The sequence below is a fragment of the Betta splendens genome, chromosome 4 (assembly GCF_900634795.4).
Source record: "Betta splendens chromosome 4, fBetSpl5.4, whole genome shotgun sequence".
NCBI lineage: Eukaryota > Metazoa > Chordata > Actinopteri > Anabantiformes > Osphronemidae > Betta > Betta splendens.
In genome coordinates, this window is record NC_040884.2 from 3,496,603 (window position 1) to 3,567,367 (window position 70,765).

Below are 70,765 nucleotides of genomic sequence, written 5' to 3' on the forward strand. Positions count from 1 at the left end.
GGCCCCCACAGTGAGGGATCACACCAGCAGGCAGGCGAGGGCCAGCCGGGAAACGGGCTACGTGACTGCTTTACTCCACAGTCTGAACATACATTTCCACAAAGGTTTACTGAATTACACTAATAGTTCTGTTCACTGTTCATTGCAAAAATCTCTAGCATGTAAAAGTAAATTTAGAATGAACTGAATTGGGTGTAGCTGCAGGTTGAGGCTGCTCCAGGTTTTTACAAAGTGCTGACTAGGAGAAGAAGCGAAGGGTCATCCAACTCGATAAAAGCTAATTAACACTCGTGATTACTGTCAACTCTAAGTATTCTATGCACTTTAGAGCCGAAAACAGCGACGGCTGAGGACCCACATCATCCATATTTATGATGGGGTTAGTCAGGAGCTGGCAGAGATTGCAAAGTGTAACACTGCACACGTTGAGGCAATAAAGCCCCGTTTTTGAATATTATTCCTGTCAAGGCTGAAAAACAACTTAATGACAACAACAGCCTAAGAACAATATTTTTCCTAAAACTGGAGACTCTTAAGATGCAATTACTGGCTTTATTTGCATAATATTGCAGCTCTTCAGCTCCTACATTTTTGGGTTTCTTCCTGTTCCATCATGTAAATGCAGAGGAAACGTTGGCGCGACCAGAGGAGAGGCTGAATCTGGTTTTCTACTGTCACCACGTTGCAGATGTGTTTTTCTGCCTTTAATGAGCTGGCTGCTCTGTTCTAAACAGGCCCGTGCTGTGTGGACCTCTGGTTCTCCTGGTGACGGGCTTCCAGGGGTCCACCTCCTGTTTGTCTGCTGGTACGGGTTGGCTCCAGCTACAGCAGCTGCCATGGCAGCGGATGAACTTATTTCTAAGCCTCTTTGGGTGCATCTCTTTGTACAGCTTAGCTTTTGTGAGTCTCTCTATCTTTACGTGACTGATAACCTCCAGTTTATTCCATAAACAAACAGTTTTATCAGAGCTGAAAGGCTCCCAGCTTCAGTGGTCAGTGCTTCTTATCTGTGGCCTGGCTCAGCGTATGGGCAGCTGCAGGGACGTCCGCGCGGCTTCAGGCGGCGGCCAGATTTTCACATCTGCACCGCTACAACGAGCGGACGCTATTATCACATCATCAGGTGAACTAGAGCACAGTGACGTCACAGTGGGAGCGTCTATTGTCACCCTGATGAACCCTGATCTGATATCAGATTTCGTGGATTTTGAGGCATTTGAGTGAACGAACAACAACTTCATGCTCGGCCTCCTACTATACGTTTGTTTTTTCTGTAGTTGTAGCAATAACCAGCATGAATAAAGTTCCAGATTGTGAATCCAAACCCGTTAATAGATGCTAAAACATCTCGACAGGGTGAATTGGTGCACGGTTAAGTAAGGGACGGTGCCGTTTTCCGTCTGGTTTTCTCTCTCCTTGGTCCGATTAAATACTCTTGGTTTTAGTGTTATGTAAAACAAGTGCAGCCATTCTCATTAAAGCTTATGGGTGTTACACAAATAGATAATGGAATGAGGAGACAAAAAGGAAACATAATCAATTTCAGCATTTCGCAACATCTAAAGCATGGCAGACAATGGGAGCAGCATTAATTAGAGCATTTAATTGCCTGCCCTCCTCCTCAGATGGGTTTAGCAGCTGCTAGCAGCCAGCCACTGAACCTTTATTGATTATAGTACTGATACATTCCTGTATTCCCCAGAAACCAGATGCAATTACTCTGTGTAAACCACATCCAGCTGTATGCCTTTCACTTGTAAATGGTTCCTCCCAACATGCAGTCAAGCTGCAGGCCCGCGTCTGATATTTCCCCAAAGGTTCCGCTGCACTTTTCTCCATTCTAGACTTAGAACACATCCCAGAGGAAAGAACCTGTTGGAAAGCGATAGGGAAACTATAAATATGGATTTCCAAGGTGATAAAACACAGGAGGAGGGAAAAGCACAACATCATTTACCAGATTCATATTCAGCATGTTAATAAATGTATGTCCCGGAGCTTGAAAACTATTTTTTTAGCAGCTCATTAGTATTTAAGATAAAACCAAATGTATGTGCAGAACAAAGTGAGTTGTGTTCCTTTATGTCGTGTTGTTTGCTTTTGGGGAGAGGTTGAGGGCAGCGAGAAATAAAAGCCATTCACACATCCAACACACATTTAAATACTTTCATGATGCATTCAGGCTTCAGTCAAAGCATCACCTGCCCCGTCCAAGGTCCCCCTTTTAACGTGCCATAAAATTGCATAGTAATTATATTTCTAGTCAGACGCACACAGTGGTGTTATCTAATCAGTGCAACAAGCTTGACACGGTGTCACATCACATTATTCCGTCACACAGAATGTTCATTCATTAGAAAATGGCTCCTGAAAGCTTCTTGCAACCTGTGATGGAACCTTCAGCTGCAGGGTCACAGTGACCCCTCACAGACAACCACGCGTCTCCAACAGTGATTCTGTGATCAGCAGCACGACACGGTGCATTGCATTGAGGTCTGTGCTGTTTTATGAGGGAATTGTTTACTCCTGTTTTTTACTTCTACCACTTTTAACTTCTCTAGGTTCCGGCTGCTTTCTGACAAAGCATAGGCTGAATGACAGAACCCACTTCATCCATAGATTCCAGCACGGCTGCAGAGTCCATCACTGAGGTGAATGCACTGTACAGGTCCAGCTGCATTATGGATTGATGCTGTACAGCTGGCTCCTGCTGACCCTGCTAAGCCTCCATTGACACACGTATTCTGACGGCTCAGGTGATTTAGTCTCCATTTGACCCCTTTCTGTTAATTAGAGCTGCGAAAATTGATTAAGTAGCTCCTGAATAAACTGATTGACCCTGGAGGTGTTTACGTTGGAGCTGATTGACAAAGAATCAGAAGGAAATCCACGAATAGAAAGCAGTGGAGCAGGTACTGTACACCCAGCGTCAGACGAAGAGCGATGAGTGAGTGGATCTGTGTCTCTGTGGGCTCCGCACTGCACTCGTGCTCTGTTCATGTGAGCTGAAAGCAGTCTGGTGGCATTTCAGGGACGCACTGCGCCACCCTGTGGCTGTAGATGCATCATCATCATCATCACCAGGAGGCAGGGAACGCTTTACCTGCATGCACCCTCTGCAGCTAATATACAGTAATACAATCCTTCTCATGAAAAATCATCTTATCATTCTCATTTAGGAATACACAATGAAGGAATCTATTTATTTCCCAAAATAAATGTCCTAACTATTGTCTTTCTACTGAATGTTACTTCTTGTTCTTGTTCTTGTTCTTGTTCTTGTTTATTATTAGACTGTGACTATGACGTACAGTCCTTGGGAACGTCAGACAGCTTTCTCAGGGTCCTTCAGGCTCAAAGGCCCCACCTGGAGGATGTTGGACTAAGAATCATCACTGTCCATTTGTACAATAACTGTAATTCATGTCCATTTCTGATTCAAAACGTACACTAATTAGTTTAAGTCATAAAACATGTGAATTAAACCAGCATCAGTTACTGTATATATTTTATTTTAGATATATTTTAGACATTTACAACTACGTTTGGGAGCTTAATGATGCTCATTGAAGGACATTATTTAAAATAAACACAAGAACACAGATCAGTGACAGTGGTTATGGTTTTATAGAAACCTTAACTCTAAATAAGAGATAGGTGAAGTGTGTATATGTCACCACTAGATGGCAGTGCCTTCACATTCTGAAAACCAAAATCTGGCAACTCGTCATTCTTTTCTTCTTTACTGTTTTTTTTTTTTGTCTGCGCATCACAATTCAAAGGTTTTATAGTAAAATTTAAAACTTTTAAATTCATGATTTTTTTTTTATTTATTAGGTTGTCTATTTTATTCATGCTTTTTTGTGTGGCTCACATACATTTCATGTACATGTGCAACTATGCAGCATCTCACACTTTGTTTACTGCTTGGTTGGATGGATATTAAAACTTTGTGTTGTCATGATCACCACTAAACGCTCCATTACAGCCTGTTCTTGTACCATTCCCCATTTTCCTCAACAGCTACTTAATGACACACCTCCTTGCCCTTTGTTTCAGTGTAACAGGTCCCCTTCAAACAGCGTGTGGTCAATGTTCTCATGGTCAATCAGCGAGATCCTGGGGTTAAAATAGCTGAAGCACAGCCAGAATTAGATGTAATAATAAAATGATGGAGCATATGTGGTTGCTAGGTAACAGATCTATTTGTCTGCGAGGCTCAGATTCTTGTGAAAGGCCTGATTATGTCTCCTGTAGCTACCGATGCCTGTGTTCCAGTGTAACCTCATTTATTGTGTGTGTAGGGACAAGCTTCCAGGAAGTGAAGCTAAAGCAGTAAACATGTAGTGTAATCAAAAGCAACCTGGGTAGAGTCAGCTCAGTTCTGTGATTCCCAGGAGGGGCTGTAAACCCAGAGCCCTCACTCTGCTTCACCGTGACATCAGCCTGTTAAACAATATCTGTCGTCATCCGTAAGCATCACAAGGCAGTTGGGCAGACAGAACTATGTTGAAGGCAGCTCATAAGTGTCAGATGATGCATTTGTGGTCACGTCTGACCCATAATTCACAATTATCACAGTAAAGCTAATTAAGGGTCGAAGACGGATTGCAGAGCCAGCTATTAGCAGGAATGAGCCTGCATACTGTATTTGTCACACATGCTAATTGATGATATCATACAGATAATATGTCTCCAGGTTTTGTCTGGTCTCTTCATTAAGACCCTAATTAATCATAAAGTGAAGATGCTCAAAACTAAGGTTGCATGCAATTTACCCAACGTTTTCAGTGTGTCTGTGTGTGTGTGTGTGTGTGTGTGTGTGTGTGTGTGTGTGTGTGTGTGTGTGTGTGTGTGTGTGTGTGTGTGTGATTAATGGGTAAAGTCTGGTCATGAGTTTTACAAATGTTGTTTTGTGTTTGTCAGTTCTAAGATACACGTTCAAGTCCACAAAAGATGAATCGCAGTACTTTTTATGTTTTTTATGTTTTAGCATGTACTGTCCTTGTGCAAATGAACTAGAATCAGACCTGCAGGCTTTAATGCTTTTCAAGTCCCCTCACATCCCCGGTAGTCGTCATTTTATTCTACTGCTACTATAATCAATAAATGCCCATTATTTTTATTTTACTGCATGCACATGTACAGTAAATATGAATAAACTTGACAGAGTAGAAAATGCTCTGGTGTTACTGTGCTTCCACCATAAACATGAGCCAATATGCACATTAGCATGTGTGAAGCTGAAGCAGCTAAAAGAGATGCAGGCATCATTCGGTTCATGATTTCCATTCGTGTTCTTCAGACTTCAACTGTGACCGGTCAAAATGTCTCCTGTGAAAAAAAACCTGTTGAGACGACGCGGCTCCCTGTGACAATCAATTCCTGGTATGAAGTAAATCTAAGTGAAATTAAAAAGGAAAACTCTGCCGCTGGGCCTTTAAAGGCGCAGCATTGATTTACTGGTTTAGATTAAAGGAGGAATTGGGAGTCGAGGCCATGCGACGCTGGTTCATTCATGGAATCGGTTTGCGTTTCCATGAAGGGCCTTTCCAAGAACTGCTGCTCATTTGAATTCATGCATTCACATAAACAGTATGATTCATAGATAAAAGAGGGTGTGTGCGTTTACTCAGTTGTGGTCATCTGTCTTCCGTTGGAGGAAGACGCTGACTACTCAGTGTTGTCACATAAAACAAGGCAACGGGTTCTGCCGCCGTCCGCTCCGGCATCAACCTGCTCAGCTAATACAGTAAATCATTCATTCCTTCAAAGGGGCTGAAGGTGGGGAGGGATCCTCTGCGTGGGAGGCAGACGTTCACCCCACGATCATTCGTTGTGACTGAAAACAAATTGTTCCGCTATGAATCAGATCGGAGAGAACCGACGATAGACTGTGTCAAAGAATTTTCATTTCGTGTGTGATTCACCCTTTTAGTCATATTTCTATCGTATTGTCCTGTGACCTTCACTTCAAAGCTCGCGTCACACATTAAAGGTTCACTTCACTGCGCAGTGATAAACTTCTCTGTCCCCACGTTTTTCTGCGCCTTCTCTTTTCTCTTTGTGGAGAAACGGTTTGTAGAATGTTCTGCGGCGCCGCCCACGCGATGCGACACGCGCCGCTCTCTGCTGCTCCCTGTGTTTCACACCTCATGTACTGCTGGAAATATCCGTCTACTACAGCACGGTTTGGTTCATGACCATGTGAAATCAGTCCCGCTGGCCGGATGTAAGAACCTGGAGCAGCCTGGTCCCGTTCTGGAGCGTCTGCTCCACCTCCACTCACTCGGCTCACGGTGGACTACGTTCAGACCGCTGCTAGTGGTGATTAACACTGAAGCTCTGCTGCTCCAGGATGCAGCGGTGCCGGTCTCTCACGTCTGGATCCAGCGGTGACGACACACTGTGTGGGCGCGTTGCGTTCGCTCTGCCTCCTGCGTCACACTGACATGCAGGTCTTCTACCACCTTCCAGATGTGCCACATGTGGCAGTTCGCTCCGCTGACATTCAGTATAACGGCTCCATCGGCGCCAGGCCATAAAGATGAGCCGTGAGGTCATCTGTTTTGACTCGCTGCTGAGACAGGGCCTTGGTTTTCTGTCTGTCATGCTGCAGATTTGAATGAATTGGACGTTTTACTGTCCAATTAATTTGTCTTTTTTCAAAATAAAAAAATATAAATGACTAATTTAGATTATATCAGATTCAACTCTACTCTAATTACACATGCAGCACAGGGCAGAGATGCAGTTTGGCGTCTAAGCAGGAGATTCAAGAAATAAATGAAACAGTGGTGGCGGCATAAAGTCTGTGACGGTCACCGAGTATGTGTGTGTACGAATGTGTGTTTGTATTTATTTATTTATTTATTTATTTTCTGAAAAGCTCAGTTCTTGGTTTTTACTGAATTGGAGACTTACAGTAAACATCATCAAAGTGTCATTGTAAACCTCTCTGTCATAGTCATATGGGAAAAGCTGAGTCAGCAAACACTGATCGGCGTGTTGATGGTCCCGTCACCTGCGAGTTCCCGGTACCGTGTATGCGACGCAGAGCGGCCCTCAGCAACAACGGCCGGCACAGGACTTCGTTGTCCACAGGTCTGATTCATGGCAGCCGTGACATTGGAGACGGCGCTCCCAGGATTACAGCGCTATAAACCTGAAGGCATAAAGGCTTTCTAATCAGGCTTTACATCAGCATTTGGAAAAGTCGAACCCCGACCTGACAGAGACACTGTACATCACCCGTAACAATGCAAATAAAATATGCATGATGGTGGAAATAGTCCTGGAAATGCTGTCACATGGAGAGTTCTGTGAAAATGAAATCTGAAGCCACCCTGATTAAAACCTACTGTCCTGTACTTGGAGAAGAGCACCGTTCGGGATTTAGAGCCTCATTGTGGGAGATTAGACGATTATAAATATTACGATGCACTTTAGGTTTAGATGAGGGTCAACAGCATAAAGCAAAGTGATTAAAGGGGAATCAATTAACATAGAGGTCTAAAATAAGATGTGACCACTGTGATGATGTGAATATATTTGGAGCCACGGAATCAGGTGCGCTTCATCCATGAACCCGTTTCCACACAAGCCGCTGCTGCGTGTGACATAATGGCTGCCTGCGTTGTGCAATTCAACTTCATCTTCATTATGAAGATGAAGGTCATAAACATGAGCTCTGACACCGTGTTCAGCATCCAATAAATGTGCCTGAGCAGTGCAGCGCTCAGTGTTTGCCAGTGGAAAGTATGAATACCTTTGGATGTCAATGCATAAAAACCTTCCACTAAATGAGGTTCTTTGTTTGCAAAGTTTTAAAGCTACAGAGCAGCCGTCAGTGCAGCAGGCGTCATCTGGACGTTCCTCAGAGAGTCGAGGACAGAACGTAGACCTCATCAGCCTCACAGACATCAGACAAGTAAATAAAGCCATAGTCCCAGTATGAGTGTGGCTGTAGGTCATGGAGGACGGGTTATCTGGACCATGAGGTCTTTGAGTCTGTTCTGTGCAGAAGCAAAAGTGCCCTGAGAACAATCTGTTGGATGAGCTTTGTAGATATGTGTGGTTTTTTGAGATCAGATCCTTTTTTGAGCAGAAAACAGTAAGTTGCAGCTCTTCTTCTTGCATTATGAGGAGCACTCAGGTTTTGTGCTGCTTATTAGACAATTTTTAAGACTCTCAGTCATTATGTCATTATGTCAAGCTGCACTTGTTATCTCCAGCTGGAGAAGAACAGATTTGGGACGTTAATGGGTGTCATTTGAGTTGTGTAAAGCGGCGCCGACCGTGCGCGTCAGACACAGTGGCCAAATGGCTTTAATGAAGGTAACGCCGTGCAGAAGTTTCTCATCCAGGACAGGATTTCCGATTAGTCATGCAGAGACAGACGCGGTGTGCGACTGGGAAGCCGACTCAGCGCGGTGAAGGTCGCACATCCCCGGGCGGCCGCGTGGGCGGACGCTCCATCGCTGCAGCTGAATCACGCGAAGCTTCATTCCGTTCGCTGTTGCTGGATGACATGAAGCAGAAAAAAAGGAAAACACAAACAAGAGCTCGTGCCTGAGCACAATTTCCTTTCTCAGCAACGAAGGCTGATGATCAAAGGTTTTATGACACATTATCACACACGTAGCTGGTGACTCAGGATGTACAGATGTCATAAATGCTCAGAACACGTGCTTCCCTACAGCTGCTGTGTGATAGAGAAGACCTGCTGTTCACATGTTCCACCTCTGGACTGTTCTACAGTCAGACACAGAGAAGGTCAGAAATCAATTAAGGGTAGAATTACTGAATTAAGCATAAACTGCACCCTTTTGTGATGCCAATAATTATATTTTATGTAATATATATTTATTTTTCTAAAGTATCAACCTTCAGTCACTTTGCTCTGCAGCTGCAGCTTTTACTGGAATGATCACCTTTAATGACGGGCTCCGCTGTGAGACAGACACAGCACCCGCTGGGCCGCGCTGCACTCCATGAACTGCTGCTGTTTGTGACAATGCAATTAGAGCTTTGTCGCTCTAATTGTCTCAAACTCATCAGTGTAGAATGAACCAAAGCTGTCATTTTGTGCGCTTGGGTTATGCAACATCTGTTTTTTAAATTTATTAATTATTTTGTCATGGCTTTACATCCATGCAGATACTCTATAGGAGAAGGCAGGCGCCTTAATGCTGCGGATAGCGTTGTATTATCTTACTGTACGTTCCCCAGTGGCTGCAACTGAGGAGACAGACGAGCTAAGACCTTCAGTGTGTGTGTGTGTGTGTGTGTGTGTGTGTGTGTGTGTGTGTGTGTGTGTGTATGTGTGTGTGTGTGTGTGTTTGTGTGTGCCTGTTTGTGCGTGTGTGCTTGTTTGTGTGCGTGTGTGTGTGTGTGTGTGTGTGTGCGTGTGCATACGTGTGTGTGTGTAGGCAGCATGTACAGTGTGTGATTTTATGTAACACTCCGTTGTCTATTCCGCGGTGTGAATCCTGTGAATCCCTGTCCTCAGCCAGACGCCCCCTCCACGCTGAGCCTCAGACTGCAGGAAGATATCGTCCTCTGGTTCCTCTTCCTTCACGCTTGTCATTTATCATGTTGCATTTGCACACATGCAGAAGCTGCAACATGCTGCAATATTTGTTTCTTTTGATTTATGCAACACAAATGTTTTGCTGTTTATTCTCAAATCTGATGTAAATACTCATTATTTTACCTCGCTGACAAATTACTGGAGCTGCTGTTTTGTAACAGCCAGGAGGCTTCTAAAGGCGAACGTCTCCCAAATCTAATCCATTATTTGATTATGAAGATGCTGGAATCGTCCTTTTAGTCAAATAATGAGCCTTTTATTTGAATAGATATGAACTGCGTAATGTGTTTTTTTATTTCTTTCATCTCAGTCTCTCCGTAACAACTCTGCTCCAGCGTTTCTCTTCGGCCGCGGCGGCGCTGAGCGGCGCTTCACAGACGAGCTCAGGTCGTCCTTGGAGATTTTCCTCTCTGTCGCTCCGATTCCACCCCCTCTGCCTCTCCCTCTACCCATCGCCGCCGCTCTCTCTCCCCACAATTTCACACCAATGAGCATGCTGTGTAGCACCCACTCGCTGGCATCAGAAACATTAGATGTCATCAGCCCTGAGCTGCACAGATTCCTACAAACACAGCAGCGTTGGCCAGAGCACGGCTGCGTCTGCCAAAGCGCTCACTGGGGACAGGCAGTGAAAGAGAGGAGAAGAGTCCAGCAGCTCTCGCACGCATCAGGCTCAAGGTAAAGCGTCCATCTTCATTTGTTGTGCAGCATCATTCTTTTTTGTGCACCAGACGCTATGTGGGTCTTTGTTAATCTGAGGATTTGCACGTCTGGTTATTTACACGGAGGCTCTCCGTTGAATTAGGACGAATTGCAGCGGATGATCTGATTCTGTGTCTAGTTTGGAAAAGGAATGAGATAAACACGCTTCTCTGAGTGATCTGCTATGACAGTGTTCTGCTGTAGGTGCGTGTTCCCGTGTCTGTGGCAGCCTGTCCCAACCCTTCCCACCTCAGTGGTCACGCATGTTTCAGCAGCATTCCCTGTGGTCACTAATGAACATACCCCCCCCCCCCCCCCCCCCCCCCATGCTGATCGCACACTAACACTGTCAGAGATGAAGAAAGAAAGCCTTTAAACACTCAGATGTTCCACTTTAACCACCCCTTTCACACCTGCTTCTTGTCCCACATCCAAGTTTTCTTTGTTGGACGAACGTTTTTGTTTGCATCTGCCCCAGAAAACGACATTCCTTCAAATCCCATGTGCTAATTATTGACCCTGGTCCCTGTCCTGGTTCAACAAAGCGCTGCTGAGATCAGACAGAGCATCGATTTCCACACTGACTGTCGATGTGTTTGGTCTCAGCTGTGGCATCGCAGGCAAAAATCCTTCCAGAGTCACTGTGTGCGCGTCAAGGAGAACTCTCAGGTGCAAACAGCTACTGCATCTGACTGCGTCTCACTTCAGAGGCCGTTTCAAACAGCTCTTTAGGGGAGTGTTTGCAGGTCTGCTGTCACAGTCTGCAGCAGATGATCTCAGAGTGAGCTGCTGTAAGTCAACAGGACGAGTCCTTGCTACGAGCTAATGACAACGCGGCTGCAAATCCCACTCAGGAGAAATGCTTTTAGTCGTCAGCGTGACAGGCCTGAGAGTGGCTGCGCTCTGCAATGCAAACTAAATCCCCCGAACACACTGATTACATAAATGGCTAAAGGCGGGAGAAGCGGGGAAGAGACATTTGCTCAGTCTGTAGCGCTGAGCCGTTAAAGCCCAACGGGACAAAGCGCTTTGACATCTCGGCCCGAAGCAGCACGAACTGCACGAAGCGCACACCTGAATCTCAGGGAGGGTCGTGCACGGTGCAGCCTGACTGCCCGGATGTGCTAATCCATCACACATCCAGATGTGTTCCAAAACCAAGGGCAGCCACGACTTTCAGAAATGCAAATGACAAATACAGTCTTTGAAGCAACACGGTCGTGAATAATGCATGACTAATGATCCGTTGTCCCTACACTGACAGTCACCTCTCATCAGTCTGGATTTAGCCCACAGTGAATGACAAAGTCTAAATTTACCACTGAGCACAATGTTCTCCCGGCGCTGATGCAAGTCAGCGCTGAGCCTTTGTGGCGCTGGACACCGCTGGCGTGCATGTGTTTTAATAGAGCGGTCCAGCCAGTGACAGGCAGGTTCACGGAGCGGAGCCCGATGCTGCAGTCGGCCAAAACTGCCTCCTCACACGCTAGATGAGTGACAGCAGGTGGAGGTAAAAGTAAAGGTACAGGATCTGAATGTTTGATTTCTGAGAACAACCTTGCAGCTTTTGTTTCCATTCGGTTATAAAGTACATTTGTTTCATGGCTCGCTGATGCCCAGAGTTCTGAATGAAAGGCTTCTGATGAACCAACTCTACTCTACTTGCCAAGCACCAAAGAGGTGACAGACAAACTTAGCAAGTGGCTCGCGAGCAAAGTGAGCATCTGACCAACAGTCAGAGAGTCGCCAGAACCTTCAGTTCAAGCTGATGATACTGTTCTGGATGTGAGGAAAGAGGCAACGGCTCGACTGGAGTCCATCACACGCCTGAAGCGTCCAGAGGTCATTGAAGTCCTGGGTTTCTCTCTTTCTCAGCTGTAAATAAAGCTGTTTGCATGCAGACATTTCTATAACTGCACCTAAATCTAAATGACAAATCTTTGTCTGACACACGAGTAAAATGCTAAAACCTGAATAGAACGGCGGTCACTGCATTAGTGTGGAGCAGATGGGCGTCGTGTCCAGGTTCCCGAACAAAGCGCATCAGCGGATCAGGTGCCTTTAAGGCCAGCAGGGTGCCGTTCCATTCTGTGGGGGATTAAAGGTGAAGCTGCTGGAGCCGCTGGCGGCAGGAAGCGCGTGCATTCATGGAGCTGTGCAGCACATGCGCGTAACTTACAGTACTATGACAATAGGACGGGGGTGTCACGCGCTCAAAGGCAGCTCTGACCCGGGTCGACCCGTCAGAACTGAGCAGGTGGACTCCTCCAAGAGCACCATTCACAGCCAGCGTCGTCTGCACAGAATGACTCAGCGGTTTTTAAATCATCTGTCTCTGTTGCAGACTCTTGACAATTAGAGGTGAATATAATATTGGAAACATGTCACAGTGATGCGAACCTATTTATAACAGCAGCTTATATAAGACGCAGCGCTTCCTGCCTCTCGCCTGCATTTGATGCCTGACAGTTGTTGTTCCACCCATGATTTGTGAACAACTCCCACATCCTATAAATGCCACGGATATTATTTCATGATAGAGGCTATGACATTTTTTCAAAATACTTGTACTACTTATGACGATTATGCACGCGTGGTCTAAAGCAGCGCAAACCGGCGTGGAGCTGGTTTAAGCTAGTTAGCGGTGAAACGTCTCCCTTCTCTAGACTTCAGGCGGAAACACCTGATTGTTGACAAGCTGGAAATGAAGAAAATCAGTCAATGACCCCTGTTTGCGAAGCATGACACAGCTTTTCCATTATCCCAACTGTGTGTTTATCGTTGTACCGGTGATGACATCATCCTCCGACCTTAATCAAATTAATCAAGTGAACCACCACCATTACCTGCCTCCCCACAACACAGTGTCTTTGACCCGGGCTTAACCCGGACACAGCGTGGTGTCAGATTTAAACATCACGTCCCACGGGTCTTCATACAGTTCTCACCTTTAAACATCCACGTCAGAAGCGTTACAGGAAATGGACTTAATCTACAGACTGCACGTTTCCTAATATTCTGGACGTTTATATGAGTATTTAAGTAGCTCCACCACTTCTTTACCTCATCTACTCATTTTCATGGCTCTCCTCCAGCTCTACTCCACAAACTACTGTTTTAGAGCCAAGAACAAACAAATATCTCACTTGAAAATTATCAGTGTAAACACAGAAATGTGCTTGTGCATAAACATTTATGTTGTGTGGCCCAAGGATTTTTGCTTTTTCCCGTCGCTCCTCATCCTCTTCCCCTGCAGCGTTTTCTGTAAGCCGCCCGTGACAAAACACAAGTGTGTTTAGTGTAAACATCAGTGAGCGGTGACCTCGGGCGGCAGCGGCGAACGGCTCCATCATCAAGTACCTTTAAAAACGGCTGTAACTGTGGTGGAAGCGCCGTCTCCACGTCTTTGGGAGATTCAGTCACTGTCGACGTTTTTGGGACGTGACTGTTCTGAAACCGACATGAGCCAAAAGAAAACACTCACCTGCCAATAAAAACCACCGAATCTCCCCTCTTCCATTGTTACTTACAGAAAGACACCAGAAATGTGACACATCCTGCGAGCGGTGCTGCGTTTCCTCGCTTCGAGCACAAGCACACAAAGTGTGAGACCACAGTTGTGCTATTGTGACTCCAGATCCAAATCTGACAGCTCGGCTGTCGGGAGGAGAGAGATGTGTTTTAGGACCTGCCTAAAACTGAGTTTGTCTGAGTCGCAGTCACGCTGCGTCTTAATTAGCGCCAGACAGTGGAAGCAATGAATGAACAGCACTTTTTAACACTTTGTGAAAGGCTTTGTGTCCTTCTGGCTCCGAGCGTCCCCTGAACAGCGTTCTGTGCCACCGGCATTAACGTTTTACAGACACGTGCGACCGCCTCACTTTGCTTGGCTGTGTTTTTATTAATGTAACACAGAGTAATTCAGCAGAAAAAGGTCACAGAGGCAAAGCGCCGGCTACGGCTCAGTTCTCTGCTCAAATAAGATTAGCACGTTTAAGGTGAGTGGGGTGAAGAGAGGACGCGTGAACTGTGAGGACCAACATGTGCACGAACAGCGTGATGTTGGACACACATTGAAAGTGAACACAACATATAAATATGTAGTTTGTTGTAGGATCACTTTGGTTCAACCCAGAGTCTATTCCATTTTAGGATCTGAGTCAAAGTTGCTATTTTTATTACTTCATGGTTGGCTTTTAACCAGTGCGATGACCTGACACACGTGTGGCTTCCACTTTTCGCCTTTAACGTCACTGCTCACGTCACTGCAGACATGCGTTCATGCATCAGCTGCTGTGTACAGTAAATATATCCACACGAGGCACCGACTTGCTTTATTCATGACAAAAATACAGAAATCCTTAAACTGGAACTCTGCCGTGATCCACTGCATCGGTCAGACATTCATTTTCTGATCGTCAACTCTAACAGACCCAGATGTGCCAGGTGTCAGCATCCACACATCTGGAAACCTGCACTGCACCACATTAGGTAACATCAAAGTAGAAGCTCATACACGCAAACTTGAACCGATCTAGATTCTTCCCCTGCTAATTTGCCGACCCCAGCGCTGCATCTCAGGGACCGGAGGTCCAGCGGGTGCTTGCGTGCGCTCTCGGATTCAGATGAGACACACTTGGACGTGAGACGCTAAAAGCGCTGCTGCTGTTTTTAGCCTCCTTCCTCCAGGAGTCTGCGCTGCTGCATGGCTGAATAGAACATGCTCTGCCTCCCCCTGACTACATGGATTTGTCAGGGATCTTTATAAATAGCTCGGCGGCGGCACGTGTCTACATCATGCTGCAGACTAAGAATGCAGCTCCCAGTCGGGGGAGGGGGGGGCTCTGTCAAAGCATGGGTGGGGGGGGGGGGGTGCTGTCATCAGGGAATCGACAGTTGGACTCACACCAGGCACACTGGTCAGTACTGTAGGTCCGCATCTTTCCCCCGTGACGACCTCTGCCCGGTGCAGGAGGAACAGCCTGACCCACATACAGACCCAACTACAATACATTCACCATAGCTGGTTTCCAGTGGAGCATATTGTGTAGTAAATCCGTTCCATTAGTGAAGATCAGGCGCATCTAAAGGCCGAGCAGAGCTTATATTACAGTGATGGGACGATGCTCAGGTTTTGACCTTTCAGTCATTCAGTGAAATCTTTCCGTGCTTCCATTGGGCGTCTGAGCTTCTTCATGAGGACATCCGCCTTCTTCAAAGGCTAAACTCTTTCCTGCTGTGGAGCGTTCGTGTCTAACTTCGATCCGAGCAGTCTGGGGATAAAAATAACCGCGTGCACTCGCATTAGCATCAGTGGCTTCTGCTGTCGCTGTATGAGACGGCGCTCTTTTATAACCTCTACAGATTTATGGCATCGGCTGACGTCAGACCTGACCCTCAGCGCTCTAAACTTAGAACGACACACTTAAAATAACTCGGCTCCGTTATTTTGGACTCGTCTATTCATTAACAAATGAAGTGCACCTTAAAGTTATGACTCACGGATGCGGCAGGCAAGCTTCCCTTCCAGTTCGCTGCATCTGCCTCATACATAACAAGCAGCTTTTCTGGGGCAGATGCATCACATCACAACAAGATGCTACAGCCTCAGTTTATCCTCCGTCAGTTACACAAGAATTTGACAAATCCTCTGATCTTGTTACTCAGTGTTGCACTATTTTAAGGTCTCAGTGTTTGGCAGATGCAGTCAATGCTTATTAAAAGAAATCCCCCTTAACTGCTTGATTCATTAGTTTCTCACACACACTCACTCACACTCACTCACACACACACACACACACACACACACACACACACACACACACACACACCTGCATGATCTTCTTTCTCACACCTGCAGCTACTCACAGTGAAGCTTTACAGACACTTGGCATATGTGGAGTCGATGGAGCCTATTAATTCCAGCGAATGGTTTTTCAGTTAACTAATGAAAAGCACATTTCACACAATGTTCCCAAATCAAGGCCCGCGAGCATCAAAACAAGCCACTGCTCCATCTCTGCGAGCACCAACAACTATCAAGAGAAGGGAACGGGCCCAAACACTGCCTTACTATGCATCTGCAATACAAACACCATCATGTGTTTGTAGTATAATTACATTTTGATTATGTTCTGGTGCAACGTGTTTTTGAATTAATGAAAGGCTGCATTTATAAATAACAAGCAAGTGGTTCGGGTGGGCAGCGGGGCATCATGTGCTGAATGCTAAAGTCAGATGTTAAAGAAATGCAAACACACTAAATAAATCCAGAGGTTGGTTGTGATCACAGCCCTGACCTGATGCAGGAGCCCGTCACCTACAGCATCCGCTACAGTTTAGTTTAGGGGCCTGATGGTTTAGTGGGCGGAGCCTCGGCCTGTGATGCAGAACCCCAGGGAATGGGTCAGTGCAATGCAATTCCCCCACTGTGGGACTAACGAAGGGGGCCTAAATTTATGTAACTAGACAGAGAAGATGGAGCATCTTTTCAGCTACGTCCCATGTGCAGAACAGGCGGAACAGCCAGAACCAGCTCACGACTGCAGGAGCGTGCGAGTCGTGAGTCCTGCTCAAGAGAAGGACCACGTGTGCATGTGAACCAGACAAGAACACAGGCAACCAGTGTCGTACGTGTGTTTAGCCACTAAAGTAGCTGCTAACATACAGCTGCAGCCCCCGAAATCACTCAGAGGCTCGTTTAGTCTGTTTTTGCTCATTACCTGCATGTCTTTCAGGATCTGCACCATGAAGACCAGACTAGGCTGCCTGTCCCGCAAATCCGACTCCTACAGCGACTTCTCCGAGTTTCTGCCTCCCGCCCACGAAACCACGGCCAGGTGTCTGAAGTGGGTTTGTTCTAAATTCTAAGTCACGCTTCTGTTGTGTGAAACGACATCCAACGCTTTGTCTCTAAAGTTAGAACAGAGGACACAGTTTAAAAATGTTTGAACCAATATCCAACCGTTTGTACTTCCTTGTACAAATTGTGTGAAGTTTAGACGATACAGCCTCCTTGTCTCACAAGTAACTACAGATATGCAGAAAATTAAGTCTCAGCCTGTTAATGTCACAAGATTGAGCAGATTACTTAACGATAATCACTGTAAGCAGAAGTAAAATCACACGTGGATCTCATCTGTTCTGGTTTCTCTCCACCAGACTTTCAACGGATGAGGTTGTGCGATGGTCTGAATCCTTTGATCACCTGCTCGCTCACAAATGTAAGTTTGTTGTTGATAGTTCTTCATATTGTAAAACACATCCGTAAGGTTTTGAGCCTTGGACAGAATCATCCACACCCATAGGGGCGTTTAAAGACAGTCCTTGTATTTGTAGTATTGTTGTTTTGCAGGCGGCACATTTCTGCTTTTTCACTTTCATTTGCCATTTTCACCACTTTTGCAGCTTTTTCTAACATGATGCTCGGTTCCACTGTGCCACACAGTCATTGCTGGGTCTCCAGTGATGTCTGGGCCCAGCTGCCCTGCATTGTCCTCATTACTCCCAGCTGCTTCTAATTGCTCTGATGTATTTAAGCTCAGGTCTCTGGACTGCTGACTTCAAACTGGTCACTTAGATTTGCTGATGAATTCCTGTTTAACCTGACTTATTGTCGAAGGTCTTTGGATTCCTGCATCTAATCACATCGCCTTCAACCTGACAGACTAATGATGTTTACTCAGTCTTCCTCTTTGGTATTTTCAGGCTCGCTGTGATTCTTAGGTCTGTACTTATTAAATCCTTGACATCTATGATTATTTTTTTCTCTTGGCTCTGACCTGTTACCTATTGTGTTTGTGACAGGTTAGTTGAGTTTAAACATCTGAGTTGGAGCACGGTGCCTTTGACATCTGCCTTCTACTTGCGTTAATAATGGAGGTGTTCCCACATAGTGGTGATGAAGCGTGTGTCTGTTTGATTCTACAGGGTGTGTGTGTGTGTGTGTGTGTGTGTGTGTGAGTAATGTTGTTGAATATGCACAGATGGACCATCCCCTCTGCACGGCTCGGCTTTATTAGGTAAACAGTAGGAATGAGGAGGGTGGAAATAACATGTCAACGTGACACAAGCGCACAGAAAAACATGCCCTTCCTCTTTGTTATCATGAAAGGGGAGAACATTAATTGATCACTTATCTTGATTGATGAGGACAGAAAAAAGTCTTTGTGGGAGCATTTTGTCTGGTTTGTTTGTGTTCTCATTGTAAAAGCTGTTTCCTGCTTCTGCTGCGAGGGGTGTAGAGGAGTAGAAGTGCTGGGGAAATGTCAGCATATTATCAGGAGGATCAGGCTCTTTCTGTGAGGAGGTTCCTGCTGTAAACCTCCTCCCTCAGAAGCACATTTCTTTTTGTTGTTTCTAGATGGCCTCGCCGCCTTCCGGACTTTTCTCAAGACAGAGTTCAGCGACGAGAATATCGAGTTTTGGATGGCCTGCGAGGAGTACAAGAAAATCAAGAGCTCCACCAAACTCGTCTCAAGAGCCAACAAGATCTTCAAGGAGTTCATCGACGTTCAGGCACCGAGGGAGGTGTGTACTTCTGAAGGCCGACCCCATAAATTAGCCCCGGTGAATCGCAGACATGCAGTGGTTATGTACTCGCACACACTGTTGCTACGTGTGACTGTCATAACATGAATTCATGCACCTGCTGCGTGTTGTTTGCCCTCCTTATCCTGCCAGGTCAACATTGACTACCGCACCAGAGAAAAGACCAAGCAGAGCCTGGAGGACCCCACTCCAACCAGCCTCAATGAAATCCAAGCCAAGGTGTACAGCCTCATGGAGAAGGACTCCTACCCGCGGTTCCTCAGGTCCAAGATGTACCAGGACTTAGTGAGCAGGGCGCACGCCCAGGGCCAGCGGAGGTCTGTCTGACCACGTCTGCTGCTGCGGACAAGGACCCGGACTTCTCCTGTAAACACAAACCCTTTGACATCACCTCTGAATACTGTGAATTGAAAGGTTGGCTAACATGCCTGACTGTTCCCTTTGTCTACACCAGCTCCATGCATGCGACTAGATAAGATGTGTGGCATGAGGACGAGCTAATGACGTTACCTCTTAGTGCTGGTGATGCCTGAAATCAAATCAAACGACTGTTTACGTGGTAACACTATCTGCAATATCTTTGTGCTCTTTTTTTGTGGGGGGGTAGGGACACACTCTGTCAGGAAGTTAGCTACAATTAGACACAACTTTGTCCTCCTTTATGAGAATAGTTGGTGGTTGGTTGGACTCACCTTATTCTTGTCGATTGCACCTTAACTGCCCAGAACGTTCCGCTCAGTTCTGCAGATTGAAGTTGTTGTATGCGTTGTGTGCACTATTCCTGCTTCTCCTCTGTCCTTTGTGAAATAGACACTTTCTCTCGATTGGGGTTTGTTGTCGTAGCTCGTTCACAACTGAGTAAGTGAACACTTCATATTTAAAACTGTGCCAAATAGTTTGCACTTCTACCTTGGTGAACCTACATGCTGTCATCCTGTGTGTCATATTTGTTGTGTGATGATAAACAGGGCTTGGTTCTTCTTTCATTTGAATTATGTACACATTTGTACCCATGTTCTGTTGAAATGTCCTTTTATCTCATTCAAATTGTTAGATCGATACTTTGTTGAGCTGCTTTTGAAAATCAAGAAAATTATTCGCTCCAAGTTCTGACTCAAAGGAAATTAAGTTTCTAAAATTAGACTTGGAGTCGATAACATGATTAATTTGGAAACTTGTGCCCGAAAATTAGCAGCTATTGCTTCATTAGTCTGAATATTAAACCTTCGTGTATTACATTTAGTGACAGCTCAACCCTGACTGTTTGAGTGGTGCACATTTTCATTATTTTATTATCTTTCAGCATGATGCAATGATCAGAACACTTACATATCCTTTGACTTGTACAATACGATGTGAAAAAGCCTGCAAATAACCTAAATGTTGTGAGAAAATGAAATCCTCACCTTTACTGTAGTCACTTTGAATCAGCTGACTGAGGACCTACGGTTACGTTCACATTACACTCCCACTTATTGTTTCTCACAGGTTTGAACAAACCGAGGCTACATAGGAAAATGTTCATATCAGATGACACCTCGTTGGAACCCGTGCAACGGGCAGCACTGCCCACACACATGCAGCATAGGGGAATGTCGCACTTTACTTGCTCCTCACATGGGACCTGACGGAGCAGCAGGACCTGTAATGTGAACGCAGCCAAACGTAGTTTTAGTGCATGTTCATGTACAGTGTAGGTCAAACGGTCTGAGCTGGAACTAAGTGGCTAAAGAACAAATACTGTAAGCGTCTATGGCGTGGTGCTGTGCTCCTCCCTCGGCCCAGCTGCATTTGTGATTAAAGACAAACCTGCATCCACCCCCTGCTGTGCACTGACATCATTCTCACCAACACCGACAGGGCATTAGTGCTGTGTTCACACAGACAGGTTGACCTCGATTCCGCTGCCATTTTTAACTCCGACAAAATGACGACGAAATGATTCTGCGGGAATTCCGCGCAGTTTCTAAATTAAATTTCGTAGAACTTCAGGTTTGCTAAAGGCCGATGTCTGGTCAACAACACGAGCAAAGTAATAAAAATATTTTCTCAGTGACTAAAAACTTTTAATTCTACTGTACTAGGTCAAATGAAACAGCAATGAGTCACAGCATGTACATTTATAATAGCAACTTTATGTCCTACGTGTAGCTAACTCTCAGAATGACGGAAAACTGAACAAAAGTGAATCATTTATGGGAGCTAGTGGGAGACACCACTCAGCAGAACAGCAGCGCTCCAGTCTAGTATCTGGGGCAGTGGTGGGATGGAGTCACCCACCGTGACAGTACACATCCATTAACCTGGCTGTTATTGTCCATGTGTTAGTCACTCCGGGAATGAGGAGCAGAGTGAATGTGGGGCAGCGACCTGCTCAGTAGAGACAACGCCAACGTATCTGGGCCAGAAGCCCGGCATGCGTCTCACCGCGGAGGCGCTTTCCAGCCGGGTCCCAGTGAAATGACCGCTCATTGTCTGATGCTGGGAGTTACAGCAATGTAACCACGTACTGTATGAGGCGGCGCTGGCGCTGCTTCCTGCTGCTTCCAGCTGCCAGGACGTGCATCTGCTAAAGAATGGCAGCTGTATGAGGCTGTTCTACCTGCTTTTCATTTTACAGGCGAGAACTAGTAAAGGTGTAGATTTTAAATCCTTCCTTCAGCTAATGTTACCTCAGTCCTGAGACGATGGCATCCGTCTCTGGCCTCCCTGTATTTTTTCTGGTTTTATCTTGTATTATGTTATTATATCACATCTATTTCATGGCTGCTTCCCTGTATCAGTGGCCGTTTAATTAGGAGTAAACACGGTCTCCATGTGGCAGCGCAGCCATGACTATGGATCATAGTTACTCCCCGTGACCAGGTCTGAGACAAACAACGGGAGCAGAGCAGCAAAAGCATCAAAACAGATGACACATCTCACATGACAACAAAATAATAAAACACTAATGAGGCACTTAATCCTTAACCTAAACTTCTTACTCTGGACCCTTTTAAATTAAAAGGAAGTGAACTAGAGTCCAACTGGTAAAAACCAAAACAACCCTAGGAAATACGTAATACAGAATGTTTTAATTTTTTAATGGACATGTGCTTATCATTTCTACACACTTACACATGTAAACAAGCCTCAACAGGGAAACAATACAGTAATACAGTACATTTCAGTACATTACAGTGCATTACAGCTTGTACCTGGTTCGTCTGTTGCAGCTTCCAACATTAGCACATGTTTGCTGTAGGTTTCTGCCTAAAGGCCAAGGACAGAAACCACCGTGACCGTGACCGTGGTCTGGACACAGTCTGCAGAGTTTCAGTTACGTCTTCCTGAGACGCCATCGGCCAAAGAGGAAGCTACGCATCGAGCTTGCACGGAGATGTGGGCGTGAGCTCATCCCAGATGAGGGACAAAGGGAAGATTTCAGGTTTTCAATTTGGGCTTCAGAACATAATCAGAGGCTGTTTGCTGTCCATTGTATTAAAGAGATGAAGAGGTCAAATTTATTATTGAGTGCAACTTTGAAATTACAGCAATTTTCATTCTCGCAGAAAAGCTATTTGATAGCATACAACTCAATGTGTAAAAACCTTCTCTAATATTAATTCTGTTATTTTCTAAATCAATTATAACAATGTTTTCGTAGCGCATGTTCGTAGAAGCTCTGATTTTCACGAATCGCCTCCGGATGAACCGCAGGACTGGACTGTTCACTTCTGTTCCCCCACGATTTGTCACAAACAATCTTCTTTGGACATAACAGAACCTGCCGCTCCCGGGTGTCGACATAACTGATTGTTTGTTATCATCTCCGAGGAGGCAGGTACATTCATACTGTGTGTGTGTGTGTGTGTGTGTGTGTGTGTGTGTGTGTGTGTGTGTGTGTGTGTGTGTGTGTGTGTGTGTGTGTGTGTGTGTGTGTGTGTGTGTGTGTTGACCGGAGTCAAATATCAGCCCTGCTGCTGTCGGGGGCTGATGTTTCACAGGCAGAAGAAAAGCCATTGAGCGTCCGGTTAATCATTAGCAGCCATGTCTCCGGGGCAGGTTCTACTGGTAAAGAACCACCCACCAGCCGTTTACCTGCTGCAGGCGCTGAATGGAGCCAGCAGATGGGTTTTATTCTGTTTCAGTTCAGCCAAGTGACGCTGGCCGCTCTCATCACAGTCAAAGACACAGACACAGACAGGCGTTTAGAAGGTTGATTTGAACCATGTCTGTGTCGACTCAAGCATATGTGAAGGGTCAGTATAGAGGACACTGACACTGGGACAAATACAGTAGTAATGTCATGCATGTCTTCTGCAAAAACACATAAAGGCTGATGGGAATCGCTGCCACATGTCTGATGTGACCCAATTAACGCTTCCGTTCATCACGTGCCAGAATCGAACAGATCGTGGAATATATTGGATTGGGAGTTGGCATTTGCAGAATCACTCCTGGTTACTGGTTCCCAGTAACAACCAGTGCTGGCGTCAGGCTGCAGCACCTTATAATAAACATCCACAAACAATGGGGCGGTGGCTGAAGGTTCCAGTAGCGTGTTGCTACAGCTCTGTTTTCTACAAGTCAGAACTTTTGAAAGCATCGGTTTGTTTGGCAGCGGAGTGAATAGTTCTGAATGTGTGTCAAGGATCCTAAAAAAACGCAAAGTCTCTAAAACATACTTCACTACATTGGAGAAGTTATTCGGTTTCAGTTTTTAATAAATAAATACCTCTGATACATTGCTGTATTCTCAACACAACATGAACAATGATGACAGACCTCATAATTCCCAGACTCAATACTTAATTATCCAGTATTAGCCCATAAATCAGGCCCAGAAGCAGAAGGCAGCTTCGCCGTCTCTCAGGAGCACTGCATGTTGTCGCCTCGGCCGACCTCTGTCTGAACGGCCCCTGGGGACACGCACACATGACAGCGTTGCTGCAGGGGCCTCACACCCCAGTGGTTATTGTTTAACACACAGCGAGCATCTGGCCGAGCCTGTGTTGAGCGCTGCTCTCCTCCCAGAGGAGCAGCAGGCAGATGACGAACCTGAGGCTCCTACGGACACATGCAGAGGAGCCTCCGCCGAGACCGGACTCGAAGGAACCCGAGCACAAAGTGGAGTCATTCACGTTCCAGTCTTAACAAAGCTCTGCCTGGGTCGTGTGGCTCATACCTTTAAAAATGCTGTTAACCTTGGTCATTGTTTGGTTTGTAATCGGTTTAACGTCCAAGGTGCAGACAACAACACAACTCTGGCTGTAATGCGACTAATGTGCACGTGTCCTCACTCTTTACAAGTGATGGATCAATGCCGCTCTCGTGGAAGCGCTGATCATGTTCAGCTGACTTTAGATCATACACAGTCATTGTCTCAGGCTGACTTCAACTAGACCAATGGATGTTCCAACCGGAGCTGAATGAGCTGCAGTTCTTCACTATTGTCAATTTGTTCCACTGCTTAGAAATCTCATTAGAGACGTTGTGTAAATTGGGGAAATCCACTGGCAAAACATTCCCAGCAGTTTCTCTTTTACCGTCTCCGTTTGTTCATCTTTTCCGATGTCACAGCGTCGCCCTCATGAGGGACCTTCAGAAGAAAACAAACAAACAACCCGATGCCAGGAAACTTTACAGACATTTCCTGTGGCATTGACCTGAGACGAGGATGTGGATTGTGTGCTTGTTGTTTTCTGAGCCACTTTCTCTCTTCCATCAGCCGCTGTCACATCTCCAGGAAACCTCGTCCACGTTCGCCTCAGACGGCGTCGTCACTGTCGTCAGAGCAGCTGCTCGGCGTTCGCGCCGCGGCCTGATGTGCGTTTGCATTTGGGCAGCGTCGCATGGCGAATGCAGCAGCTGGTTGAGGCTTCATGGAAACAACAGCATCTGGAGGCGCGAATGGTCCATTAGAACGCTGTCATTTTCATAGAGTAGCTCTGAAGTCACAGAAACAAAGACGGCGAAAGACGCCTTGACTTCAGTTCTGACTCAGGTTCTGATGTCGGCGGAGCACGGGTTAAAGTCAGAGCAGTGCTGCGAATCAGGTCACACATGAGGTTGGTCTCACGTTTGCTTCATTTTTGATATTCTCAGTTGCTTTGTGTTGACTTGAGCCGCGTCTCCCCATGCGTTGCCCCTTTGTTGATTGGACCTGTTAGCTGTTAATCACTGCTAATCGTCCCTGTTCACTGTCTCACGTGTTGCTGAAATGTGGCAGAAATATCTTTTTTCACAAGGTTTTATTTCTCCTACGTATGCTGAAAATTCACTTGCTATTTTTTCGAACTAAACCAGAAATATTTTCTGGAATTGAAAAATCTGAACGCAGGAACTAAATTAAATTCCATTAAACTAAATCCCAGTTAAGCTCGAGGTCGGGCTCTTGTAAAGTAGCTGCTGCTGCGTGGACTGTGACCTTATGACCATGAAAACCAAACGTACCCGACAGCAAGCTGCTTTCTGTGTGAAGGACAGACGAATCAATGGCACAAAACAGATCTCAGCTGCCGTTGGAGGAATCAGATGGAGGTCGAACTCAAGCCCCATTCTGTCACTGACCAACCTCACGTGTCATTATTTATTGGTGTTTTTGCGGGTTTGACATTTAATCGCGTCCTTTAAAAACTGTTTCGAAACGAGGAATCCTCCGCTGCTCGACCTACTTTTTATGCAAATGGAGGCTCTGAGCCTTTGATTTGAAGATGGCTAATAACAGATTCACGTCACGGTGTCATTTGCCGTCAGATAACGATGTTATCGCCTGCTGCAGCGTTTCCATGGCAGGGTTCTGAGTAGACTTTTGGGGACTTCGACTGCTTTATTCGTAATTTTCCCTTCAGCAATAACATCTGAAGACGAGCAGCATAACAGCGTCCCCCGAGGAGAAGCCCATCCGTCATTAGCCCAGCGGAACCCATGTTGAGGTGAGCTGTCACAGGAGCACGCTGCGTTGATGATGAGGTTTCTTTCATTCACAGCTGAGTCCAAATGACACTGAAAGGTCTTCAGCTGGGACGATACCGGCAGCCGAGATAAAAAAGAACCTCCAGCTTCTGGTAACCTGAGGTAAAAGGCCTTTGTGTGCGCTTTGCCGAGGGCTGCGTCCTCAACGGACCCGGCCTCCATCCTTTATCAAGGTGATAAAGCAAACAGGGAGGGAGATACGACCTTTCGTTAGAAACGCACTCATGCAGGTAAATGTCACGTCCGATCTGTCACGATTGCTCTGGGTCCAGACATTCAGCACGAGCCCCCGTTTGTTTTGATCATTGTGCGTCCAACTTTCTTTTCATGAGACGTGTCTCCAAACGCGACTGGGTCAAGTAATTAGGTGAGCAAGCTGTCATCACTCACCCAGCGAGTGACCCGCTCCTTCCTAGCAGTCATTTAATTAACAGCAGCTGAGCTTCCTGTCAGCTTCACCAGTTCCACCACAACGTAGACCAGTGGCACAGAACACACATAACAATCACATAACAAAATATATTATCATTCTCAGTTTGTTCGTTTATGCTTATTAGATTCATCTCTGATCACATTTGGTGGTAAAGTGGTTTTGAAATGAAAGTCTACCAGATTTTAACCCAGTTTCGAGGATCAGTGTGAGAAGAGTCATCACTTAAATACAGAAGACTTCTACTGTGTTTGATTGTATTTAGTAGTAACCCACTGTCTGCTAATTCATTTCTAAGATAAAACAAATGATTCCAGGAGTGGAACCACTGCAGGCGTTCTAAGAAAAGACACAGCTGTATTCCAGGCATCAGCGTTGATCGGACAGAGGGGCTGTGAGAGCAGAGCCTTTTATCTAAATATAAATGAATCCATACCCGAGAGGCTGCGATGATACATCGGTGCCAAAAAAGGCTAATAGATAAGATCAGCAGACAGCAGCTGACCTGAGCACCAAAGTCTAGAGAGTGATTTCCATTCACCAGAAGAGAGAGTTCACGTGTTGTTTGGTTGTGAGCGTTATTGCTGTTATGAAAGGAGAAGCACACTGTCCCAATGGGCAGATGTTTAGTAGTTTGATATGTAAGTCGCACAGTGGGAGCAGGTACTGATTTGATCCAACTGGTTCCACAGCAGCGTCTTTGCTCCATATTACATGGGTTCTGTTCTCCTCCCCACCTCATGCTCGTTTCCTCGTTTCCGGCAGGGCCAATCGAGGTGCGCTGACATCACGGTGTGGGTGGCCGGGTTCCCCCAGGCCTCGCAGGCAAACCTTTGTTCATTCGTGGCAATAAATAGTGCAATTAGCTCCCAGCACAATGGCTGAGGACAGGTTAGGTAATCCCTGTGCAGCCGGAGCCATCCACTCCACATTAGTCGCCTCATTCGCATCAGTCCGGCCTCTCCTGGGTACATTGTGAACCGCTCCGCAGGCTTACGGATCACAGGCGGTGCCTTGAGCCTCGGGTCACTCTCTGTGCACGTAATGGTTTTAAGGTGAATCTGTAGCGCTTTGTTTTGTCACTTTCCAGAGTGACAGATCCGAGTTTAGGGCCACAGTCGCTGCAAACCAAGGCTGTGATGTAATGTGACGCGTTCTTCTTCGTCTACTGATGAAGGAATCTGATTATTCATAATATTACAAGCTAATTGTTGGTCATTTCTGAGACCTCTACAGTTTCTGCCATCTAATTTGAACCGATGTCCCCCTGACCCTTCACTGGATCCACTGTGTGACATTTGACTAACGTTTTATAACAGCGGTTTCCAGTTGACGAGGCTGATTTTACCCAGCGTGAGTCACACAGTCTCACGGCCTCAGTTCCTTGAAAACGCCCGCGGCTCCAGTGCAGCCTTTCATAATGACTGTAATACAATGTCTCCACTGTGATTTTGGGGGACAGCGCCTGAAGAGGCCGGCGCTGCTGTGATGGCGCTGGCATCTACGTGTCTTATAACAATGAAACATAGAACGAGACACCTGGACGCTGCAGTGTTTGTAGTGTTGGACCTGTTGCACCTGATTATCTAACACCTCTAATCTGCATTATATGGTAAACATATGGGAGATAAGCTGCAGCGCGCCATGTGCCCAACCACCTCACTCAGGCTTTATGGTGCCGAGCAGCTGGTTGCACATGCAGCCTGCTTACAGTAACAATCACCGAGTGAATGCTGCTGCTCTTCCTTCTCATCAGTCCCTGAACTGAAAGGTCTGAGCCCATAATGGAGCCGAGGGCAGGAGCTCAGCCTGCACAGACTCACTTCTCTCTTCCTTCTGTAAATCATAATTTCAAATGGCTCAAACGTGAGAGCCGTCAAAAACTTGATTAATTTGCTATAGGGGGATTTCCAAATGTACTATTATCTAGAAGCCAAATTCACACTGTATAAACAGTGATGTCACACACACCAGGTCAGTGTTTATATGTGGCATGTTTTCATGGGCATGAAAGCCAAAAATATTAACGGCTCTTATCGCTTGCCTGTAATTTCCCAGCCTCGTCCTTGCATATCCTCCCTCATTTTCCAACCGTCTCTCTCGCTCCCTCTCTCTCTCTCGCTCTGTGATTGGCTGCGGGGGCTGATGACACATCAGTGGCAGTGGAGGACGGACCACAGTATAAAACCTCCGTCCTGCCTCCCTTCACACACAGAACATTGCTGCCGAGCTCCAGTCAGCGGATTCTAAAGCGCCACCTGACGGAACCGCCCTCACCAGTGCCAACTCGCTGCTATGTGTAAAGGACTTGCATCCCTGTCGACCTGCTGCTTGGAGAGGTACAGGAAGATCCACGCCTACATGGCTGATGTCTGGGGATTTGGATTACAAGACATGGAAGAGGGCACCGCCACCTTATCTTTGTGCGTGTGTGTGTAAGCAAACGTTTGACTTCATCCAGCACCAATTCCCCCGTTTTGCTGCACGGTGACGGCAGTCGTTTGTGAAAGACGTGTTTATTCATGCTGTTTCCTCTCTTTGCAGGGCCAAGGAGCTGAAAGCGAGGCTGGGGAGCATCCTGCAAAAGCCCAACTGGAATCTACCCAGCTGCAAAATAGGGAAACATAGGTAAGCGTTCAAACAGCCTGACATCATTTCACCTTCACTTTCAGCCTCTGTCTGATCATAAAACTCCAGCTTGTTTCTAATCAGGCTGCATTCATTTTCAGACCAACTCTGGAGGAATGTCTGAGGTGGAAGGAGTCCTTTGAAAAGCTCCTCTCCAGCAAATGTAAGTGCATATTTGGATGTTTGCCACATGTTCACACGCAGCCGTGCCCACATATCATGGGACCAACGAGCTCTGTAGTAATCAGGTTTCCTCTCCTTGCTCAGATGGACTGTGTGCCTTCACAGCCTTCCTGGTGTCTGAGTTCAGCGAGGAGAACATTGCGTTCTATTTCGCTTGCGAGGATTACAGGAACACCAAGTCGCTGGCTAAACTACCTGCCAAAGCGCAGAAGATCTATGATGAATTCATTGGCAGCGAGGCTCCCCGGGAGGTAAGAAAGGCGAAACGATTACAGGAGGAAGCCCCAAAAGCAAATATGTGTGTCATCAGGTCTCTCACGGCTGCTCAGACTAACCGGTTCTTTGCCCTGTTCCTCTCTGTAGATCAACATTGACCACGAAACGCGTGACATCACCAAAGCCAACATGCTGGCGCCGTCCCCCGCGTCCTTCGACTTGGCCCAGCACAAGATTTACATGCTCATGGCCAAGGACTGCTACCCCCGCTTCCTGCGCTCCCCGGCCTACCAGGACCTTGTGAGCCAGGCCAAGCCGGGCTCCAAGATCACCAGGCAGCCGTGGCCCGAGAAGAAGGTGTGAGCGGTCCCCGTGAGCCCTCGGAGGAATGTTAGCGATCGCCTTAAGGGTGGAGAAGGCGAGAGAGGCTGGACGTGACGAAGCTGGACCTGCAGCGGACGCAGAGAACGTGATGAGCCTGCAGACGGGTGGGAGAGAGCTGCAGACGCAGTCTCACCCAGGAAAAACGAAAGAACTGTGATGGAGGATGAGGCCTTGAAGTGGACTTTGAATGAAACGTAGGCAGCAATGTCCAAAAAATGAAAGCGCAACAGACTGACAATCAGAGAAATGAGGAGAAGCACTTTCTGTTGCCATTAGGCAAAACTTTTGTGGTTGTGATGTGCAACGTCGATCCGTGTATTTTGTACACTGTTTGTGAACATGCATGTTCTTTATACATTTGTATTTATTTGTATTTATTTGCCATTAATATATTTGTCCAATTTTTACCAAAATGAAAATATGTGCAATTTAATTTATCATATTATAATATTTATATCACTGATGTCTTTTTTTATATATAAAAGAAATAAACTAAGTTATTTGAAAAAAATGAAACATCCAAAAGTGTTTGTTTGAAAAAGAAATTTAAGAAAAAAAGTTAACATTATTTGGAGTAACATGGTGCTACATAAATATGAGAAACCATTAAACCTCTAAGGTTTCATTTAGCATATTAACATGTCGTGAATCAGATGAATCAGATTGGTGCATGATTCTTCTTATTGCAGCCAACTATTTCCTTTCTATCATGCAGCAAACTGCAGAGCTGCTCACTCAGGAAACTCTTCTTTGTGTCATAATAAACTTGAGGATCATATCTGCTTAAAGCCTATGTCCCACATCACGTGGATGAAAAAGAGGAAGCTCAGAGACATGATGTGACAGCATGAGCGTAACAGGAAGAACTGTAAAACTTCTTTATTACCTTGGTAAATGTTTGCATAAGTCCTCAACCTCCTGCAGATTACGACACAGCTGCAGCTGCACCGAGCTCCAACAGTGCAGGACGAGACCCGACGCACCACAGCGAGGTCTGTTACCAGGCTTTTACCAGCAGACCCAGTATAACGTGAGCCAACGACCACGTTGTGTATTCAGATGTCATCAGTGAAGAGTGGGGCCGGTGGCAGGTGGACAGCAGCTGGTCCACAGGCGCCATGCATACGGATGTGCGAGCGCTCCGGCCTCCCCATAGTTACACCCTGACATTTTTATCTGAGCACAGCAATCGCCATCTGTAGGACTGGTCCTTCATCCATTCAGTCAGCTTTCAAGGCTCGTATTACAGCAGAGAGGGAGAGGTTCCAGCCCAATCATGGTAACAGCCACAGCAAAGCTAGATGATGCATCATGGACTCAGTTTTACTGATGCACAATCGCTTTTGAAAGTAAAAGCCAGGTTGTTTTGTTCAAAGTCTAAAATCTGGGAACTACTTAGTATTTGAGCGCTGGCAGTGGTTCCTTTATTGAGGTCTCAGTGGTTTAAAGGCTGCAGTGTTCTGGGGTTAATGGAACTCCAGGGCACTTGTTATTCTACCACATAAAACGTGCTCCAACTCAGCAAGTGCCACGTTTCTGTACCCGTCTCAGAAGCGGGTTCATAAGATGCAGCTGAAAGAGGCCACAGAGGTGTCGAACATTAAAAGGCCTCTTTGTGAACCCAGCATTTCACACACAAAGACCTGCGTCAGGTCACGTTGCAGGTCGTTTTTAGAGGATTCAAAGGAGGAGCTTCTTTAGTTTCCCTTGCTGAGCAAACCTTGACTTGTGGAAAGTCTCGCAGCAGGCGATGACATCACGCCGACGGCGCTGTGTTCACTCCCATCTCTGGCTGTCAGTTTAGTGCCTTGTTTGATGTATTACTGTATCACACCATGTGACGTACAGTTGATATTTCATGTAGAGCAAACAATGTCTCCACAGGTGGTTATAAACTGGCACCAAAAAAATAAATAAATAAATAAACTGGCACCACTTCCAGAAGGGCGGGATCGGGTCAAGGCTTCTATAAACCAGGTCTGAAACTTCAACACACTGACACAATTATATGCAAACAACGGAGGACAAACCTTTAACAGAACAGACCTCCAGCCAAAGCAGGGTCATGGGCCGTGAGCCTCGACCGGCGGAGGTGATGGAGTGTCACACACAGGTCTGAGTCCTGCAACACAGATACAGTAGGACGCGTGTGACGATAAACTCACATTCTTACTTTGTTCATACTGGTATTTGTTGGTCTGACAGGCGCAGCAGCTCAATCACCAGCAGCTTAAAGCTCAGGCTGTTAAAAACAAAACAGAACAATCATTTAATGGAGCAGAGGAACTTTTATGATTACGTAAAACTGAAAATGAATGACTCAGACAACAATTCCCAGGAACTGATCTGGGACGAGGGACAAGATTTCCACTAGCACGGTCTGTGCATTGAGGGAACCAGTGTCGGCTGCTGGTAAACGGACCTCAGCGACTGATTCATTACAAACCACAGTCTCCTTTTAAATTCCCCCCTGCAAGCATCATCTGTTGAATTAAATTGTTCCCACAGTTGATTGTTTTCTATTGTCACAGTTCAGTGGAAGTGAACCGAGCATCATCTGCGGCGTTCGTTGGTAACATCCCTCCACCCAAACACCAACCACCACCAGAGATGTGATCATTTCCATGATCTCAGTAAATCAAAGAACCGTGTCTCAGCCAGTTTCAGCCAGTTCAGACCAATCTCATTAGTTGTGAAGTAAATATTGAAATGCAATTGGATTACAGTGATGTTTTTTAACAAGACAGCTAATAGAAAAGTGACTAGAGTTCATGGCGCCAAAGGATGCGGTGGATGGTTTAGCTTTAGGTTCCCTAAATAGCTCCAACTCTCTGACCTGCTCCTCCATGTACAGTAACATGCTGGAAAACAGAACCAAAGCGAAGAGTGGAAATCATTTAATGCTACACTGACATCTAGTGGACTATTTTATAATAGCAACATCAGCAGCTAATGTTTAACTCTTTCTTCACCCTTTTCACAACAACCCACAATTAGCATCCTTAAAGACACATAGATTACACACAGAGAGACAACACTGCAGAAGACAAGATGAAACCAGAATGAAACCAGAGCACAAACAGTACAACCTGATGTGTGGTGCTTTTAAATGATGGTTTAAGACTTATTTATGTGTAGTAAATTATTAGCATAGCAGTGATGAAATAAGGTATTTTCAAGCCCCAACCAATCAGGTCTAACTGCTGTAACACCAGAAAGCAAACTGTTTCCTGGTTCTAACACCAGGGGGCGACATACCAAAGGAAGAGTCACTGTGTTTGTATTGCATGTTGGTTTGTATAAAAGCCTCCATTCACTGTTAATGCTGATGTTCCATCTCCTCATCATCACAGTGGAACCGAAGTGAGACAAGCTTTAAGCACCTTGAATGCCATTAACTACAGGACAGAAGAAAAAGGAAGAGCACAAACCTCAGCTTTAACAGTGTCACTCTAAAGCTTACTTTGACATCTGCTTGAGTTGTGAATGCTGCTTCTACAACAAACCCAATATTGTCATTTGCTTATTGGTGTAGTAATCACTGTAAACATCAGGGGGTGTAAATAAACATCTGGACAGATGTATTAATAGTTATATAACTGCCTTTCACATGATAAAACATGAAATCACATCTTCTAAGAGATGAAATTTAAATATCAACCGAAGGTAAAAAAGTTGGATGGAGGGAAACTGAAACATCTTTAAAATAATATAGAGGCACAGACTTCTAGAATGACAGTTTAAAAATAGAATGATGTGAATGTGGAGAACGCTTCCTCTTAACAGCCTGTTTATGTGCAAAACAGAAATAGACGTGTGAAGGAGCAGGACTCCATGTCCTAAATGTCAGCTGCACGCTGACGTTGTTCATCATGGTCATCACGGCGCTCTGCATCACGGATGGCCGGACCGAACCGGTGACCTCCAGTTTAAAATAGGAGCCAGAACACGGAGGGTCGCGCTGACCCGAGCAGAGGGAGCAGATGTGCACATTCCAGCGCTGCTCCCCAGACATGTGGCAGCGCAGACGCACCTCGCCGGGACGGCCCCCTGCTGGGAGCCTGCCCGCGGCCCCCTGCTGGGAGCCCACGGCGCCCGGGCCCACAGCACCCTGCTGGGAGCCCACGGCGCCCGGGCCCACGGCCCCCCGACCGGCGCCTCGCGGAGGAGAAGGAGCGCAGCAGAAGCAGCAGCAAGCGTGGGAAACCTCCCGCTGCGGCTCCGCGGCCACAGAGGAAAACTGTGCTATGCGGCGACTGTGGGTTCCTCAGAGGTTCACGTCCTTCGTCCCTGCTTTGGTCTCAGGCCTTGAGCAGAGAAGCGGCGTGTGCTAAACGCTTGTCACATATCGCTGAAGATGTTTCTGGTAGCGGATTCTGCTCCCGTGGAGGAGAAAGTGCTAAACAGGTGCCGTCTTCCATCCGTCCACAGACGCTGCTTGAGTGACTCCATCACGTCAGTCCCTCTGTTTGACCCTGACGCCTCCTCTGACCTGTTCCCTGTGCATCTGCCCTGCTTGTGTCACGGGGAGTTCACTTATCGTCAACACTTTGAACTCTTCGGCGCTCTCGAACCCACATCTGCCAGATCTAATCAGCGCTGACTTCTGCTTCTTCAATAACTAACACCAGATGCTGCACAAAGCTGACCTGACCTCACAGCACATATCTGCATTCAGAGAAGCTTCAGACAAAGGGCCCATTCGTTCACTTACACTACACAGTGAGGAGGGCTTCAGTTTATCTCATTTACCAATATGTTTTGAACTAAACATCTGATTTATTGGACATTTACTTTGTGGGTTTTTAACCTCATGTTCCACTCAGAGGAAAACGTAATGCTACAGCAAACAACCACATTTCAGCCAATAAGGCGTCTTCGATTGGCCCCAGCCTCCGCAGCGGTAATGATGCTCAGAGCAGCGGGCGTTCATGCAGGTTATTGAGATCGATTGGGTCCAAATTCAATAGAAACCCTGAGTCTGCTTCATGAAGAATCAGATAAATATACAGTAAAAAGTTTTTATCTTTGCTTCCGCATACAGAGCATTTTAATGTAAACACTGAACTATTTAGACTCAACAGTTTGCACTTGTTTGTCCCATTGAGCTGAGGACACGGAGCAGGAAAGCTCTGTTTGAGATCACATCACTGCATTCGTGGCCCACGCTTAACGAGATGGGAAGCACTCCTGAAGCGCTCTTCAGTGCATTAACTCCTCTATGTGAATATGACTATAATGCAGATGAGAGGCTCCTCGACCACTAAACACTCCTCGCGTTCTCGTCAGTCAGAGTCGTGCCGTTTTCCACCTTTTGCCTTGTTCCTCCTTGGCTGCGGTGGTCAATATTTTGCCCGTTTCACAGGTGTTTGCTCAGATTCGTGTCCAGTTCCCTGGAAGCCAAACACGCTAAATGGCTTGTGAGCGTCACAGTTTCCTAAAGCCGTTTGTCAGATCTGATGCAGATGGAAGCTGTAACGGAGTCAGTTCTGAACGATACATTTGCGAATGCACACATGCGTCTTTTGAAGGAAGCTTCAGCACAGCTGGCGTAATCTGTTACATAAAAGCAGCTCAGTCACACATTCATAGTTTGCGTTTGACGATGACCTCTCCAGTGGAAAATTAATTTTGCCTCTAAACTAAGAATGCGATTTATTTCTCTAAGGCCGGAATGATAACGAATGCATCATTATTTATCCCCGGACTCCTGTGTCTCCGGCCCATGAAACAAATCTGTTGTGTTTCAAGAGAGGACGGTCTTTGTAGCTCTTCTCCGGCCCCCGTTAAGCACCAGGTTCACCGGAAAAGACTCTGCAAATAAACAACCTAATGAAAACAATTAATGCTGCTGTGGGAAAAGCGATTTAATATCCTCTTGCGGGTCTGCGGACGGAGCACGGAGACGCTGGACACCTCCCCATCACGCGCGCTCCTGCCTGAGGTTCAGCGGGGCCACTTTGTAGAGACAGTTATAAAAAGTCTGATTCCATTTTAGATGAAACTGTGCACCGATCTGTGAGGAAACCGCAACTGGTGACCCAGTTCCCTCTGTCATCAAACATCCATCCATCCGTGATCAGAGCAGCACCTTAGTGAGCAGCACACAGGACGTGTGATGACATGAACTGAACAAATACAGTATGTGATGCTTTTGAACTATCGTCCAAATATCTGTTTTCTCACTGACTGAACCAGAATGAATGTTTTCCTGTGGCATCACACAAACACATGCGTGCGTGCTGCTCTACTCCGCTGTGTGCTGCACGTCTGCAGGTCATTCCCCCCACGGACATCAGGCCTAATCTTCCTCTAGATCTTGATCATTATGGTGACTTTTAACCATCCTCATCCCGGCCTTTGATGAGGCTGGTCTTGGCTGACTGGTCGTCACCCAAGCTTGTTCCACTGAGATGCAGGTATGAAGCTGCAGGGAACAGAAGGTAATACAACAACGGACGTATTTGGAATTTACTTCTCTGACACCTCATAAAGCGACAGCTTTTCCTCGACGGCTCTGTCCATGCTGGTTTTTATTGCTACTAAAAACATAATAGTGGAGGTTGGATATAAGTACAACCTGATGGTTCCAGCTGTGGATCACAGACATCAGCTGTGGATCATGAGCCAGTCAAGGCAGATGGCCCCACACTCACATGCCATACTGTATAATCCAATATAGCAGGATCATCATATCCTGTAAAGCCTTAAACCTACATCACAAAGCAGCTTAAGACGACCTTCATAAAGACCCAACCTCCTACAGAATATACATAAACTGACCTGAATATACATAAAGTAACCTTCATTTTCCCACTGTGGCATTATCACATAAAAATCCCATGCTTAGAGTAAGTCTGCGGTAAAACAGAACCTGAATTGCACAACACAACGTTCAGCTGGACTGTGAACAACATGTTTTGCCAACAGAAGAAGAACATTCCCGCCCGGAGCATCAGCAGAACTGGTTGCTGCGTCCAGTAAAGGAAATGCCGCTCTCTGCATTTACCACCGAGCTGCTGGCGCTGACATCACACTGATTTTCCTCCAATTCACACGCGCTCTGAGCCACAGCAGCCATGTTTTGGCAGCGTTTATCTCAGAGTTCCTATTGTTGACCTTTAAGAGCAGGAAGTGAGCGAAACGTCAGGAGAGCTGTCTGTAATCTCTGTAATCTGAGAAAAAGGAGTCATAACACAGGGAGATAAGACCAAACCTGTGCTTGCCTTCCTGTCTGGCAAAAAGGCATGTGGCTGCCATGAAGCAGGTCCAAGCCTTTCTTTCCCCGAAGTGAGGAAGTGTGGCAAAGAGAGAGGATGAAGCATTGCATCAGCATGTGTCTGTGATGCAAATGACCAGCTCTTATTTTAAAAATGGAGCGATAAGGGCCTGCTCATCACAGTTCAAAGGGCAATCGCTGTCATTACCAGGAAATGGCCGTGAAGTGCAGCCAGATGTTGCAGTCGACAGTCAGCATCTGCCTCTGGCTGCGCAGCATCTGCCTCTATGGTGAAACTGGTTCCTACCCTTTCAGTGGCTGTTTCGCCATATTTAACAGACAAACAGAAAACAAAGCAGTCATTAGATATACAGATGTAATCTCCTGTACATCATTTGTCTTACGTAAGTTTCGGGAAGCAGCGTTCGGGTCACTCTAAATTGAGCGTTGAGCGTCTGTCAGCGCAGTAAAGCAGACACCTGGCTGCCAACTGCTGCCGCTTTATTTGAACAGCGGCGCAGCTTTAGCTCTGGGCCTAAGTACACATTGAGTCAAAGCACTGTTCCTGCCTGAACCTCCAGAAACAATGTGATGGCTGCACAGGACGCGTCCATCGCACGAAGCAGCCAGGTGTTAAAGCCATTTTATTTTATCGTACAGTATGAAGCCCATTAACTGTGGAACCTGTAGCTGGAAGCCTTTAATGTGAAGCAGACTGAAGATGCTGCATCCAGTCCCACGGAGCTCATTTATTCCCTTCTAGCGATGACCTCATAGTTTAAGAGCTTATCGCTGGACTCCGGCTTTGTCACTGATGTCTGAGCTGCTCCTAGTTCACTATAAAAGTGCTGCTGAAATCGAATTTCTGAACGCATTGCAACTATTGCAGGGATGTGAATATCCGCTTGCTCTCCATCAGTATCAAAACTACAACAAAAACTAAAACACCGTATCTACATTGACTGTTGGAGAACATGTTGATGAATGTTAGAGAAAAATCTATTATATTATTGGATCATTTGGAAAATATGTTTTATTGTGCCTAGAATCATAACACGCTCGAACAGGAGCCGCTGGAAATGGAGTCCAGATGAGGTTGCTTAACTTTGCCAGTGTGTTGTTCTGGCTCCATTAATCATCAGGATTTAAACATCTATTTTGCAACTCCATTCATGTCTGCAGTGATATGGATCAGAAAGGTTTAGCAACGCCTGCGCTACGTGCCGGCCTATGTTTTCGTACTACACTTACTGTGAATCAACAATCAGTGACCGGTGGACCAACAAAGCACAGGACTCACATCCTGATCATCATTTCATTTTTCAGAAAATGCTGGAAATTCTGATTTCTCATTAACAGACAGATGTTGTGATCGTTGTGGCTTTTCTGTGTACGATTTCTCGCTGCCTCGTGTTTGACGTCTTCCTCTTGTTAAATAAACACAGTTACAAATCAAGAGGCAGACATGAAGCGGAACGTCTTCAAACCAATCAGACGCATCAATCAATCAGGTCACAGCAGTGGACAGAAGGTCAGGTCAAGGTCAAGGCTGGTGGAGGTCATCACCAGCGTGGCTCCACCCTAACGAGCTCATCGGTGCAAAGGCGCTGGACGGTGGTCGCCTGTGCTCAGGGGCACTTTGGCAGAATCTAACACACTACTGTAGTTCACCACAGAATCTCAAATCCATCTTCAGCTGAGCTTGAATTATCAAAAACTGTGTAAACAAAGAAATGAATGACTGTAGATTAAATCATCCTGAACAGTGTGTTTTCCATCAAGCTGCTACTGTAACGTCTGCCACACACTGGAGTCGATCACTATAGAAAACCGGTGGAAAATTGTAATTTCTCACTGCATTGTGTTGTGTAACGACAGTTACCCAACAGCTATTATGCAGCCGAGTGTTGGTCTGATCCTAATAGCTGCAGCCGAACCACAAGTAGTCACAGAACTCAGATTTGCATCATCTGTCACGTAACTTTAAGACCACGTGCTTTGACTCAAATCAAACTAAACTGGTCAATAAAGCAGTTCATGAAGAATAATGAAGATCAGTCATTACATTGTAAATAATAAACCCACAAAGCATTGACAAAAGCTACTGGAACCTATTAAACGCTAAATGTTTGTTGAAATCAAGCGGGATTTGCTTTTATGCTGACTGTGACGTGAAGAACCTTATATTGGAATACACTTCAAGCTGAGCTTTAAAAACAAACCTTCTTTAAGTTAAAAAAAGACGAGCTGAGCTACGATGACGCAGACATTTGTAGGACGCATCAGATATTAGCACTGTGTTCGTCATCAGAGCCTCACCGATCTGTGCAGCCATTTACTGTATGCAGCAATATTTAATTTTAAGCTTTTTTTGTTCGTTTTGTTTAGTTTCTTGAATCTTGTGCATCTTTGCGGCTCGACAGTAAAATCCCCAGAATGTGTTTGGCTGCATCCAACTACTTGAGCAGTTCCATGGTTCCAGTTCCCACATTCTTCCTGTTGGAACATCTGTTACGAACTGTTGAGCTTGTTTTAATATTATATAAACAGCGTTTTACTCCTAAGACTGAGTTTTACAGTCAAGGGTAAATAAACCAAACTCTGCTGCAGTAAATTTAGAAGCAAAACTCTAAACGACATCTAAAACAAATTCAATTCACATTTACATGTATAGAATGAAATGTTGCTCACTCCAAACTCAAGTGTCTTTGTTATTGAATCCAAACTTAATGGTAAATGGGCTGCTACAGTACATGACACAGCGTGCGTGTCTGTATCCTGCTCTATTCCTCAACAGGCTGCTTAATTGACAGATCAAAGCAAACAGACAGTCACATCTGAAATCCCGCCCTTCCTCAGCCAGGATCCGAGCCGCCCGTGTCCTACACATTCCAGTCTGATTGGCTTAGCTGTTGGCCCGGAGCCCAAAGGGCGTCGGTATAAAACTCCCCATGTGCCGCGAGCCAGAGTCAGAAAGCAAAAGGAGCTCTGAGACTCAGCGTGCAAACAGGAAAACTCAATTCTCTCAAGTACTGCCACTGAAAGCGCCGGACGATGTGTAAAGGATTAGCAGCTTTACCCCAAAGCTGCATCGAAAGGTAAGCACTTCTCACGTGCTCTCAAATGTATGGTGCAAAAAGTTCAGCTTCTTAGTAAGAATCACAAACTGGACTTTCAGCATGTGTCATTTCAGTATGTACTGTATGTGACACTATTATTTCTGAGGTTTTGACTTTTTTGTGAAATCAGCCTATACATTTATTTCTTGATGGCTTAAGTAGATCATGTAAATAAGTCCAACAAATTATCTGTCGTGCCTCAAGAACACAGATCATTTCAGTTAGAGGAAACTGTTTACAGTAAAAAAAAGCTTATTCATTTCAGTTTAATGTTATTTTATATTAATACTATACCAAATTCTCATCCAGGGCAAAGGAGATAAAGTCAAAATTGGGAGTTTTACTGCAGAAGCCGGATAATGGCATCGACCTCATCATCGCGTACCCGGAGAAGACTGAGAAGAAGCCGGAGAAGCTGCAGAAGTGAGTGTTCCCTGTGGGAGAGAAATGACATGTTTGCTGAGTGTTAACAAGATAAATGACAGAGCAGAGCAGAGCAGGTATGAGACATCAAAGCAGCGTAAACCTCGGCTGACACTGACTGGGTCCAGATGTTAGTCACAGCCACCGAGGGACTGACTCAGACGCTGGGCTTTAAGTGCAAGTGTGAAGTTCAGCTCTGCTTGGTTTCCTGTCACCATTATAGAAACCATCACATTATAAGATTCAGCCTTTAGTCAGACAGAAGGAGGTCGAGTGAAGTCCTCCTCACCGTTTGGACGGAATATTGCCCATCGGTTTTACCTGTTTGATTGATTTGTCACATTTTGTTCGTAACCATGGAAACGCCCCAGCACTGTAACCTGAAATGTGCAAATCAGGCCAGTTCCTAATAAGTTGCCTGAGATCACATCGACACCGGCGCCGTGGGTGAGCGGTAGCAGCTGTGTTCGTCCCTTCTACAAAGGTACTGAGTTACTGCTCAGTGGTTCAGTGCTTCTCGTGATTGGACCTGACGCCGCCTGGAATCCATTTTCCACGTTCTGAGAATCAGTGAGATCAAAGTCTGATCAGTCTGCCTTTGTGAAAATGAAAACATCAAGCGTGCCTTTAAATATGCAGCAATCGAGGCAACGTTGATGATCAGCCTCCAGATACTGGAAGCGAGTGACCAGAAGGCGTTTGAACTTGGCTTCTTCCAGAGAAACTGCACTCAATGTAAATAAGACTCACAGTGAATTTCTTTCTGCTTTCCATATATTCAATGACCTCTCTTCAGAACTATATACAGATGGCAGATGTTTAGGTAAAGTAGAGATGTATTTTAATGGGTAGAAGCCAGAAGGGACGTTTAGACCATCATGTACTTCACAAAGCTGAAAGGTTGTTCTATGAAGAACATGTTTTATCCCACTAATCACATCTGAACCAGCATCTGATGTTCTGCTGTGTAAATGTTTCTCAGGTTGAACTCACCTGAATGTAAACCCTTCACACAATAATGCAGTAGCTGCTGCCGCTGTGTTAGCAGAGGTGTTCTGTGTGCAGGCCGACTCCTGATGAAGCTGCTCAGTGGCGTGAGGGTCTGGACCGAGTCCTGAACAACAACTGTAGGTGCTCTCTTCCTTCTTACACTCACTCTGATGTATTCACTTCAGTTGTATGGTGGCAAATAACAACAGAGGGCACTTAGAATCACAGTAACGCGTCCCACGTGAGCAGCACCGGGCCACAGCGAACAGGATCTCCGTCCTCCAGCAGAACCAGAAGGCGGCCGTCTGCCTCGACCGGTCGAGGGTAGAATAGAAGAAAAGCAGCAAAGAGAACAGACGGCTGTTCAGCCGACAGCTGTAACGTCGCCCGCTGTCTAGATAATGTGTGAACAACAACAAACAGGAGCGGACCCACTGGTTTCACTTCAACCAGTACAAAGAGGACACATGGCTGCCCTGAGGTCTGGGGTCTGTCTGTCTGTAAACAGAACCGGGCCTGTAGCAAGGTCTGGAATCCATAAACACACAGCAGCAAGTACTTGTTGTTTTTATTGAATTCATTATTGTAAAGAAATAAAGCTAACGTTGGCCACAATGGCTGCTCACGACACAAACATGAGGAATACAGTATTACATTACCCTACAACTTTTATGCTCTGTACTACATACAGTAGGGTACGTAAGCTGTAGTTTAAATATACCGTACGAAGAGCGCATCCTCAACCAGCGCACCCCCCCCCACTGTTTACCTCACAAAGTGCCTGAAAGCCTCGGAGCGACATAGATGATTAACTCTGCAGATTAATGGCGTTTAGTGGTGAGCTCTTCAGCCAATCAGCCGGCGCGTACAGATGTTCCAGCTGACACAGCACATGGTCCGACCGGGCTCGCTGGGCGGCAGACGACCTCTTCTAAGTGGCTCCTCAGCCGTCCCGGCCAACGAGACCACTGTTTGCATGTGTGTCTGAGCTGATCTGCGTTGATCTGCGGATGCTCGGCGCTGTGCTCCCTCGAGGGAGACGCTGCTGATTTATTGCACAGTTGCTGCCGAGCCACAATTATTTATCTTCACGAGCTTTTTCGCTAACATTTTTATTTGTGGTTTCTTCCTCGTTAATTCCCACCGGATTCTCACTGAGCTATTGCCTCTTGTGTACAGCTGACCCCATCCCCCCCACCCCCAGACTCTTCCAAGTTCCAAATTTCATAATGTCATACATTGTGTTACAGGAAATGCTAAATAAATGACTGCTCTCATGAGCACTTCTACTTGATGACGCAGTCATTAATTAAAGGAATTTCAGTGGTTTCATCCTGTAAACACCGCGTAGACCTTCCAGCCTGTTAGAGGCAGTAAATGAAAGAGGAATATTAATTCAGTCGCTCTGTGAACGTGCTTCTGTTTCTGTGTCCTTCTTCTAAGTGTTATTTTGAACCAAGGTAGTGGAGTAGATCACAGATAAAGGCCTCAGCGCTTATCATCCCCAGCACATGCTGGCTGACACAATGGGACTTGTTGCTGGCTTTGTGTTTCACTACAATGGTCTGAACTGACTAGTTGCTCAGATTGTATTTGGATGCTTATTATGGGATACCTACTTTGCTTTTTCATTCATACCAATAATATAATAAGGATAATAATAAGGATTTAGAGTTTCAGGAAAAATGTGTCAAATGTTTTTTTTCTTTCTAAAGTTTATTTCTACATGTAAACAAGAATCTTTATGATTCACAAAACATTCACTTTCTGCTTAAGTCCTAAATGATCAAATACATCCCAGCTACTGTATGATGAAAATGGCAAAATAGAAAAATGGAAATCATTTAATTTTGGGTCAAATCGTAAACTAATGTGCATTTTAAATGTAAATGTCTTATATTATTACCTGATGTCTTTGTACAAGTGTTTACAATCCTCATTCTTGTATTTTTCTTGCGGCAGCGTTCTCTCTGCTGGAAAACAGGTGTCCTGCTGTTCTCAGGTCTCACCGGCTGCATTAGTGCCAGATTTTGAAGATTATTTGGTTACTGCACCCTTAATTAAAATTCATGCTACTGGCAAATCCCTTAAAGTCATTTTTCAAATTTAATATGAGGAATTCAGATTTGGACAAGCATAAATGAAAAATTAACTTGAGTTTCTAATTCTTCTTTCTTTTTCTTTCATAGTTAAAAAAATGTTTACGGTATGTCTCCAAACATGACCTTTGACGTCAAAATGCTTTGGTTCCATGTTGAAAACTGACTCCAAACAAATAAAATAGTTGCATGCGAGCAAGCTCCTTCCAATCACGCGTTGTTTAACATTGTACTGTTCGTTCATCTCTTGATCTAATATCCTCCCACGTCTCTTCCTACTGTAGACGGCCTGTCTGCGTTTCGCAGCTTCCTGCAGTCCGAGTTCAGCGACGAGAACATTGAGTTCTGGACGGCCTGCGAGGACTACAAGAAGACCAAGAACCCGGTGAAGATGGCCACCAAGGCCAAGAAGATCTACGAGGAGTTCATTCAGTCTGAGGGGCCCAGAGAGGTCAGGGGCGCCGCTAAACCCTGTAACACACGAGCATGAAAAGCAGCTGTAGGTGTCTGCGTGAAGGCGTGAGAGGCTTTATCTAATCAGTGACTGAATGCGCAGAGAGGAAATACAGGCAGGGTAAACAGATGAAGCTCCAGACAGGGAACGTTCTGACAGTCTGCACGTAGTGGACAGCGCACGCATGGGAGCAAGCAGGTAAAGTAAACTCAAGGGCTCCGTGCATTTAAAGCAACATCATCATTATCTTTTTAACGACTTGGCTCCAGCGCCAACATTTCCGGGAGGATTATTGCCACGTTTCTCAATTGTTATCTGAAGGCTCTCGAGACAGTTTGTGATATTTTTGGGGGGACATGCAGTACAAACACACACACACAAAGCCTGGAAACAGGATGAACAGCAGTCAGACCCTGTGGAACGTTGGAGTCAAGCAACTGGTGCCACACTTCACCAGCGCAGGATGGAAACAAACTCAGCTAACGTCCGGTTGAGATGTGGTCCTCTGAGTGCGATGCAAGTTTAAAAACATAAAAATAGGAAATCGGGGTTTGCGTACTTTAAGCACCAACCGTATTCCTCTATTTTTTTTTAGCATCCTCTCTTTATGTGCTTTGACAGAACGCCTCGTCTCCTCCTCCCACAGGTGAACATTGACCACTTCACCAAGGACGTGACCCTCAGGAACCTGGTGGACGTCTCCCCTGAGACCTTCGACTTGGCCCAGAAGCGGATCTACGCCCTGATGGAGAAAGACTCCTTTGGCCGCTTCCTTCGGTCCGACCAGTACCAGGAGCTCCTGGTCAACTAATCTGGAGAAATAGCCTGAGAATTCGAGGTGGGAGGGTGAGGTTCACTTTCAAACAGCATTTCATACATGTAAAGTTTTTAGAAACACTTCAGAAATTTTGCTCTATTTGAATTTTTACTAAACTAAACGGAAGATTTGTGTTGCAAAAGATTGTTCAAAATTTAAACAGGAGAGAATTTCAACTCAATATTCTGCTTCAAACGTAGCTAAAATGGAAGAGCTGCCTTTTGAATCAGCCCCGCCCTCCCACCGAGCGCACACAGACACAGGACCTTCAGCTGACACTCCCCCATCAGTTTAAAGAGGCGCCCTTCATCCTGGAATGAAATCGGAAACCAGATCCGTATTTACAGTGTAGACCTCGCTGTAAACGGTCATGAAATGTTCCTGGAAAACGTCACCTGTCCCACGCCAGTCTGGTGCACACAAGGCCCAACATAGTGTTGAGTCAGATGACGTTCTGAGGAAGACCAGTAAAAGCAACGGGATTTGTTGTTTTAGCTGAGATGGAGACAGGCGTCAGATTTGTGAAATTCAAAGCACCCTAGGTTCAATCCTTGAAGACAAATCAAACCCAACCAGCTTCAAACACACAAAAACTACAGTGAATCTGCGGTTTTGGTCAAACAAACAGCTTGACCCCAAATCTTTTACCGTAAAGGCACAGAAATGAATCACAACCCCGGCTCAAACTATTCCCCCGTGATGCAAACATACAAACTCTATTTAAACAGTCATCACACTGCTCTGGTTTTCCCAGGAACACTCGGAGACATTAATGTCTTAGTCACACTGTCTAAAAGACAAAAACAGCTGGAGTCTAAACAGTGTGACTTTTTTAGAGGTTCTTCTTTTAGGAAGAGCTCCACACTTTTCATTTTACCACAAGAACCTACAGTAATTCATAACTCTTACTGTATATAGCACCAATGCATGACTAACGATTTTCACGCAGCTCTTCTTTAGCTTTTCCCCCACTAATCGGCAGTAAGTGGGTTTTCACCTAAGAGACGAGAGCCGTTACGGAGCAGTGCTGGCGGTGGGCGCAGTGGCCACGCTCCCTGGCTGCCACTAAACCGCAAGTTGCTAAGATGGGAACATTCAGTAGGAGGGAGTCTCAGAAAAAGAGGTGAACAGAGCGGCGGATTCATTTAAGGAAGGTCTTTTCCCATGTGCCAATAGCAGAGCTTCATATACAGTGGTCAAAAACTGGGTTTTAGACACTGGATGCCAGAAACAACGTGGGATCAGGACCTGCAGGTTTCCAGCACTACGTAAACGCCTGACTGAATAACAAGCAGCGCATCACATTAAAAGTCCTACATCTATGTTGACACTCGTCACCTACAGAACACTGGCTTTGCTTTCAGACATTTATTCAACCAACTTTTAAGATACTTTCCATCATATTTATCATTCTACACCTGCAGCTCTGCATCATTATTAGCAACTGGGACACACAACTTATTAAAATACTAGTATTCATGCAGCAGGGACAGACTGATGGTGAAGGAGTTGGTGTTGGTGTGCGATGTTAAAGTCTAACTATATGTTTAGCTGAATGTATCACGATGTGTGACTCATATTTACCCTGTCCTGTATTTTTACATAAAAAGCATATGTGTGTTAACCAACGTAAAACGGCATTTAGACGTTCAGCCTGCTACAGTCCTTATTGTTATAACTACATCTAGAGGTTGGTTAGTTAGTTAACTCCAGAATTTTTCACTTCAAAATGTATAATTAGAATAAGCAAAACTAAATGACAAACATTAGCCTAAGTCTGCTATGACACAGATTAGCCAGTCTGGAGTTGTATGCGAACTCGTAGGGAAACAATAAGGACCTAGCGATGCTGAATACGCATGTTTGATGTAGCCTTGCATGTCTGTTCTGGAGGAACCCACATAAAATATATATATGCATAAGAATTCTGATTTATTTATTTTCCAGTGTAAATATTTCCCATTCACACATAAATGTGCCTAAGTTATTCAGTGATCCTTTGCACGCAGCGCTAGGACGCTGTTATAAAAGAGAAAACATCCAAACTTCATTTGTCACTTTGTTTTTCTTCTCATACTTTGTGTACAGATGAAGCACCTGAGCTTAGCAGTCTAATTAGTGCTGATATGACAGGTTTGAAGTTGATGACTTTATGATGACAATGCTTCCATCTGCCCATGGCCGTCTCCTGCTCAGAGCTACTTAGCGTGTTAACATGCTGATGTTCACATTCACCATTTACCAGTAAAGCCTCAATCGTGCCATGAGCCCTGAGCTGGAGTCGCATCCTGCAGGTCTCCAGCAGTGGGTTACTGAGCCACAGCAGCTCGGCAGAGGCCTGGATGCTTCAGCGTTCTTCATCACTGCTGCCACGGGTTTCCTGCACTTCAGGGTTTTCAGTTACTCTATTCGTTTACTACACTGGTCAGGGATGATGTTTTATAAAACACAGCTGAATGGAAGACTAGCCCAGTGGGAAGTGCTGAATGAAAGCCTAATGGAAACAGATGCAGCTGAACTCAAGAACTGATGGATCCATGTACATAGGATCCATTGAAAGCTGTGGTTGTACAGTATTTGGTGATGTCACATTACAGAACTACATTGATTAAGGTGATTTGCGTGCCGTCATTTATCTTGATGACATGTACAGCTATGAACATAGAAACCCAATGCATCATATTGCTCCCTCCATCCTTCATCCGAGCCCCTCGTCCTCGTCAGGGTGCTGGTACCTTTCCCAGCTGTCATTGGGTGACAAAGTAGAACTCCACTCTTTTCACAGAATAATTCATTCCATGTTGTTTGCCAGTAGCAAGATTAGACCTTTATGTTTGATATGAGCAGACGTCACCACATCCGTCTCCTCAAGCAAAACTATTATGAAAACTTCCCAGTAAGGATGTTGGTTGAATGGGCCTCTTTTTGGCCTTCAGTCCTCACGTTGCTATCTAGACTTGGGAAAAGGCCGGTTATAAAACTCCAGAGACTAAAATAGCCGTTGATGGATTGAGACTATAAAACTCCACAGTGCTGTTTATGTTTGCTCAAGCGCCATTAAGGGCGGAAGGTGTGGACCCTGCATGATCAGTGAGCATACAGGAAGCCGAACCCTCTCCGGGTCGCTCGTTAAAGACGGCGGTGCTTCAAACATTAGCTGACAGCATTGTGGCGAACAGTTCTCATAGCTTCAGGGCTTTTTATACACTTTTCGCAGGAAGAATGATCTATTTTCATGTGTAGTCAACCATTAGAGCATTCAGTAATTTCCCCTGTGAGATCTGTGGCTGGCAGCTCACCGCTGGGCAGTCACTGCATCCACACAAGGCCAAAGCCTGAGCAGATCTCACAACACACAAAATCTTAAGTTATAAAAAGCTGTCGGTTCTTTTCACAACATATTGAAGCTGCCCCCAAGTGATAGTGTGTTTCTGACTGGGGAGGCACTGCACACACTGTGCTGAGCACCCAGGAGGTGAACGGCACCACTAATGGACCTGTTTGCTTTGGGAAATAGGTCTGTGGTCTGCTCATTTGTTTGAATGATAGTGGCTGGCTGTAAGAAAGAGGCCCAGTCAGCCTGGACACACCTGCTCCTGCAGTGGCAGTTTCTTTCATTTAATTACTTTCTCAACATTTAACGCAACCTATGAAGAACATGAACAGACGCATGTTCATACCCTAATTCCTTCCACAGATCCCTGAGCTATAACTGTAGGACCTGTTTTCCACTGAACAAACAAGTGGTGGAACAAGAAGTGCAGGCCTGACATGAACCAATATTTAACACCCCCACTCGACTTGATGAAGTGAGAACAGCTGAAGGGTGAAGACTCCCACAAATACAGCTGTTGTTTGGTTGAGCGCATCCATGAGGCCGAAGCAAACGCACCTTCACTCACTGTTAATAAGACTCACAGACTGTGTGCAAAGATGCAATAAACCAAAGAGAAAAAAAAGGCTTTCATTAATGTGTTCATTTGATATAATTTCCTGCTGGTTACATATAGTAAGAACATTGCAAGCGCAAATGTTCACTTTAGGCTGCGTCACAAATGATGCAATATAATTTATCTTTAGTGCTTTATTTCCTTGGGCGGCTAAGGTCCATTTATAAACCAGTAAACTGTCTAGAGCAGCTCGCATCGAAAGCCGCCAGCTACTGGAAGACACATATGTAAATGTCCTATTTACTGGAGAAATGGGATGTGACAACCAATCAATGGGGTCAATGGCGTAGTTGAGTGGTGAGCAGCACACATTAAAGGCAGCCGATGCAAAGCGTGGACGGAGGCTCCTCGCGGGAAATTAGGTGACAGCTTCTACAGCTGCTCAGACGCTCTGGACCCAGAGGCTGCACTGGCGCCAAGTCAACAGCCCAGTCAGACTTCAGCAGGTAACGCTACACGACGGACGCATGGTCAAGGTTTTCCTTTAGAGCCGTCTGGTGACTTTATAGGCGAGAGCCCTTTAAAGCAGCGTTAATGCACCAGTAAAAGCTCTTGGATGACCTCCGAACCCAACACCGTGAAGGCTGAACGAAGCACTAACTCAAACCACATGCTTTGGAGCAGAAGTGAACTCGATACCCTCCGACAGCGAGCCCACGCTCACTTTGACCTACTTGTCACTATCTAATCTAGAATCACTAAACAAAAGCTCCTGGAGAATCAAATCAGCATCACGCCCAGCATCTACGTAAGTCAAATATTACCTTGTTTGAGAACATGAAATTGCACATTGTTTATATATACATTTAGGACAAGCAAAAACTCTTCTTCATTTTTTTTTGAGTTACCACCAGTCACCTCCGGTTTATCCCTTCACACCTGCTCCTTATCAGGCCATTATCGCTGCCTGTCAGCTACAGTACACCTCATCCTCTTAACAAGCTTTCTCTAAGAGCCGAGTGTCCGAGCATTTGCTGTTAAGAATCACTCAAAGATATTTGTGACAGGAACAGAAAAAAAAGCTTTTATATTTTAAAACTCTACTAGAAGCAAAACAAAAACAAAACATGGAGCTAATTAATTTCTTTAAGCCACAGTGGAGAGATTAAATTTGTTCTTTGGTTAATGAAAGAAGCAAAACAAATCAGTTTATTTCATATCAAATTCTCCCCGTTACCAAATGTTCCGCTCTTGGAGATGGTGCTGCCCAGCTCCGCGCTGCTGCCTTAAAAACAAAATGTTTTCAACATAACTTTGTCTTTGCCAGCATCGTAATGTCGATCCGATGACATAATAAGTTACCTAAGGGGTGAAGAATGATTCGAGTTTCAGGCTACGTGTGGAATGGCAGCGTAATTAGAGAGAAATGTGAGTTTTTCATTAGTTAGACCGAAGATTAATGCTTGTGTTGTATCAGATGGACGATCTCTGTTATCTGAAAGAGGGAGAATGAAGAAGCACGGCCAAGGCTGCACTTTACAGCATGCTCCCAAACCACATTATATTATTCAATGTACCAGATATGCTCGTTTCAAAAACGATGCCTTCACGTGTCTTTACTATGGTTGTGACGTTCATACACATGGCAACAAAAAGACCCTGAAGATCTGATTAAAGGTGAATGTTTAAAGTTTACGTCACTCTATAAATCAGATAAAGTACTGAGCTGATGACTGGACTGGGTGCTCGCTTCTCGCCGTAGATGTCACTGCCATCATTTTCCGTGACAAACCTTCCGCGTTGACCTTGCAGAGGTGTTGGTACCAGCATGAGCAGAAACGCAGGGCAATAACCGCAAACAGACACCAGCGAGAGATGAATCACTGTCACCCCGCGGCGTTTATTATCCCAACTTCTCCAGACAATAAACCAGACGTCCAGACGTGCAGCCTCGGGGATGTGCCGCGGCGCGTTCACGTGCGCGTGCACGTGCCGGCGTGTACGTGCCTCCCTGCATGCATGGTCAGATTACAGCTCCAGAGCCTCCTGTCACATTTTAATTAGCCGTCCTCGCAGCTGCTCGCCATTAGGGAGGCAGGAGAGAACATCCAGTGATAAGCAGGTTAAGGCCCAGCAAAGCTCCGCTCGGGCCGAGTGAAGCTGAGCCTGACCAGGTGTAGCAAAGCACACAGACCCGGTCCTGGATCCTGGGTCCATCCTCTGTTAAACGCTGCACCCTGTCAAGAATGACAGCATGATGTCCTGTGAACTCTGTGCCGGGAAATCCCTGTGCGTCGTGCTGTAAGTCAACCTCTGCCAGTGACTCCCAGTCCAGCACATTAAAACCAGCAGGTGCTCTTTCAGCACTTCTGCCGCCGCCGATGCCATCCATCAAAAGATAGGGCCATTTTTCAAATCGTAAACACTAACCCCACCATTTTTACACTTCCGTTAGCTTTATTGATCTTTTGGAGACTCTGGTTTTCACAGATGGAACACAATTAACACACAATTCCCAAAGTGGAAACCAACCAGAGCCTGGAGGGAAACTATGATAGAGAGATAAACAGAGTGAACAGAAAGGGCCGTCTGAGCCTGAGAGGTTCCTGTTGACCCCCCACAGAGCCAGAACCTCAGGCCTTCAGCCCACGAGCCGGCCTCGACGAGGGCTGGGGCCGTAACGACCTTCAGCCTTCTGGAGTCACGCTTTCTGGGGCCACAGCGCCCGAGGCTCTCGCTGGACCGATGGAACACGGCAGGTAACTGCTGGTCCAGTGTTGTGGTCGTCAGCACGACGCATCGGGGCCCCACAACAACATGACATTTCTGAGCCTTGTGATGAGATGTTGTGGTTGGACTCATCACATGCATGTTGATGTTTAGGAAATGTAAGCTACGACGCACTGCGCGACTCCTCTTAGAAATATTTACCTTTCCTCGTGCTCCTCCCCGTTAAACATGCGTAAGAGGTTGATGACTGAAACCCTGATGCCTTAGAAAAACCTTCCCAGGCAGAGGATGCAGTACGTGATGACATGAGTGGAGTGTTTCTAGAGCTTGATCCGGTTCCTCCCACTGCCTGTAATCAGAAAGAAACCAAACAAATGCTAATTCCACCACTCTTAATGCAGTGGTCAGTTAATCTGTTGATTTATTTGAGGTGTTGGTTCATTACCTGCTGTCCTGATTTAATTATTGTCTGATGTGTAAATTGATTCTTTGGTGTGTTGGTTCATTATGCGGTGGTTCATTATATCCTAACGTCAAGCATCAACTGTTTCCACCATCAGGGATCAAACTGGTTCTGACTGGCTCTGGACCAGAACGGTGGCAAACTAAAAGTAGCAGGTTACAAAAATGTCCAGATGTTGTGATACAGAATATTATTCATCTATAGCTTAAACTGAACCAGTAACCAGGTTGTAATTAGTTCTGCAGGACTGGAGCACTTCACTTCTTTTTATGGTTATACAGTAGGTTTCTACTTCACATACCGAACGAGAGCTGCAGTTTTTCACCGACCTGTTTAGTCTGGACCTTGAATCACACAAATCACAACCACCTGGGTGATAAATGTGTTTGTGCCTTTCTGCTTCTTGTTGTGCAGCATGTTGGTCATTTTCAAGTCTAATCAAAACATTTGCTAAATCACTTTTTGGAAGATTTATGGGAAAAGTAAACAATATGGGACCTTTTTTTGTTATTGTTAAGTCAATTATGGTAATCTCAACAAAGAATGTCTAGGCCTGCATACAATACTATTTATAAGCCAAAGTATTTGTAATTTGGATTCTAGCTGAGTCCTAAGAGCTGAGTTTTTTCAAACTAATGGTTTGAGAAAACTGTGGAATATTTTAAGATCAGCGTGAGATGAAGTCTTTATTTCCTGGGGAACTACTTTTTCAAAGTATGACAGATTGACTAAAGTCAGCAGCAAGTTTTTATCAACAATAACAATATATTTGTTACAGTATTTGTTATAGTTACAGTATATTCATTACTTAAATTTTTTAAATAATTTAAGTAAATGTAAATTCACTGATGTTAAGTGTTTTAATAAAATGTTCCCAGAAAACAGTTTATTTACTGCAGTGGAGTCAAAATTAAATAGTTATTTAGTTGACACTCAGGAAGCCTTAAGTGAGTATATGCTTTCAAATGTTCACATGGACTTAGATGATGATATTTTGGTCAAAGATTGAGGGCACTGTGACTTTTCATCGGTCTCATATTGGCAAACACAATATCACAGAACGGCTTCAGGGAAGTTCTTCACATTTGGCTCAAACCTGCTTGGACTCAACGATGAACTGTGTAGTTTTTGTGTCAAGGTCATTGTGACCTGATGTTGGAATGACATAATCCATGTCATCCATGTATGACACCTCCACACAGAGCTGCGCTAGTTTGTTTCTACTTGGAGGAAACACAATTAATCAGCAACACAGGATAAGTCGCTGCTCCGGCTCAGCACGTCAGGACGTTTGCGAGGAGAATTAATCCTCTGAAGCACCTGAAGTGTGTTAATAAATTAGGACTCAAGCTATTAAATCAATTCTGTCCCTGAAACACTATCTAAGCATCTCTAATTTGAGTTTGGTATATTTTTACTGAGCAGCAACAACATAGACGGAATCAAGCAAAAGTAAATGTTTGGGTGCGTTTCCCTCGTCCCTCGTCTGTTCATGCAGGAGATTAGATTTAAATGAGGTTATTTACTGTAAAGTACGTCAGTTCCCCAAATGTGCTGCCCTTAAAAAGGCATGAAGTCAAAAAGTGGGTGGAGGAAACATTGCGTCCACTTAGGAGAGCGGTCTAGACCCAGCGGAGGCTGAACCATCACTTTTCATGCAAATACAATTAGGAAAACTCTGAAGGTTAAGTTTCAGCAGTGAACTGTATTTTTAAAAACATATTTAATTACGTAGAGATCATGAAATGAATTTGCGTTGCTGACATTAAAAAGCTTTCTCCCCACTGTTCAAACTGGCCTCCAGCGATTGTTCCATAATAACGTTAAATTCTAATGCGGTGCTCATTCATAATCTGCAGACATGACGTGATCGCCGCCAGGCACCGCAGATCCCGTATGTTCTGCTCAAAACCCATATTATCATATTATTACAAAAGGACGACGCGAAACGGGGAACGGGTCGTAAATCATGCAGTTTTCTGGCTTCTTAATAAAACATCTCCCCTCGTTCATGCAGTCCAGTTAGTTCCCTTTACTTTAGGAGCAACGAAGTCACATGAAGCTGAATGATCTCGCACCCTTCACATGCTAAATATACAGTATTGGACGCCTTCAGGTCCTAGAGCTGCCAACACACACACATTAACACAGCTCTGATCATCCAGTGCCTCATTTTATTCATGCTTTTATCACAGATACCATAAATAGGACAATGACATCTTGGAATAAATACTCTATTTATTTCACTATACATGATAAAACATTTCAGTATGAAAGTCCACCAAAATTGAACACACAGTTTAAATGAACGTAAAAATCCTCCTCGTATGATTCACGTATTGACCTTTTCTCATCTGCGATGTGACCAAAAATCAATACTGCAATTAAAGCGCCTAAAAGTCCCACGAAATACACGAAGCCCACGTTTGCAGAGACCAAGACGTTGACACGGCACAGGCAGGTTTTACAGTGACTAATCTGTGACAGCAGGTTCCAGAGCGACAGCGCACCATCAGAACATAGACGTGGTTCTGTTCTGCTGCTGAACAGCACACCAGGGCGGGAGTGAGAGGGTGTGTGATGAGAAAATGTACTGCAGAGCGACTGAATGATGTGTAAGATACAATATTCTTTGTCTGAAATGTGCATAAATATGTAAAACAGAAGAGTATTCTCAACATTTTAACACTGACTCTGGATGGAAGTTCCTTTGTACGTGGAGGTAGCTGCATCTTCACTCCTGTAAATACCTTGTAACACGCTCTATTTACTGTATCTTGGTCAAACCAGAAGCAGGAGGTTTAACTTCACACTGCAGTGAAAAGCGACATCATCTGTATTTATAATGTTGAATCACTCACCATCAACCTTTCGTGATTTGCAAAAACAGTTTACAGACAGTTGATGGTGAAGAGCAAATATGAAACGTACAGTACTGCATGTGTGGCCGAACAGCACCTGAACCATTGGACCGGCCTCAAAGCTTTTCCAGGTACAAATGTGAGTAGAAGTATTAAAAACGGCTTTGACCACATTTCACATGAACCTTCAAGCACTTGCTAAACCCACCACAAACACCAGACATGCGAGTAACAAGCTAATCTCCACCAGCGTCTCCCGGTTCCAGTCTTCCTCTGCGCTCCCTCCCGTCTTCTGCCCCGTTTAGGCACCGCCGGCCAAAGTCTGCCTGTTCTCAGCACAGTCCCAGCCTTTCTTCTCCTGCGTAGCGTCGCTGGAGGCCTGACACAGATCCTGGATCAGTTTGGACTTGAGGAAGCGCCTGTAGGAGTCCTTCTCCATCAGGTTGTAGATCATCTTCTGGGCCTCGTCGAAACAAGTGCCACCCGCCTTGTCGACGTTCCGCCTGGTTTCCTCTCGGGTCGCGGCATCCAAGTTCACCTTGAAATGACAAGAAGGAAAGTGAAGAATGTGGCGCGGGTGGAAAACGTTTATCATTATTATCATCCAGTAGCTAATTACCTCGTGCGGAGCGTCTGGTTCAATGTATTGCTGGTAGATCTGCTGGGCTCGGGTTGCCAGTTTGGAGGGTGAGGTCTTCTTATATTCTTCGCAGGCGATCCAGAAGTCGATGTTCTCCTCGCTGAACTCAGAACTCAGGAAGCTTCTGAAGACCTCAACACCGGCTGAAACAGAGAGTGGGGGGTATTTTTAATATCCAGTGCAAGTCCCATGAGTGCAGCTCTAGAAGCTCGGAATTAAACATGTTTACAGAGCTGCTTAGTGTAGAATAAACATAATGCAATTAATATATAATGAAGACGTCTCCCCACGTTCACAGGGAAAAGAACAGAATATTTATGACAGTAACTTAATAATTAACATTCTTACAAGTTATTATAAAAGTTGCAATAAGTTGCATTTTGGCATCAATGAGTGTCTTCTATGTTTTACATCAACCATGTTTCCAGTAATCAACCCTCAGGACACACACATCCGAGCATTAACTGAATTCATGGCTCCGCTGACAGATTGAAGAGCCCTTTGAGGATATGATGCGATAAACAAAGGAAACCGGACCAATCGGTGAAGGCAGATGGGAGACGTCGACGCTGGAGGTCACGGAACGGAACAGGTCAGAACTGGAGGCCGTTGCTCCCGGTTTGTGTCCACACACTGTGATTCCCACAGGGCCGAAGCGCGCACACGTACACACACACACACACACACACACACACACACACACACACACACACACACACACACACACACACACACACACACACACACACACACACACACACACACACAAACACACACACAGGCCCATGCACTGGTCAGAAGCCCCAGGGGGCGTCGAGTTGTGCCTCACGACACGTAGCACCAGGACCAGAGCATGAGAAGCGCCTGTGTGTGTGTGTGTGTGTGTGTGTGTGTGTGTGTGTGTGTGTGTGTGTGTGTGTGTGTGTGTGTGTGTGTGCAGCGATCCCTCTCATTAGCACACGCTCCACTCTGCTGCTCGTTAGCTTTGTGTCTGACAGACGTGTGGACCGAGCGTCTGAGCGTCACGTTTTCAATCTACAAGTTTACGGGCAGTCATTAACAAGGAAGTTAAAGGTCACGGCTCACGGCCCCATGACTGCAGCATCATTGTGTCACGTGAGAACGATGTGATCAGTCTGTGGGATCGTTTTTATGAACCCGCAGAGAGGATCTGACGGGAAGTGCTGCGTCATGTGTGGCACAGTTACAAAGCTCCAACTTCAAATAAGCCCATTTCATCTGCTCCCTCTTCAGCTACGTGTTCTACTGTGTGAACACATAACAGTCACGGCTCACTTACTTTGACTGCTCATCACGTGGCTGAAAGACTCCTTCCATTTCTCCACGTCCGCTGAAGCAGGACGACTGAAACACAAACAAGGATGATTACAACAACTGACTCTCAAACATCATGATGAAGAGAATATATTCTACAGTCTAGACATCATCACAGGTGGAACTTATCAACTTCTACAAGACTGGAACCACAGCATCACAGCAGGAAAACCGTCACGACAATGGATCAATATCAACAAGCTCAAAGATCAACACGGCGCTTCCTGTGAGAGCTCGGCCCCAGGGTTAAAACTGAACTGGCTGAACTGGGATTCACCGATAGTCAACAACCACGTTCATACTGTATGATGCTAGTTCAACAAGTTAAAGCAGAGTTTATGTCTTGGTGACTTGGTGAAATAAAAAAATTTTGTTTTAAATGTAATTCTGACTCTAAAATTAAAATTGGTGAATACAGCTTCTTTACGTTTTTTCCACAGCTGCACAAAACAACACCAGCAATTACAACGACACACATGAAACCAAACACAATGTCAGGCTGAAAATAATCTATTTTGCATTCAGCCTGGACTGAAGCTACGTCATCTTTCATCACCACTTCATCTCTCTGTCAAACCTCAGGCAACAGGCGCAAATCCTACAATGAAGCTGCAATGATTAATTCAGACGCAGATCAATATTGTCGGTCTGTCGTTTCACTGTCACTCAAAGTCACTAGAGTTTAAATACAAGGAAATTCAGCTCTTTCTTTCTGAATTTGGTGAAACAAGAACAGCTTTGAACTTGATAATAAGACATTTATCAGATATGATATTCTGCCTTCATTTTATTTTCATCTATTCTACTCTGCCAACGATCCTTCCTGAATTGAATGAATTCACACTGACATGATTGGATTCTGTAGCTGAGGAATTAACACGACAGGACAGATATTTGAATTGTCAGCAGCTCCGCTGCTCTGACCTCTTATCTGCCGCGGCGCTGGCTGCAGCCTTGTCCTTCAGCGGCTTCGGCTCCGCTGCCTGAGGTTCAGGCTTCTGGAGTAAGAAGCTTATTTTGTGTTTGATGTCTTTGGCGCTGTGGAGACAGATGACGGACGGTTAGACAAGGTCCAACAGGCTGAAACAGTGTTAACAGTCATTGGAGTCAAAGCTTCACTCCGTTCCCACACTCTTCTTACCTTTTCAGGCATGTTGCAGGAAGCGTTGCAAGTCCTTTGCACATGGTGGATGGTTAAAGGTCCAAAGTGGGTGTAGTTGCTGTTGTTCAGTCAATGTCAGACAGCAGGCAACAGTTAGGATGTGGTAACGCGACGGTTCTATGCACTCACACAGGCTGAGGGTATCTCCACCCTCAGAGCTGCTTTTATACCTCCAGAGAATGGAGATGGGAAAAACGGACCAATCACAGCAGACAGGGAGAGAGAGAAGAAAGAGCGAGAGAGAGAGAGAGAGAGAGAGAGAGAGAGAGAGAGCAGACAGATAGGAAGGCAGGAAGGACAGAGCTTAGGGTTCGGTTACAGCTCATAGTAATGTTTATAGTAATGTTTATAACCAAACAAAAGATGTTTTCTGTTGAGGGATGAGCTTCAAGCTTCAAACCCTAATTACTGAATCATTGCTTTTGTGAAAAAGTGATGAGTGTTGTTGTTTTGAAGCTGAAATAAAAGTCAGACATGAACTGTGTCATTATTATTATTATTATTTGACTTGTAGTAGTAGTGGTTGTACAGTAGTAGTAGTGGTACTAGTAGTAGTAGTAGTAGTAGTAGTAGTAGTGACTACCTCTACACTACATAGAATTAGCTAATTGCATAAATCTGACACACACTAAATTAATTATCTGTTACTATGGCAACAGGGCTTATTTAGAGTTTTCAAACGGTGTAGGGAGTAAGCGGTAACACTTCTGATGGATGAGTAGAACTTCCAGGTGTTCTCGTCACCCACTGACTCAGAAACCCAGTCAGGCCCGATGGGTCCGGCGCCACTAATGAGCCGCCTCAGGCTGAATGTGACCTGGACGACTCCACACAGATGCTGCAGTGTTTGATTTCATATTTATTCATGACATTATTCATGACAGACTCTCTTACATTTTTAGCGATCAGCTCTGTTATGTGTAAATAATGAACAGCATCCATTATGTAACGTCTGTGTCAAAGTGCAGTGGAAACAATGTCAAATCAAACAAACTTCACTTTCCATGTGTAACGTTGTGTCAGACTTATTTAAATAAACGTAGAACCAAACAGAAACAAATATTGGCAAAAGCTCAGAAAGTATAAATCCAGTCTGAAACAAAAGCTTCAGAACGGTTTGATAAGGATGATGCAGTGTCTTCCCTTATGTGAACTGTGTGACATGTTAATCTGTCGCTTCTGCTTTCCCACGTTGTCAGATCCCCTCACGTCCTATGACATCATCGCGTCGATCTGTCCGTGACGCCTGTCAATCGCTGCGTCACTTCCACAGCCCGTTGCAGATGCCTTTGCAGGAACCAGCAGCACGGCCACTCCAGGGAACACTGTCCTGTCATAGGAGCCTCTGTTACTGTGACACCAGCCAAAATGCCTCAACTGTTTATGCTTCGCCGTTTTACTGGGAGCTTTTGGCAGCTGAACAAAACATTCAGCAGCTTGACGAGTGGAAGGAAACTGAGCTTGGGACTGGGTGGTTTGGAAGCAGAATACGTGACTGTTCACGTCGCGTGTCCTTTAGGTTGACAAACGGGTGCTCAGGAACAATCTGTGTGTATTCATGCATAATTACGTGCTTCAGTGCTAATGGAGCTGATAACCTGTCAGACTTCGTGGGCTTAAAGCACATCTCACATGCACGTCTTCCTCTTAATTGGCTGCTGCAGCGCTGGAACTGTGGCCCCATCATCATCACTTTTCCCTCCTGTGTCATTTGAATGCTGAAGGGCTGTGGAGCACATTTAACATCCGCAGCTATTCAAAATGAAGCCCTCGACGAGCAGATGCAGGGTTTGTAGAGAGGTCGGTCCTTCCATCGATGTGTGCACGGAAAAAGTCTCTTCATGACTTCGTGTGTTATTCTTCAGCCCTGCGTTTTCCTTTAAGCTGAGGCAGATTGGATTGTTTCCTGTGAGTGGACTCAGAGCAGCTGACGCATGGACGTCCTGTACCTTTGTGATCGCAGCTAACATATGTAGGCATTTGAGAATGGAGTGCTGCCAAAGGCCATAAAGGGAGAAACAGCCATCACCAGGCACTTCTGCATGCGGGAAATTCAATTTAATCCGAAGACAGTATGTTCTGTCAGGAAATACAATAAGGGGCGTTTCTGGCAAACCTGTGGAGCTGCACATGTTCATGAGTAAGTGAAAGCGCACTGTGAGAAGGCGTGTGACCGTGTCCATCATCAGCACCAGCACGAATGACCACTCAGCTGCATTGTTCGTCTCGTCTAATCAGAGGGTTCATGGTTCGCTCCTCGTCTGCTGTTGAATCGCTGTCATCCGTACGTGTGTTCACTAACAAAGCAGCAGGAGATAAAGCTCAGATAAATGAGAGGTAAATAAATAAATGTTATTGACTCCAGGTTTCAGAGCTAAGGTTTCTCTAAGGCATCCATACACCCGGACTTTTACCCTGCAGGGATTTACTCGCTCCTTTGCTTTAGTCGTTAAAAGACTCTGAAATGAATATGTCTGCATCATCTACTGTATCAGAGATGTAGTTTGATCATTTACTGTAGTTGTTCCTTCTCTGTGTTTCGAGTGTGAGTCCATTATTTCAAGAATCTTAAATCTACAATATTCACTTGTCTCTGCAGGATGATTTAAAACAGTGTGTGTGTGACGGATAAATTGGTTGATTTGGTTTCTGTCAACGAGGTACTGATTATGGATTCGGCCTCTGAAGCCCAGTTGCTTCCAGACAGCAGGACATGATTAGAGCAGCAGCGCCGAGGTGCTGGTGGCTCTGTGTTCCAACCTGCAGCGCCTGCACACACAGACATGTAAAAGACAAGCAAAACGTTTGCTGCACTTTGAAACATAGCAAAACATACAAGTACGGACCTGACCAGAGTCAGATGACACCACGACGTGTGATGTCAACACTTTTTACTAACCTGTACAGTGACTTTGACTGTTTAGGGAAATGAAGAGCTGAGCATCACATGGTTTCGTCGCCTGAAGAGGAAAGAGGGACACGGTTTGAAGAGACGCAACAGACTTCATTATGGGTCAAATGAAAGGTTTGGGACAAACAGGTTATTAAGGCCTCAGGGTCGGAGGACGTGTTGGATGAGGGCAGAAACCTAATAAGCTTTCCTTCACTTAATGATATTTTATTTCAAGTGAAAGGATCAGGGAGGAAGTGGGGGCGGGTCCTTAGTTGAGCCGAACCCTGAACGCACCCAGCCACAGTATGTAGTGTACTGTATGATGGAGGAGGAGACGAAGTGCTTCATCTGCTGATTACTTCACATTATGGAACCCTGCTAATGACTGCATCTGTCACTTTACCTCTCAGCTCCAGGTCAACTGATGGGGACGTGTTTGTAAAGATTCACAGCCAGCGTCCTCCTGTTTGCTGCAGCAGCTTGACTTTCCACAGCACAGCGTCACCACTGACGTGCTCCTGTTGGTGTTTTGGTGCTGGAGTTTCAGCGTGGCTGTTATTTCAGGTAACAGAAAGTGGCTTTAATGGGTGTGGAGCACATGACATTTACAATTCTATTAATGGCTCCAAAGGTCAAAACAAGCCGAGGCCTCACAAGTCAATGAGTGCGGGCTGTCGTGCGACCAGCAGGTGACACACAGCGGCCTGTTAAGTGGCTTCATCGTGCGCGAAGCCTCACGTGAAGCAGGAACGGCGGTTAAAAGTCTGCAGCATCGCTCCATGACCGCCGTCATTAATCCATGAATCCATTAGTCGTGTCTGCTGTGATTCGCTCACAGTGAGAAAACACTCAGAGGCCTGAGTCTGCTGCTCCTCTACAATGATGAGCTGCTTCATTCAGCATGTAAGCGCGTTCCACGTGTGTGTGTGTGTGTGTGTGTGTGTGTGTGTGTGTGTGTGTGTGTGTGTGTGTGTGTGTGTGTGTGTGCAGCACAGCAGACGTCCTCAGCGTGAACCCCTCAGGTCACGGCATCCGTCACCTCTGAGCTTCTCTGTGACTCAACCTGCAGGTGAGGCAGAGCAGGCTGTGCTTCGTTATCTGCAGGACGACAGCAGCAGCATTAAAACCGTCCACCCACACCGTTAAGTGGGGATCGTGTGTGTGTGTGTGTGTGTGTGTGTGGTGGGGGTTATTTATGAGACCAACCTTGACCACATGACAGCGGATGAAGCTCATTGTTGAATCTTTCCTGTCCTTCCTCCTTCCCCTCTCCCATCACCAGGCTCCTTGGTCCAGTACCCTTGACCAGCTTCTCTCATGGGTTCCACAGCAGCTGGAACCTCTGGGATTCGCGTAGCAGCGCTTGGAGTCAATCAGCACGTTTTTGCCACACAAAGGACCTGCAGCGGCTGCAGCGGCGCTGACGGACCCCCGGCGCAGCACTCAAGGCTGCGGTTGTTTATGTGCCGTGTGAGCGGCGGCCATGATGATCCGTGTCAGGGCTACGTGTGGAGCCGCACGCTGCTGTAGATACGCATCAGAGCCGCAGCGCTTTGATCCAGCGCGTGGACACGGTGATGGATGGACCGGGCTGCCTTCTGTCTACGTGCTGAAATGGGTGCCACATGTGTGAGCTCAGTACACAACAGGACCGGGTCCAGTGTGCTGCTTCGCTCTGTGGCCTTCTTCTGCCTCAGGTCCATTCATGCAACGTTCTTCACACTCATCACTGAAACACTCATTTGCTCATTTAATCCCTGTGGTGATAATCTGCAGCTGATTCCGTGACCTTGTTCTTTCAGTCAAGTGGAAACCACTAAAAGTGATTGGATCAGTATCTGTAGAGGTCCTCGTCTCCTCCCCCGGGCTGAGTGTCTACTTAGCTCTAGTGTTCTGTCCCTTTTTCTCAAGTCTTCTCCAAAGTCTTCATCTCTTGTCTTAGTAATTGTACATTTAAGTGTTGTAGAAACACCACAGTCACACATATGCATCACAGTTATTTCAGTATGTGCATTTTATGACAGGAGAGAAATTAGGAGCTTCATGTCTCTCTGGTCTTCAAGTGCTGGTATCAAACTCAAACTTATTAACTGCTGCCAGCTTGATATGCAAATGAAAGGAGGGATCCGTGCTCGCCACCTCCTCTCCCATCATCTTGTAACAGCGTCGTCTTGTTGACCTGCACTTGACCCTCGTCTGTGTTTAACATAAAAAACTCCCTTTGCCACAGATTCGCCTCCTTTGGGTTTGAGGCCTCTCACGTTTGTTATTCGTAAAAGGCCGACCACAGCAGCTGTAATCTGAACGGATAAGTGACAGGTTGTAATTACTACTTCAAGCCAACTTAAAAGCAGTAGGAACCCATCTAATGGAGCGAAGCCTCTGGGGAGCGCCTGCAGACGGCCTGTAAGTGCTTTCACATGTGACAACAAGCCGTCGTGTCACAGCCGCAGACCACACTTGTTTTCCTGGTGAATGGTCTGTGTAATAACAACGTCCAGCTCTCATATTACCCCGAGAAAGAAGAAGCTCTGCTTATTGTGATAGTGATTTATTACACAGCAGCACGCTGTAATGTGAGCGGACGGCCCGACAGAGCTCATATTTCTGCTTTCCAGCGCAGCGCATCAGCGCTAAATATCCCTGATGATCGTTGACAGAGAGTAAACAAGTGACGCACTGTATGTTTCACCTTGGGTCACATATTTATGCTCCATCCAATCACAGTCTGTGCAACAATGTGAGCGTCAGAGGCGTTATTACACTGAACATGAGGCGTTTAGGAAGCTGAGGTATACAGTAATAAATTTATTTGACCTAACAGACAGAGAAGGCAGATTTATTGGCATAGCAGGTAAGTAAAGATAATTAAAAAAGGACAGAATAACGTGACACAAAATGTCCCTTAAATACAAACAAATGTAATAGAAACGTATCAAGATGAACAGCAGTGATATATTTTAAATCACTCTTCATGTGACAGAGAGCAAGAGAAGCTGCAAAACCTATTAATGAGAGGCAGCGGAAGCAGAGCGGGGCCATGTTTACCATCATCAGGAAGCGGTTGCATGAGCAGCGTAGCCGCTTCCATCAGCTCCAGCCTGTCTGCATCAGATGACGGCTTCCTGATGGTCAGAGCAGGATGACTCAACGCAGGCTGCTGTGGATAAAGATGCCGCGGGGAAACGGATCCCTCTGGTTTCTCCTTCCATTCACTTACTGCACATGCCATCATGCAGGTCATTAACGTGTATTTATTCAAATTCATAGCATTCATTTGAGGTTATAAAAAAATCAACACGTCCTAAAACTGTTCTTTATGCTGGGGCTGTCTGGTTTCATCTGCTACGTCTCCAGCAGAGGACGCTCACATTCAGCTTGATCCCTTAGTACCATTATTTTTGCTCCCAAAATAGGAGTCTTTGCAAAAACATTGGTGCCAGATCTCAAATCTCAACTCAAGTAGATGCACTTTTCTAGATAATTATATATTTGATTTGTATATTAGAGTTGGCAGCTAAAACACAACCAAAGTACTACAGTAAACTACATTATTGTACAGTCGGCAGATCCAGGCACACTGGCACCAAGTAAATCAACCAGGATTTGCTTTTTCAAACTCCCAAATGACTAAATTCAACAAAGTGATTTACGTCACCTTTGGGAGCGGATGCTTTGACAGCATTTAGACTGAAGCTTCATTTAATCTTCCTGTAAAATCTTCCCTTTAAAATCCTTTCTTAATGTTGCTTTGAGGCTCAAAATGGAAGTGATCAGGTTTCAGCATGACTGTCATGATAGAGTCAGGCTCGCACAATGAAAAGCAGCTGGAGCCCTTAATAGACTACTACTACTGCAGTACTGCATGCATCCATGCAGTACCATGGGTCAGACAGCATGTCTGTACAGTATGTAAAGTGTACTGAGTGTGTTTGTTATACTACTACTACTACTACTACTACTACTACTACTACTACTACTACTAATAATAATAATAATAATAATAATAATAATAATAATAATAATAATAATAATAATAATAATATAAATAACACCTAACTTCCAGTTGTACACACGCCATCTATTTATTCCAACCACATCCCCTGACTCATGATCATTCAAATAATAAAAGCTGTAAATATTCACTTCCTTAAGAGCTGCTGATTGAATTATAGAGCAATCACTGAGTCTGCCCTGCACATCCATCACCGTCTGGCTTGGCCCAGCCACCAAACAAGACAAGCAGAGGCTTCAGAAGAACCGTCTTGTGCCAAGCTGAGATGAACAGGCGAACAGCTGCTTTACTCACCAGCCCTCAGATGAACAGTTAATCTGTCACAGGTTATCATCAGCGCAAGCACCGCCTCTAAATGACACCACAAACATTTGATTATGGTATGTATGTCTCTGTGTTGCCCGATGGACTGGCGACCCGTGACATTTACTTTTAGATTTGGTTTATTAACATGAACAGTGGACTGAGACAAAATATGGAATACGCAACAGTTTCAAGTCTGAATTCAGCGACATCTGGAATGACGCATATATTTACATTACTTTACTTTTTCACCACAATAATACAAACACATGATGTAATGCCCCTAGGAATGTGTGTGTAAGATGATTTTACTGAAAAGAGCAACATGTTCTAATCTCACACAGAAACCAGAGCAGTAACATCCTGTTGCATTATGTCGTCAAGCCAAGACGTGAGACTGAAATCAGTCCAGTGGTGACGTACTGTTTTTTTCCTCCTCTCCTGTGGAGCGAGCTGGGTCCAAAGTCTGATGAGATAAACAAGGCTTGTTCCTCAAACCCTTGCCCATAAACTCGTCTCCTGCTCTGTTTATAGTCCCCCATGGCGCCTGATCCGTGTCCTTGACTGTGTGAGGTGAGAACCTCGCACATCAATGCGCAGAACAGGGACATATTTTGTGATTTGTAGCTTGGTGGATCTCTGTGTATGTGCACACAGCAGAGTCATTCTAGATTTGCTTTGGACCTTTTACTGGCCAGTAGCACCTCCTACAGCAGAAACGCAGACTTACATTACAACATATTTAGGGAACGTCTGAGTTGTTGGTTATATGGCAGCATCACCGTGTGTCCAGTTCTCAGAAGTGTTCCAAAGTACTGGATGTCACTGAACTCTCTTTAAGTAGAATTACAATTACAGTATGAAACGAACTACTGAATGTTTGTAATCGTTTGTTTTGCATAAATGCACCATAAATGGTACAAAATTCCTTCTGAACATTTTGCAGGTCCAGTCCACGGCTGTAGGTAGAGCCTGTTTGATGATGTTACTGCCAAAGGTGGTTCAACAAGCCATTGTTTCTCTGGCTACTGTAGGTACTACAGTATGAGGTGCCGTAAAGGGAAACCACTAATTTGTTTCTAAACACATTAAACATGCTTAATAATTACTGCTGGCAACACGCCAATGCCATGTGGAGTGCAGTGAATAGTGGAGTTAAAAATAAGCAGTTTTTAATTACTTCTTCTATAGCCATAGGCTGAGATACTCATGACTCACTACCTCACTGAATCAATACAGTATGAAGCGAATGTGTTGAAGACGTTCTGGTTTTATATTTATGTAATACTGTTAAAATGGGTACATCTGCTGGCCAAGCTATAGCATTGCATATGCATACAAAAATTAAAGGGCATCTCAACAAACGGTTAAGCACTATAATTTATATTTAGCTATACATTTTATTTGCTTTTAGTGTAGTAACCACTTAGTTTGTTTATACTGAGGTTATGATGTCTAAGATGTGTTTAATTAGGCAAATGTATAAGTGTCTTTTTATTTCAGTAATCTGTTTGGTGAAGTTCTACTGCACGTAATGTCTAATGTTTTTCTTGGTCATTGAATGCATCACAGCTAGTTTCAACTGTGACGTAAATGGACCGGACAGGTGTCCATCTTTTGTCTCGACCAATTAGTGGCGTCAAAACAACATGTCATGTTCTAGAGAGGCGGGTCGAAGACCGGAGGTAGCGGCAAAAGAGCGGGAGAATCAAAACGACCAACTGCCGGCGAAACGTGAAGCTTTTGCTGGTATAAGTGCACCTTGGAGTGTGTGTTGTTTGTCTTACTCACGTGAAAAAGGGCAAAAACGCTGAAAGGGGTCGTTTTTCGGCATAGCTAAGTTGTTTCATGATAGACTGTTGAACGGTTGGAGGTAAAAAGACACTCACTGCACTGTTTGAGAGTATGGACCCGTTAGTGAAAAGACACTTTGAGCTAGTATGTTTACTAGTATTTGTGTTACTGCAGTGAAGCGTTCGGACGCCGCCGCCGCCGCCGTTGAAACCTGTGGTCGCTCACTGACATGAGGAACCGTGAGAACTGCGGTAATGAACCGGGACAAGCGGGGTTTTGTACATTTTCTTTCTACTGAATGATGCCAAATAACACAGAAAACAATTGACCTAAGCGGTAACGGACAGCGCGACAGCCCAGCGTTACCTTTGAATCTTTGTGCTTTACAAACAAATCACAAACGCAGGTCAGGGCATTTCTTTTCCGTCTCAGGGATGAGTAGAATGTAGTGTAAACCGCCGTGTATCTGGGGTCCAGCAGTGGCGTGAGCACAATACAATGATGATTGTATACTGCAGTGTAACACGTACAGTAACGCATTACCGCTAAATTGAAGCCTCCAAGCTAGCACACCGACGTCTTTGGGAGGTTGCTTCGCGCAGCGTGAAAGAAGAAGAAGAGCTCAGAACTACAGAGAAATAGAAGGCTGCATTTAACAGACAATAACACTTGAACCATGGGCTTATTGCGACAGGTTGTTCGCACGCGCCCAAGCAGCTCTGCATAATCTGCAACGACAGGTGTCGCACCGCCTCGTAAAGGCGTGCGGTAAAACTCGGTCTGAGACTACAGCTGCGAATTTCTGCTTTTTCCAGTGGTCGTAGTGATGCCACGTCTTTTAGATTTTGCGCAAATAACTGTAATAGTCGTCGTAATTCGGTTTACAGCAGTCATCGGTCGTACAGTAACTGTTTAACTCTATGACATGACGCCAGGACTCAGCAGATCTGCGACTCATTATTGCAACAACACGTTTGTTCTACATATTTTTACTACACGTGTTGTGTCTGCTTGAAACAACTGCAGTGACGAGGACAGTTTGTACTGTATGACATTAAAATATGAAATAGGTTAGTGACGTGTTATAAAGTTACTTCAGTTAAAATAGTAACGTGTTTTCATGTTGCCAAAACGTGGTTAAAGCCACTATCTTTTGATCCGAAGCTTATTTTTACCGCATTGAAGCAAGGGTTGTTTAATTAACAAAAGCTCACTCACACAAAATTAACCAGAAGGACTAACATGTTATAAAACTAAAAAGTGAACTGAGTTCAATTGGGCTAACAGGATAAACAAGGTGAGAACAAAGGAACCAAGGCTGAACTAGCAAGCGTACAGTAGCCAGACAAACGTGAGCATAGCTTGGCGAATACAGTACATGACCTAAAAAGACTCATAAATATGACATCACTACAAGTATACACATGCGCAGACATGGCTGACTTCCTAATATCACACTAAATGACAAATGTGTGACCAACATAGCAGGCACATGGCTGAACATGGCTACACGAGAAGTAGCAAATGTTACCATGCACCACTTGCATCCATAGAAATGTGTGACTAATAAGGCTAAAAACAGAACATGAACAAACAAAACCTGGACATGATGGGTTCCAGAGCTGAGTCGCAGCACAATGAGCAACACCAGCATCCAGAGTCCTTGTCAACGTCAATGACCCAGCTCCGAGTGAAGGGCTGGGGGACAGAGGGCAGGCACAGGAATGCAGTGCAATTGTCTTGATTGCACATTGAGGTTGCTCAGGGAACACGAGGCAGTGGGTGAGGTCCAGAGCTGAGAACATGGCATGGTGAGAGAGATAAAACGGTTGGCAGAACCGGCCCAGGGATCCTGACAGTAATCCTCATAAAGACAGAGGATTTATTGTTTGTGGAGATGATGGAGGCCTGCGGCAAAGCTCTGCCTCTCCTGTCATTTGTAGCACAAGGGATCAATGACACATTATAGCAGCCAGTTGTTGGGAATCTTTGGGAAGTGGCCAATTTCTTGGGTGTTGAGGTGGAGGGCAGGCTTATTTCTAGGGTAACACACTTATTTAGATTTGGTTTTAGAGAAAAGGACGGATGGTGAGGAGAACCAGGCTGATGAGGGCAGTAAAGGAGGACACATCACAGTGGCAGGAGGTTCAGAGCAGAGGGAGGATGAGGCGGTGGTGTTGGATTTGGGCCCTAGATGGCGGCAGTGAGATGATTCAGCTTCTGGTTCTTGTCTCTCGGCTGCTGGATGCCGGGTCTCGGCTCTCTGCCTCGCGGGCCTCTTCCTCCTCGTAGATCTCCTGGCGTCATGTCGTAAAGTTAAACAGTTATGATTGATGACTGCTGTTAAGCAAATAACGGATGTTTACATAAGTATTTTTTATTTACAAGTTCTGGCAGTTTAAACCTGAAATAAGCAGCGGCAGTCTTAGACCGATGTGCGTCTTTACGAGGCGTACAGCAGTCAGTTTTTGGCTGACAGTCACTTTATGGCACGACTGCGGCTCCAATGAGAAAATGAAGCCTTCAAGCTGCTTCGCCAAGTTTTAATGCCGCTCGCATCATGTTATTTTGCTGTATATTTTCACCACACTGTAAAGATCAGTCTGGTCTGGAAAAATATTGTGCAACATTAACCCGCTCCATGACACAAAAAATGTTGGGGGCCTCTGTTATAGACTGTATGATTAGAATAAGGCTTTATGGTGAAAGCGCATGGAGATGACCTTGGATCTACAATAGACTTTTCTTTTCTTCAGACACCACTGCCTGATTGAAAGACGGATGCTGAGTGCTTTTTCTACAAATTTATAATCTTCAGCAGTGAGTGGAGTCTGAGTGGAGGCCAGACGCACACTGGCTCGTTTGGCCATTAACTCTTGCCAGGATGTGGTATGCTCTGTTCCATCGTGTTGCACTTTGTTAATGAGTTTCAGCAGTGGTTCGTCCCATCTGCTGCTGCGCTTCAGCCTTTGTCTCTTTCGCTGTGAGCTAAAATATGAGACTTTTTTTCTGGGTTGTAAGAGTTTTTTTTTCTTGTAATATTCCAGCAGATGCTGTCGGTTGGTGTTGTGTATGAGACAAGACATCTTCAGCTCTATCAGCTAAATGGTCATCAAGTGGCTATGGGAGGTATGTATATACTTGAGTGTTTATAGATTCTTATTTCTTTATTTTTAGCACTGTAATGTCTCAACATTGTGCCAAACAAGAGAATACCTCTGCTCCTTTGCTTATCAGGTAAAATATGTGGAAACCCGTCTGTACCATAGACCTCAATGACACCTGTAGGTTATCAAATTGTACCATAATGCTATGCCCAACATAATAATCTTTCATAATATGTCTCACGTAGGCTCTTAAACTTTGGCTTTGGTCAGAGCAGCCACTAGATGGCAGTATTTCCACTTTGACAGGACTCTGCTTCAGTAGAAGTGGCAGTTTGTGACCAGAGTTGCTGATGAGTGTGAAGCCGCTCGCTTGCGGGTGACACGTACGTCTTGTCTTTGAACCGTGTCTAATGCAGTGTGATAGTTCCTTCCTACGTACACTTTCAGCCCACTGTATGCATGCAGCGTGCCCAGAGGACGTGTTGCCACAGTGGCTATAGTTTCTGTATTTTTCCAGCAGATGTCACTGCGAACAAGGTAGTTTATGTGAGCATCTTAAAAATATTGACTAATGTGACACGATACTGATGTAATGAGTAGCTTTTGAGTCTAAGTGTGGCACAGTTACAGTAAGTCTGTTGAAGTATTTGTGATTTTGACAAAATCAATTTCAGTTACAAGCTCAGTCTTTTATTTCAATGGAGTCACTGTGTAAACAGTTCCATAAATACTGTACAGCAGAAGTTGTGAATATTCATTTTACTCTTGCCACCAAGTTTTAAGTTACTCTTATGCAGCTTTGCAGATGT

General features: G+C 45.3%; 4 protein-coding genes and 1 long non-coding RNA gene across 30 annotated transcripts in view; 4 read left to right on the forward strand and 1 right to left on the reverse strand.

The window, feature by feature from the left end:
• Positions 1–9,949: 9,949 nt before the first annotated feature.
• On the forward strand, positions 9,950–20,662 carry LOC114854271 (regulator of G-protein signaling 8-like). Of its 2 annotated transcripts, none has more exons than XM_029148524.3 (5): positions 9,950–10,270; positions 17,032–17,142; positions 17,456–17,517; positions 18,657–18,823; positions 18,977–20,662. In XM_029148524.3, exons 1-5 carry the CDS (start codon positions 10,080–10,082, stop codon positions 19,169–19,171), a joined length of 726 nt encoding a protein of 241 aa, XP_029004357.1. In that variant the 5' UTR covers positions 9,950–10,079; the 3' UTR covers positions 19,172–20,662. The 2 variants fall into 2 exon arrangements, with proteins under 2 accessions (XP_029004357.1, XP_040926452.1); XM_041070518.2 differs by lacking the exon at positions 9,950–10,270 and adding an exon at positions 16,132–16,923.
• Positions 20,663–28,431: 7,769 nt separating this feature from the next.
• Positions 28,432–30,158, forward strand: LOC114854646 (regulator of G-protein signaling 5-like). 2 transcript variants are annotated; one of them, XM_029149249.3, is made up of 5 exons: positions 28,432–28,666; positions 28,776–28,859; positions 28,961–29,022; positions 29,127–29,293; positions 29,406–30,158. In XM_029149249.3, exons 1-5 carry the CDS (start codon positions 28,527–28,529, stop codon positions 29,619–29,621), a joined length of 669 nt encoding a protein of 222 aa, XP_029005082.1. In that variant the 5' UTR covers positions 28,432–28,526; the 3' UTR covers positions 29,622–30,158. The 2 variants fall into 2 exon arrangements, with proteins under 2 accessions (XP_029005082.1, XP_029005083.1); XM_029149250.3 differs by having other exon boundaries at positions 28,432–28,654.
• A 9,642-nt stretch (positions 30,159–39,800) lies between these two features.
• On the forward strand, positions 39,801–46,808 carry LOC114854191 (regulator of G-protein signaling 5-like). The gene is made up of 5 exons (XM_029148365.2): positions 39,801–39,959; positions 40,290–40,403; positions 41,469–41,530; positions 43,777–43,943; positions 44,593–46,808. The coding sequence occupies exons 1-5, from the start codon at positions 39,916–39,918 to the stop codon at positions 44,755–44,757; spliced, it is 552 nt and encodes a 183-aa protein (XP_029004198.1). The 5' UTR covers positions 39,801–39,915; the 3' UTR covers positions 44,758–46,808.
• A 7,192-nt stretch (positions 46,809–54,000) lies between these two features.
• LOC114854593 (regulator of G-protein signaling 4-like) lies at positions 54,001–57,974 on the reverse strand. The gene is made up of 5 exons (XM_029149162.2): positions 57,824–57,974; positions 57,607–57,720; positions 56,648–56,712; positions 55,327–55,490; positions 54,001–55,245 (listed from the first exon to the last, which is right to left on the reverse strand). Exons 1-5 carry the CDS (start codon positions 57,865–57,867, stop codon positions 55,009–55,011), a joined length of 624 nt encoding a protein of 207 aa, XP_029004995.1. The 5' UTR covers positions 57,868–57,974; the 3' UTR covers positions 54,001–55,008.
• Positions 57,975–66,680: 8,706 nt separating this feature from the next.
• The window catches only part of LOC129603974 (uncharacterized), a 30,770-nt gene continuing 26,685 nt past the window's right edge, over positions 66,681–70,765 (forward strand). For 6 of the 24 annotated variants that reach the window (XR_008694452.1, XR_008694432.1, XR_008694445.1 and 3 more), the window contains exons 1-4: positions 66,789–66,928; positions 67,024–67,100; positions 69,606–69,738; positions 69,897–69,978. This is a non-coding gene — a long non-coding RNA (uncharacterized LOC129603974). The other 18 variants (XR_008694436.1, XR_008694450.1, XR_008694440.1 and 15 more) reach the window with 8 other exon arrangements.

Coding starts and splice junctions, on each gene's coding strand:
- LOC114854271 (XM_029148524.3), top strand. CDS start 10,080: ATGAGCATGCTGTGTAGCACCCACTCGCTGGCATCAGAAACATTAGAT. Junction 10,271..17,031: donor TCGCACGCATCAGGCTCAAG/GTAAAGCGTCCA, acceptor CATGTCTTTCAG/GATCTGCACCATGAAGACCA. Junction 17,143..17,455: donor ACCACGGCCAGGTGTCTGAA/GTGGGTTTGTTC, acceptor TCTCTCCACCAG/ACTTTCAACGGATGAGGTTG.
- LOC114854646 (XM_029149249.3), top strand. CDS start 28,527: ATGTGTAAAGGACTTGCATCCCTGTCGACCTGCTGCTTGGAGAGGTAC. Junction 28,667..28,775: donor TTATCTTTGTGCGTGTGTGT/GTAAGCAAACGT, acceptor CTCTCTTTGCAG/GGCCAAGGAGCTGAAAGCGA. Junction 28,860..28,960: donor TGCAAAATAGGGAAACATAG/GTAAGCGTTCAA, acceptor ATTCATTTTCAG/ACCAACTCTGGAGGAATGTC.
- LOC114854191 (XM_029148365.2), top strand. CDS start 39,916: ATGTGTAAAGGATTAGCAGCTTTACCCCAAAGCTGCATCGAAAG. Junction 40,404..41,468: donor AAGCCGGAGAAGCTGCAGAA/GTGAGTGTTCCC, acceptor TTCTGTGTGCAG/GCCGACTCCTGATGAAGCTG. Junction 41,531..43,776: donor CCGAGTCCTGAACAACAACT/GTAGGTGCTCTC, acceptor TTCCTACTGTAG/ACGGCCTGTCTGCGTTTCGC.
- LOC114854593 (XM_029149162.2), bottom strand. CDS start 57,867: ATGTGCAAAGGACTTGCAACGCTTCCTGCAACATGCCTGAAAAG. Junction 56,713..57,606: donor AGCGCCGCGGCAGATAAGAG/GTCAGAGCAGCG, acceptor TTTGTGTTTCAG/TCGTCCTGCTTCAGCGGACG. Junction 55,491..56,647: donor CCACGTGATGAGCAGTCAAA/GTAAGTGAGCCG, acceptor TCTCTGTTTCAG/CCGGTGTTGAGGTCTTCAGA.